This window comes from Rhinolophus hipposideros (assembly GCF_964194185.1).
Source record: "Rhinolophus hipposideros genome assembly, chromosome: X".
NCBI lineage: Eukaryota > Metazoa > Chordata > Mammalia > Chiroptera > Rhinolophidae > Rhinolophus > Rhinolophus hipposideros.
In genome coordinates this window covers 97,801,450-97,872,665 of record NC_138046.1, presented here as the reverse complement: position 1 = coordinate 97,872,665, position 71,216 = coordinate 97,801,450, and the positions used below count along the sequence as shown (strand labels likewise).

Below are 71,216 nucleotides of genomic sequence, written 5' to 3'. Positions count from 1 at the left end.
ATTAGCTGAGGGCTTGTCATAGACGGCCTTTAATCTTCACTTCCTAGTTGCTTGGAGCCTAAAGATCAGCCAGATGTGGAAGCTTATGGTTTTCTTAGATCTTTTCTGAGCATTCATCCTCCCCCGGACATGTGGCTGGTCTAGTTTCTCCAGTCTAGAGAGCCGCTTGTCAAAACCCTTATTCCCCCCAAAATCTCATACCCAAACTTTTCCTGCCAGGCTGTCAGTGTGTCTGTTGTTTGTCCTAATTGTTATTTTTTACCCCTGGTGGCAGTGGCTTTCCTTTCAATGTTTTTGAGGAAGGACCTTTGCATAGCCACTTGTCCACTATGAGAGAACTCTGATTTAGAGGAAACAAAACCAAGCACTTTTGTCAGTCCTTCAGGGAACCCCCAGACAGGTTAAAACAGACAAACACTGTTTCTTTGGAATAAAGTCTGCTCTGGTCCTTTTACAACCAGGTACCTACAATGGGAATGCAGGATGCTAGCTTCAAGATCACTACTGCCCCAGGGAGGAGCGGGGTGGGACAAAGGTAGGTTAAAATGCCACAAAGCTCTCCTATTGTGTTTAAGTGGACTTTCTGTTAGTTAAGCATTTGCTGGTTTGCTGTAAAGCTTTCTTTATCTTCCAGACTTCTGATACGGTTTATCCTGACAGTTTTTCCCAGGTTTTTCAATGAGTCTGGGATGAAAAGCCCCAGGATTTCCTTACTTTGCCGGTATTAATCTTTTCAGGCTGCCAAAACTAAATACCACAGAATGGGTGGCTTAAATAACTGAAATTATTTTTTCACAGTTCTGGAGGCTAGAAGTCTAATACCGTGTTTCTTCGAAAATAAGACCTAGCCAGACAATCAGATCTAATGCGTCTTTTGGAGCAAAAACTAATATAAGGCCCAGTCTTATTTTGCTATAAGACCGGGTCTTTATAATATAATATAATATAATATAATATAATATAATATAATATAATATAATATAATATAATATAATATAATACAATATAATACAATATAATACAATATAATACAATATAATACAATATAATATAATTAATATAATACCGGGTCTTATATTAATTTTTGCTTCAAAAGACACATTAGAGCTCATTGTCCGGCTAGATCTTATTTTCGGGGAAATGGTATCAAGGTGTAATCGGGGTTGATTTCTGGTGAAACCTCTCTTCCTGGCTTATAGATGGCTGCCTTCTCGCTGTGTCCTCACATGGCCTCTTCTCTGTGCACACACAGAGAAAGAGAGAACTTTCTGGTGTCTCTTCTTATAAGGTCACCAGTCCTATCAGATTATGCCCCCCCCTCGAGACTTCACTTAACCTTAATGACCTCCTTAAAGTCCCCATCTCCACATACAGTCACATGGGAGATTGGGGCTTCAATTATGAATTCTGAAGAGATGAAATTTAGTCCATAATACCACCATTTTCATTGACATCATCCCTGACTTTATTATTATTATTAATTTAATAAAATCAAGTGCTTTCCCAGTAATGCTTTATTTCCCTTCCACCTGGAAGATTTTTTAAGGCTAGCTGCAAGGAAGTTTGGGAATTTGGGAAGTTTGGGAGACCTAGTATTTGTTTTTTCATTCTCTATATTGGGAGGCAGCAGAAGAGAAGGAAATTGAGAAAATCTTTGGAATAGTTTAAAACAATACCTGCTATTCTGGTATTTAACAGGCAACAATATCCTGGGGGAAATGCGGAGTGGACATAGACAGAATACATCATTTGACTCTGGGCTTACATTACTCATGATGCCTCTTTGATTTCAGTGCTTTCATTAATGACAGCAATTATAGTCACCTGAGACCAAAGCTTTGCTCATCATCAGGCCATATTGATAGATATATTAGGAGAGTTCGGGCATCTATAGTCCTATGTATACCACATTTCCATGGACAGTGCCAGTTTTGATGGGCATCTTCCGTTTTTAAGCCCAATCAATACTTTTAAAACTGAATCACACTGACAGAACAGGTACTTATTCAATTATATGTGTGTGGATATAGATATTAAATTTCAAAGGCAAATGAAGAAATTTTAAATGTGATTCACTGTCATCAAATCTATTTTTTTTAATTGTGGTTTCATTTCTACCAAAATGTTTGCCTTTGTTCAAAGTTGTTAATCTATTGATCCCAGGAAAGTTTAGTAAGGGAAATGAATGTGGTCTCTGAATTATATAAAAATCTGGATGGAGTCTGAATATCTTCACTTCCTTGAACTGACAGCAATATTTACATTTTTAGCCTGTAGTTTCAAGTTCAGTGTGTGCAGATGTCTTCTCACATCAGTGGTGAAACAAAACTTGATGTGAACTCGTTTTGGTTGAGTCTCTTAGACTTCTTTTTCCCTCCTTCTTCTTCCTCCCCCACTCCGGTTCAAGCCGTTGTTTCTCAGCCTACTTGTGTAGGACACAGCTGCTTGGCCCATGCTGGTATTATGAGCCTTGCGCTCCCCCCCGCTGAGGCAGTCAGCCGCTCACAATGGCCACTGGCTGCTCCTGGCAGCACACAGCAGCCCACAGCAGCCCACGCTGACCTCCGGCTGCTCACGGCAGCCCAGCTCCAGGGAGAGCTGTTGTTCACAATCTTAGCTGTAGAGGGCGCATCTCAGTGGCCCATGGGGGAATCGAACCAGTGACCTGGGCATTAGGAGCATGGTGCTCCAACCACCTGAGCCACCAGGCCAGCCTTCTTAGGCTTCTTTAATTAATGAGATCTCAGTCTCAAGACAACAGTTCAATAAATCTCACAACTGCCCACAAATTAATAATCTCACTACATTAAAATAAATATTATCTATTTTAATTTTTTTGCATGTGGTCCCCAAATTAGCAGAGTTTGAAATGACACCCATAGGAAAATTCTCATTCTTGATCCACCTCATCTGCAATGGATGATTTTGCCTTGCTAAATCATTATTTGCCTAGTAATTGTTGCAATAAAAGGTAGGCAAACCAACCCTCTTCTTTAGACTTGAATAAACCATTGAAACATATATATATATATATATATATATATATATATATATATATATATATATATATATAATTTTATCATTTACTGCATATGATCCATTTGTGGCAAATGAACTCTGCTTTCTTGTATATAATCAAGTTCTCCAGGGTTCTGTGGTTTTCTTCCCTTTAATATCTAAATCACTATAATTCAAACCCCAGAAAATACCTGAAATTCCAGTATCTTTTCCAAAATATTCCCAGGATTTTCAGACTATTGATATCCTCCTGGTTTTTCCTGCTGCTCTTCCTCTCGGTCAGCTCTGATCATCTCATCATTACTTGTCCTTGCTGCCTCAGCACCTTCTGGTGTATTTCACCCCATTGCCAGCTTCTGCCTTATCCCCCAAGATGACCATTAATTCAAGGATGACACAGGGTTGTGCTGGTTAATGAGATTTAGTGAAGACATACAAACAACACAAAGGAATTACAATATAGGAAAGGGAAAACCAGCAATCATTATTGTGTATTCCTGTTCTCGATCATCGCCATGAACAGGAAAGTCCCTTATTGGCCATTTCCTCTCTTAAGCCAGACATTCTGTCCTATTTGGGGCCTATTCCTCATCTCTGTGAGAACCACTTCTATCCACCACGATACTCTCTTCCACAAGCTCCAGTGCTAGCCTCAAATCAGGTAACACTGTAAGTTTCTCCATCCAAGGATGTCATCATTTCATTTTATTATACTGAGCAGTTTAGCTTTTCTCCGACTCAACCTCTAATCCCCAGGCCAGGCAGTGACTTTAAATTAGCAAAAAGCACATCAAAGTGCCTTCCCTCCCTAACAGAAAAACAGCATCTCCCAAGACTAATTCTGCCTCCAATTCCTAGAGCAGTCTGTACACCCTGAAGACAGCTTTTAATATGTCAGATTTTAAAAACCTTTTTATTTTAAAATAATTTCAAGCATGTGAAAGAGTTACCAGGATAGTACAAAGAAATCTAGTGTGCTGTTTACCCAGAGTTTCAACTATTAACATTTTATCACATTTATATTATCATTTGCTCTCCACATTATTTTTGAACCAATGCAGAATAAGTTGTTTTCATTTACTCTTAAACACTTCTGTGTGTATTTCCTGAGAGCAAGGCCATCACCAGTAATGTGACAAACCAACATCATGTGCTTCCTGATCTAATGCACTGAGAAGGATACACATTACTTCTAGAACATTCCTGCCTAAAATGCATAACCTGAATCTAGTCATGAACAAATATCATATATACCCCTAATAAGGGACATTTTACAAAATATCCAGTTTATATTCTTCAAATATGCCAAAGTTATGAAAGAAAATAAAAGCTGAGAAACTCGTCCAGATTAAAGAAGACCAGAGATAGATGACAACTGGATTCCGTGCATGATCTTAAATTGAGCCCTGGAGCAGAGCAAAGGAAAAAAACTAATCACGAAAAGGACATTATCAGGATAGGTGGTAAACTCTGACTATGAACTGTAAATTAGGTAACAATATGGTATCCATGTTATATTTCCTTATTTTGATAATTGTACTGTGGTTATATATGTTAACAGATATTTTGCATGCAACTACATACATTTACGTGAAACTGCTTTACTTTCTCACTAGCAAGCAGTCAGACCCTTTAATTTTGTTAGGCCAAACATTATTTGCTGAAAGTATCGAAGGAGCTAGATCTCAGGGTCATGGGAAATGAATATACCTTTTCTCTTAGAGAGAATCCTGTTACAATGCTGACATTCCTAGAAGAGCTAACACTTGAATCTCTCACCTGGCAAATACTTAAGTTACCATTTAACATCTTCACAAAGATGAGCCTTTGCTAACTGCCCAAGGTGGGTTATAAGAGTTCAGATCAATCTTGGGGCAAGGAAACGTGATGGAGGAGACACAGAGACAGAGCTTTTAACTTCAGGTTCAGGCAAAATATACAGAAACTGTAGGGACTTAACACTTGTTGCTCAACAAACTTCTTCAGTCTTCTTGGGCTGAGCTGGTTCTGCAAGCATGGGTTACTGCAGGAAACTGGCAGGAGGGGGCTGGAAATCAAGGGCTCTTCTGATCAGTCATGTGGCGAAGAGTTATGTTATGTGTTGCAAACCAAGAGCAGGATAGCAGAGTTCAAATTCAATCCATGGGCATTGGGATGCCAGCTGATGCTCATGAAATGATTTTATTATTTACAAGGAAGCCCTAGCTTTACAAAATGGTTCTGGTGGCTCAAACAAGTAGCAATACACCAGACTGCCCAGATTCAAATCTCAGCTCTGGGATTAAGGAGCCAAGTAACTGGACAAGTGACTTATTTTCCCTAGGACCTTTATCTCTCATCTATAAAATGCTGTACGAGTTTCCTATTGCTGCTGTAACACATTACCACAACCTGACTGGCTTAAAACAGCACAAATTAATTTGCTTACAGTTCTGGACATTAGAGGTCTGGAATCAATTTCACTGAGCTAAAATCAAGGTGTCAGCAGTTCTGCGTTGCTTCTGGAGACTCTAGAAGAGAATCCATTTCCTTGTCTTTACAGATTCTAGAGCTGCACTCCTTGGCTCCTGGCCTCTTCCTCCATCTTCAAAGTCAGCAGCATAGCATCTTCTCATTGCTCTAATCTCTGCTTCATTCCTCATGTCCTCTCTCTAGTCCTCTGAGCATCCTGCCTCCCTCTAATAAGGACTTTTGTGATTACATTGGGTCCACCAAAAATAATCCATGATAATCTCCCCATCTCAAACTCTTTAACTTAATCACATCTTCAAAGTCCTTTTAACCATGTAAGGTAACATAGTCACAGTTTGCAGGGATATGTACAGTATGTAGACATCTTCTGGGGGCCAATATTCATCCTACTATAAACGGATATAGTAATTTTATATACCTTATAGGTGGTTGTGAAAAGTCAATGAGATAAAGCACATAAAGCACTTGGCATATATTAACCACAATCTGGCATCACAAATGTTAGTTGTTGTTAAGACCAAGATAAATCTATACAAATAGATTTTTTTCAAGAAAAAAAAAAGAAAATAGACAATTTACACAGCAGGCATATTAGAAAGTTTTAAATTCAAATCAATGATTAGTGAGAGAAAATATGCAAGCTTTCCTCATTTTCTTCCTTATTTTGATGGATTCATGTATCATATTTAACATAAAGAGTTAAATTTTAAATCTTCATCACCAGACATTTTTACCATCTATTAAATGAAATGCCAGTTAAAACCACATTCTTAATTCCTTTAGTCACCTACATAAGTAAATTGTCCCTTCCTCCCTGAGTGTTTCTTCTTTTACTTGATTTTCTCCTTCAAACAGGAAATAGAACATCTGGATCCTATTCCAGCAGCCTTATTCAAATTTCACTAACCTTGGAGATTGTGGTTCTACAAAGAAGTGGGTTTCATTACACCATGCTTTACTAGGAACCCTTCTAGGTATAAGTGGTAGAAAGCCAACTATTTTTTTAAAAGTAGGAAGTGGTGGTGGTGGGAATTTATGGCTTGTGTAACTGATTTGGATATTATAATATGGCGACTAGATTGACGTTCAAGAATGAAGGACTTGTTCCTCTGCTGTCAGCACCTACAGAGACTGTCTCAGTGAAGGGAATTGTCTTGCCCAAGCTCATTAAGAATCATCCTAGCTTTAGCTCTTTCCCCAGGGTTGCTGAGGCTTTAATGTGACCACATGATAATTCAACTTCTTCTGCCCACTACTGCTTTCTTATCTTTCCTTCCTTTCTAAGGGTGTTTATCTCCAAAGTTACCCTCTACTAAAACTTCTGAACACTAATCTCCATCTCAGAGTCTACTTTCCAGGAAACCAGTCTGTAAGAATAACTGAGATGTCCAAGGGTTTCAGGCAAACCAGACCCGAGAATTCAAACGTTGTCATCATATTTGTCTCCAAATCTCTCTGTCTTTCCTCGGCTAGTAATCAGATTTCATTTGTGTTGACATAATTCTTATACAGCTTCTTAACAGAAGGTGGTAGAGATTATCTAGGGCAGCAGCAGGCACACGTCATTGACAAAGAGAGAAAGCTTTCACCCTTTCTCCTCCAGAGTCCCCAACAACTCCCTCCGCATGCAAGTAACTCTAATTGGCCTTGTTTGGGTCAAGTGCCCACCCCTGGAACAATCAGTGTGTCCAGGGGGAAGAAATCTTTTTACCGGTCATCCTTAGGCAAGGAGAGTGGGGCCACATAACTCACAGAGGCATATAGAGTGGCAGCCTGGCAGTTCCGGAAAGAACAGCAGATATGAAAGGAACAGAAATCCAGTTTTCATCATCAGTGGGAACAAGCCTCATTGGGAATCTTGGTGTAGTAGCACACCTCCATTTCTTCAGCAATTTCACGCACTTTTCTTGGAATAAATTAGGAGCCTAATTTTTCAGTATGAGAAATCAAGAAGGAATTATACTCAGGATGCAAAGGGAATTTCCGGGAATTTCCTGGAGACTTGGGTCTGCTTTTCTCTTTTTTTCTCAGCCAAAAGTATTAAGATTTCAATCATAAGCCTGAGGGTACTGGTCCTTACTGCCTCTTGGAAGTTGTGAGTACTTCCTTACATTCACCACAGTCTAGCTTGACACTAACTGCTTAGGAGACAGCAGAAGCCAAAGTGGCTGGGGAGATAAACTGTTGGCTAATGCATAGAGGCTCAATTTTCTTCACTCTTCATGTCCAGTCAATACCAGTCAACCAATACCTGTTGCTCCTTGATCAAACTCTCCGCCTGTCTTTCCAAGAGCAATGCACATTACCATTTACTAGAACACTGTTCTCAGAAGGGAACTTACTTTCCATAAAAGGAAGAGTTTACTCTTCATTGAAACTGATCTCTTTCACTCCAGCTGTGAGACTGATTTCGGTTCTCAAGACTCAAAAAATCTCTGCTCACCTCCTTGTGATGATTTGCATAAAGGAGAAAAAAAAGCAATAGGAAGGAATGGTTGATTACCCACGGAAGAAAGTCTTTTTTTAAAAAAAATTTTTCCCTCCAATTGTGGAGGTTGGGGAAGGGAATTGGAAAATGTTCAAGAAATAGGTTTATGTGAAACAAGGAACATGACTGCTTCGCATATGAGTATTCGTGGTCCCCTTCCCATTGCTCCAGCAGAGCACAGGCATCAGGAAGTGGATAAAAACATGTGGGAGAGACTTGAAGATCTAGGTAGAATAAGGGAGGATGGACCAGTAGTCTGGGAAACAGAAAAGGAGGAAGTAGAAAGAAGACTTTGATAAACTTCAAAGAGCTCGATGAAAAAAATAAAAATAAATAAATAAATAAATAAAAAATAAAAAAAAAAGAGCTCGATGGAGCAATAGGCATCCCTATGGGACAGTTTGAGAGTGCCCTAGATGGAGCAGGTTTTGAAGGTGTTTTATCCCTCATTAGGCACCTATGCCTCACCTCTTCAATTACATGTGAAAGTACAGGTCTGAATTACTTTTTGTATCAGGCAAAGTGCAGTCAGAAAAACAGAAAGCACCATATTTCAACAGAGGGAATTTCACTCCAGGAATGTATTACATGAATGATGGCAATCAGGGAATCCCAACATGGGTGTAGAGGCATCATCAGTATTCACACCTACAGAAAGTGGTTACAACCCTCAGAGGTGTGGGGAAACTGGAAGAAGGTGGTGTGACTAATACCAGGACCAAGCCAGGACCACCTGGAAGGAACTAGAACTACAGTGGCAGTGGCCAGCAGGAGCTCCTGCCACAGAGGGAAAGACAGATTGGTGGGAGCTGGAGCCTCAGTGAAAATGCAGTCACTTCAGAGATGCCACTTGAAGCAGAAAGGCAGGGAAGAAACACTCTGGCTTCTTTCCTGCTCCTCATCCTACGATTTGGTTGAACATACCAGAAATCAGAGTGGCCAAGGAGCCTGGCAAACATACTTCTCTCCAAAACAGAACCGAGCAAGGGGAGGGTGGGGACTACATCTCAGAGCAGAGAGGCAAATAACTGTCACGTGTTTTGATTGTCTGTGTTTCTTTGAATTCATCTCTGCGTGGAATGGAACCATGAAGCCAATGGAACCATGAAGCCAACCCTTTATGTGGGTTACATGACGTCCAAGAACAATGGAGAAGGTCACAGTTGATTATATTTCTTTAAATACTAGAAAGAAAAATAATGTTACTTTACTAATCGTCATCATTCTGGAGGCTGTCGCAAGTTGTTTATAGACAACAACCAAAAGAATTCATGCCTCTCCTCTTTTTTCTTCCCTCATTCACTTCTGTTCCTCCAATTTCTTCTTTTACCTCTCTAGGGAATAACCCTTGTGCAATTAGTCAACTTTTATCTCTTAGTGGGGTTGCCATCCTGCGCTCCTGTCCCTTTCATGTCCTGAAGACTGATTAGTAGTTAGGGAAAAAAATTGCTAAATCTGGCTTTTGGCATCTACCACATCTGACCTACCTTTGTTCTGACCCTGTCTCCATACCTAGTTTAGAGAATGCCATGTCTGCCTGGGAATGCTATAGCCATCCCAACATTTTAGTATATTGTTATATTTTTATTTCCTACACATATGGAGCCTTTGGAGTGATTTTGGATGGGGTGGGCACACTCAGGCTTTTTTGTTTCTGGTATCATGGTTAAAAGTATAGTCAAACTGCTTGGGTTTCAAATCCCAGCTCCACTATTTCCTAACTGCGTGACCTTGGCCAAGTAACTTAACTGTTCTGGGTCTCAGTTTCCTCATCTGTAAATGTAGTCATAATAATAGAACCTATGTTATACAGGTTGAATTGTTAGGATCAAATGAATTACACATACTGAATTTGTATGTGTGTGTGTCTTTGTGCGTACACACACGCATATATTTATCAACTCATGCACATATATTTGTGTGTGCATATATATGTATATGTGTGTATGTACACACATACATACGTATCTTAGAAAATTAGCACAACATAAACATTCTATAAATATTAACCATCACCATTGTTATTATTTTTCTCAACAAGGCTGAAAATGCTGCTCTAGCCTATCAAAAAATATCACACCTATTTAATGTTTTTCACCTAGCATACAGTCTTGTCTAGTTGGGTGACTTTTTAAAAATTTCTAGTTGATAACTGATTATTCAAAAAGTTAATTCACTTCATATTAATGTAATAAAATATGTTAATAAAAAGATTGAAAACACATTTAAAAAGAAAGGATAACCACAACTTCAGGAAAACTTTAATTCACTGTGTAAAATACATCCCATGAATTACACTGTTACTTCCAGTTGTAAAAATTAGTTTCATTCATTTTTCACTATGTTCGTTTGTGATTGGATCATTACAGACCCTTTCTCTGTAGTTTGTGGTTTAAAGATTGAAACTTTTTATGAATATAAGCTTTTCAGTTAACCAATGATTAGCTATTTCCTGATAGTAGAAAAGGAAACAGATTGCCCCAAGGCACTATTTTCATTTCCTCATGGGAAGAAGAAGCATAGCAGAGAAGAAAGACAGACACAAGACACTGTACCTCTGCCACCATGGGGAACTGGGCTGTGAATGAGGGACTCTCCATCTTTGTCATTGTAAGTACCAATGAGAGATACATTATGAATCCTCTGACTTGTCTGGGTTCTCTTGGGAACTAAAATAGAAAAAACTTTTTTGTTCGTTTGTTTTGTTTATTTGACAAATTGTGTTGAAACTGATTTACTGTGTGAACATACATCCATTTGTAAGCAGACTGAGTCCATTCTTTCAAAGTTAGTATTGGAAAGACTGTAACTGGGGGCTCACTTCACCTAGTTTATTTTTTGAGTTTTTAGGAGTACTAAATTAGCCAGCATTTCACAGAGGGAGTAGAAGACATTTCATGATAATGATTCCTGAATCTGAGTTGTTTATTAATATTTGCTCTAAGACAAATTTCTACTTTTTGTGTGTTTATACCACTTTAAAAATGGGCAATCAAAATTTTATGCCATTTTCCAAATAATAAGTACAAGACTGGTTCATGTGTGGGAAATTGGCCTTTATTTCAGTAATTACACCAAAAATAATTGAACTTCTCAACTGTGGTGTTTTTTTTAAGTATCTTCTTTTCTCTGAGGTAACTTGAGTTATTTGTAAGGTTTATAAAAAAAAATCAAGGGAAGGAAATTGAAATTAGATATCTAGACTCACATATAGTATATATATGATATATATTATATATGATTATATATATAAATCAGTATAATATATCTTGAGAAATAATTTTTGTAAGTAAAGATATGGCTAATTTTCAAATAAACACATTAGTTTATTTAGTTTTTAACATAACAAAGATCAACTATTATTTTACAATGGTGGTCTCAGCAAAGCAATCATGGATAATTAGGAAGATAGAAATGTGATTTATAACTATTCTTTCCAAATATCCAATGAAAGCATTATACAGAGGTTAAAAAGAATTCTTATAAACAAAACTTTTGAAAGAATTAATCATGAAGTAAATATTCAGTCTTTGAGTTTTCGAGATACAGAGAAATTAGTGACACAAATATAATTAAAGCAACAAATATTTTGTCATGTAAAAAAATTATGCCAAAGCAACATTTAAAAGCAGTATAGAATTCTTCCTAGGACTCAGAACTATTAATTTGATTTCTTATCACCATTTTAAGAACAGATTACTCCTGTAGAAAACAAGTTCAAATTACACTTTTAGATCCTACTACAGTTTTTCCCAGGAAATGACCTTCTAATCACATACTCACATATTCAATTGAAAATGAAGGCACCACTTGAAAAGCAAGAGTAAAAAAGACAAGATTAGGAAACAGAAAAGTTGTTTTAGCTCCTTCTTTTTAAAGAGAGACTGTTCTCAAGTGTCTATGGACATTTAGTACTTCAACACATAGTTAAGAAAAAAAATCACTATGGAGCTGAAAGTAGAGGACTGGGCAGTGTCATCGCTTGATGCAGTCAGTGTTTCAGATGAAACAAGCAATTTAAAAAAATCCTATGCCTTTCACCCCCTCATTCATGCTCAATATCCCCTCCTTCAAAAGTTAAGCAAAAGTTATTAAATATAATTAAAGGCTGGACTGTTTAGCTGATGAGACCCCCACTAGCTGGTTGGGATGCTGTGGTGGAGGGTGTTTATCGGTACCTGTGAGAGTAGAACACAGTGTCCTACTGGAGCAAGGGACAACATAGCAACGTGTTCCATTCCCTTGTCTTTTTAGAAAGAGTCACCTACTATCATCTCTCTATCTAAGGTTAGAAAGAAAAGAGGAGGAGAAAGAAAGGAGGGAAGATAGACTGCTAATAACTCGGCATACTGACCAACTAGTAAAACAATCATGGGGAACAACATGGGGTGGAAAGGTTAATAACAAAGAAATATAACAATGCTGCCTGAGGAAAGAGCTGGCTCTAAAATGGTTATAACCAGCTTTGTAAGCACCCGTATCAAAGGCTGGAGTTGGGAAACTCCTGACCCTGGTCTGACACCAATATTGTGTGAAATTCACCTGTTGAAATGTGAAAACTTCATGCAACTGTTTCTATTTGTGCAGCTGGTATGGCTGGGGTTGAACGTCTTCCTCTTTGTCTGGTACTACCGAGTTTATGATATTCCACCGAAATTCTTTTACACTAGAAAACTTCTTGGGGTAAGTATAAGTTCCATGTGATGCAATATTGACTAACTCACATTTTTTAATCAAAAAAATTCACGTTCATATTCCTTTTAACATTTTCAATAAATATTCTGACCAACCTGAACAGCACCATCAGCCTCACTCCCTCCATTACCCCCTGGGGAGGAGTCTTCAGGCTTTCCACTGTGGGACAAACAAAAGTGTGGCAGAGGGTCACAGCAACATCCCTCTCTTCCCAAAAACCGGTGGAAAACTGTTTAGCTTAGAGGACGAATCTAATAATAGCTCTGGAATGGAAGGCCAGGTGGAAGAGATCCATCCAGGGGTAACACAGGTGAAACAAGTGGGACTTTCCATATTCTGTAAATCATCTGATTCTTACCACTTTTGTGCATGGAGAGTCCCGCTCCTAGTGACATGTTATTAAATGATCTTCAGGAAATTCCAGTTTCATTTAACTGCCAGGTCTCTTCTTCTTCATTACAGATGAAAATAATTTCATCTGTCTCCAGAAGATATTGTTTACTACATCATGCTGAACCCGTGAATTCACTACTTAATAATACTAATTATAATATGTATTATGCATCATATGTATAAATAATTAGATCATTATACTACATTATTATGGTTGTTGTTAACTTATTCAGGTTGATGCTGAGGATGATTTCCTTTTGCTTTCCCTCTCCAACATAAACAACTTCTTTGGGTATTTTAAAGAACAATTATAATGCCAAAGAAGTACACCATACCAACTTAAGTTACTGTTGAGGTTAGTCTAAGTGCTAAGAAAAGCTTTAAAAAGCCCCAGTTTCTATACTGAACTCCAGTTAATGATATGCATGCTTAAGTATTTAGGAGGAAGTGAACTGATGTCTGCAATTTACTTTGAAAAGCATCAAAACTAACATGTGTTGATGGAGGGATGGACAGATAGATGTATAGATATGTGATAAAGCAAGCATAGTAAAATTTAAAAGATGGAATCTGGGAAATGGATAAACAGGTATTCATTGTGAAATGATTTCAAATTCTCTTTATGTTTAAAAATGTTCATAATAAAATGTTGGGGTGGGGGGGGTAAGGGCCAGATTAAAACAAAGGGTACCAGCAGGCCCTAAAAGTAAACCTTTGGCTCAGAAGATCCTTCCTTTCCAGATAACTTGATGTCTCTTGATATGTAGGCTGCATGCTGGGAACTCTGGGGAATTGGGGGAGGTGTTCTGTGCTTACAGGTGTCATCCTACTCCTTCTCTTGCCTCTTCTAGTCAGCACTGGCGTTGGCCAGGGCCCCTGCAGCCTGCCTGAATTTCAACTGCATGCTGATCCTGCTGCCCGTCTGTCGAAATCTGCTCTCCTTCCTCAGGGGTTCCAGTGCGGTAAGAGCAAACATTTACAATGTTTGAGTTCCTCAAAATTTCAAAGGCCATTAAGCTAAATGCCCTTTCCTAAGAAAAGGAAACCAATGGTTTGTGAAAATTCTAACCTCTGTAGAATATATATTCATGAGCTAAGCCATGCCTGATCTATAGTTTATTTCTGTATTATTTGTTAATGGAGCTTCCTAGGACAACCATTTAACCTGGAACAGACATTCAAACAACAAACAACCACCAATCAACCCCTACCTCAATAAAGACAATAAAGCACGTGTGTGTATGCACACACACAGACATATGTAATATAAAGTATAGGTATATGTATATAAAAAGGGCTTTATGAAGCTGATGTGAAATTTGGGAATTAGTCTTACACTACCATGTTTCTCAAAATTTTTAAGTCAGAAAAATATCTCTTTGTGGATAATATCCCAAGCAGATGGAATCAATGGGCAATGAGTCACACTATAATGAATGCAATTAAGAGGTGTTGGGTCTGGGGAACTGAAAGATTCAAAGCTTTCTAAATGCCCAGGACTTCTTTCACCTTCACTTTAGCAATTTCATGAGTCTCTGAATGTACTATGCTAGAAGAAAAAGATTATGAGATTATGTAGGAAGAACTTCTGTAATCTATAAAATGGTATAAAAATTTCTTACAGATATTATTATACAAAGATGAGAAACAAGGAACTTAGAGTCTACACACGTACTCAAATAAATGGGTCCCATAAAACATTACAAATAAGGAGCTACAGGGAATCAAAGGAGGGGGAAATTACATCAGGTGGGGCAAGGGGTGAAGAAAGGCTTCTTGGAGAAGATGGCATTTGACAGGGGCATATAAAGATAAAATAAGCCTCTAGGAGATGTAAATGAGAGAGAAAGACTTTCTACCTGGACAAAATGGCAAAAGCACAGGAAATGGTGAGGGAGTTGTATTCTTAAAAGCCCTGAATAAACATGACTTCTGGCTTCTCTTTGGAATTTCTTTTTTTTTTTTTTTTTTTTTTTTTTTTGCCATTCCTGACCACACCTAAGGGGGTAGATCTTCCAAAGTTAAGGATTGATGCCCTGGTGGGACCCATTCCACTGGCTTATTAGTGACTAGTGGCCTCTGTTTTTTTCTTTTAATAAATGTTTTTTTATATTAACTAGCTTTAAAAAAACACCCTATGAATTAGAGATCATTTCTAGAGGACAGCAGCAAACAATCTACTTTGATGGGAATGTAGGGACTGTAAAAAGGGCAGATGTCTGCGGTAAGGGTGGAGAGGAACCTGGGACTTTACTGGTAAACTAGAACTTCGAATGTATAGCTGAGGAGTTGATACCTAATTTGGCAATCACAGAATATTTTGGGGGAAGGAAAGTGGTCTAAACTGTCAATAACAAGTAGAATTTACCTTGAACTCTGCCTCATTTATCCTAGTCATACTAAATTCACATTGATCCCAAGGAGAATTTGTTTTTTCTTTAAGAACTATACAGAATTCAATTTACTAATACAGGATTAGCAGGCTACAACTAACAGTAGACATTGATTGTAAGGATTTCCAGATAATCTCCTCAACCTGAGAAACCACAGAGGTCAAATTCCATTTGCTTGAACGTTTTATTGAAGAGCCACCTATAAAGTACAATGTTTGGTATACAGTAGGTACGCAGTGAACATTTGGTAAGTGAAGTTCATGCACTATAGTTCTTTGTTTTTAAGGAGTCACAATTCATTTTTATTCTCCCTCCCTGTTCGAATAGTGTGTTTTTAGAGGAAGTAAACCCTGAGAAACAGGCAGTGTTTTCACCAGGATGGCCCGTTAGGAAATCCTGTTACCCCACAAGCCCAAATTGCACTGCCGTTGAGCTGCATGCCCCATGAGCAGTGCATGCTGTAATGGCCGCTTTTAGACTTCCTGTGGTCCAGGAGGGAAAATCCTCATGAGTATCTCTAAAGATAGGCATGAAATGAGGCTGCTCTTCAAATTGCAGAGAAGGTCAGCTCTGTAACCACAGAGACCTATATGGAAAAGAATGTATTTTTTTTTTTAAGTAGCAGCAAGCAACATTCTTTTACAGATAGGGTGTGTCCCTCCTTCTGAACTTCCTAGCCTCAAATGTGAACTTGGCAAATGAAACTTATTTTCTGATTGGGATGAAAATTAGTGAGCGTGTTGTGACTCATGTTGGAAATCATAATAGCTGCCACTTACTGAGTCTTCACAGACTTCAGCTCATGAAATCTGTGTATCAAGCTAGTGAAGTAAGGATGAAATTAAATGGGAGTGTTAGGATTCCAACCTAGGTCATCGTGTCCCTAGACTCCATTCACTTTCCTACATGCCACCTAAACTAAAAACGGTCCTATTCCGGTGTTATGGTCTTAGAAAGTCCATTATATGTGTGAATGTTTGAACATGCTGAATAACCCAGGCTAGAAATGGCAATGATGTTGTAACTTCAAGGATTCATTAGTAGGAGTCTATGTAAACTAAACAGTCACAGAACTTCCATTCAGTTTCCAGTGGTTTTAATCATTTAGACTTCACTTTATAATCCTTCTGGTTACTTGGAGAAAGAAAGCCACAGGGTTGACCCACCCCAGGAAAGATAGGGGTAAAGACTCAGCCTGCTGTGTTGAGGGAAATGGGGAAGGATGAGGCTCAGCATACAGGAGCCTTAATAACCCCAACTTGCCATGCAGAAACTAAGTTCTAATTGGATGGAAGTCCTAGTCTTAAAATCTGAAAGAAACAGGAAGGTGAGAGAGTGAGCTCTTATCTGTAACCTTGTATAGTCTGAGAATCGGATGCCCTCATGGTGGCTCTCTAATCATGTGGTCTAGGGCAAGTCTCTTGGACTTCCTGTCTCATAGTTCTTTTTATTTATTTATTTTATTTTTAGCTGAAAAGCAAGTGAGTTAATGCAAATGTAAGAATGAATATGACATTCTGTAAGTATATTAGTTGATGAAGCCTGTCAGCTAAGTGAGTCAACAAATATTTATTGAGTGCCAACTATGTGCTAAGCACTGGGGACACCTGGTGAGTACATGTAAAACATGGAGTAAAACATGGATGGACATGAGCTCAAGGAGCTTAGAGTTTTATGAAGGAGATAGAGAATAAACATGTAATTTCAAAATTATAAACAATGCTATACAAATAAAGTAGCATTCTTCCTATTTATCACAGATTCTACTGCCACCAGGTCTGGGCATTACTGTCAGCTTCTTCCTCTGAGTTCTGTAGTATCAAGGCTGGCTTTTGCAATTCCTCCCAAAGTGCATATAAATATCTAACTCAGATTCACTCACGATATGTGTGATGAGACCAGGTGTACCTAACATAGAACTTTTAAGTTTCCGTAACTTATAGAAGCTCATGCTCTACCCCATTAAGTATGCACTTCTCTTTAGTGCATACTTTAGTTCCATTTCTCAATTTTTTGATTTTTTCCTCTTGCAGTGTGCATAAAGCATAGAAATCTGCCGATATGACTCAATAATCTCCCTTGCAGTTGAATGTTAGGTGATTGAGATTGGGAAAGGCTCTAGGCGACAATAACAGAAACTTCCCTTTAGAAGACAAAGGTCAATTTGTACATTCTAATCTCTTTACATAATATTGCCACAGGGATATGAAAGACAGTTTGGAGACTATAACCAATAATGTTGTAAAGATTTTGTAGGGTGTCAGATGGACACTTGTCTTATTAGGGAGACCACTTCATGGATGGTGTAGATACCTGACCACTGTGCTGTACACCTGAAGCTGAAGCTGAATAATATTGAATTTCAACTATAATTAAATATATATACATTTATTTAATATGTATATTATGTATTTAATATGTATATATATAAACTATATATATAAATATATACATATATACACATATATATAGTCACAGGATGTGGAGTACAGCACAGGGAATAGAGTCAGTGGAACTGTAACAGCTCTATACGATGTCAGAGGGGTAGTAGATTGAGGGAGGGGGGTTATCACTTTGTGAGGGGTGTAAATGTCTAGTTATTACATTGTTTTGTACACCTGAAACTAAAAATAAATAAATAAATAAAAGACAAAAGACAAAAGCAAGGAGGTGGTTTGTTTAGTGAGGAAGCTATGGGGCATGATGGCAACTTGGGTAATTGGTAGGGGGCTGGCAATAATTCCAGAAGTGATTCAAAAGCATAAAAATGACATCTGTGTAGAGAGGAGGAACAAAAAAACCCTGGGTAGTCACAGGCAGCAAAGCTCTTCCTTGTCACCCTACCAAATGGCTGTCTTGTCCCCTTTTCAGGAAATGGTGAAGAAACTGTATCTGGAAACCCCATATAAGCATGACTTCTGGCTTCTCTTTGGAGTTTTTTTTTCCATTCCTGACCACACCATAGAGGGTAACTGGGAATAATTAGAGATTGATGCCCTACTAGGACCCAGTCCACTGGCCCATTGATGACTAATAACCTCTGTTTTACCTTTTAATAAAATGTATGTGTTTCATACTAACTAGCTTTACAAAAGAATTACCTATTAAGATCAAACAGAGTATTACTAAATGGACCTTGCATTTCCGAAGCACATCTCTCCATTGTTCTGGCATTCAGTTTATTTTTCTCTAAGGTTCTGTTGCTCAAGCTAAGAGGCACCAAACTCTATTGTTTGTTATTTTTAATGATCCATTTTGATGATAGACCTGTGGAGACAGTGTAGAGACCAAGACAAAAACTGTTCTTCAAATTTGACACGGAGGAGCCAGTATATTTTTCCCCAAGAGTTTCAAAATGATTTGTCAGGAAGTAGAAAAGAAAGGATAGATATGTGGGTAAATACATCTCTATTGGTTTAGAATAATCATCTTACATTCTAGTACAGTGAAAGTGTAATTTATTTAACCAAATAATTATTAAAGGACTTTTAAAAGTATATGACATATTGCTCTGCATACAGGAAACTTACCTTCTAGCTGGGGACCCAAGCCACACTAAATGAAAAGTTAAATAATTATACAAAAAAATCAAATATTTATTTAATACCTCTCGATGAATCTATGAAATAGACCTAAGTGGGAAGAACTGTGATAAATATATATATGAAGAAACTGGAAACTGAGTGCATTATTCAACATCACACAGCTAGGTTGTAGGGCTGGGATATAACACGGTATATCTCTTGGCAAAACTTGCTGTCTGAAATGTAATTCCGTACTGTTTTCTGACCCTACTAATTTCCATTCTCTCATTCTTAGGACTCCGGTCGTGTTCCATCACTCCAATAAGAACTGTATTAATTATCTATTGCTGTGTAACAAATTCCCACAAACTCAGTGGCTTAAAACAACCCCAATTTGTAGCTCACAGTTCTGCAGGGCAGAAGTACAGCATCCTGTGGTTGAGTTCTCTGCTCAGTGTCACAAGGCTGGAATCAAGGTGTCAACTGGGCTGAATTCTCATATAGAAACTCTGGGTAAAAATCTTCTTCCAAGCTCATGCTTGTTAGCAAAATTCAGTTCCTTACAGTTGCAGGACTAAAATCCCTGTCTCCTTGCTGAAGGTCATCCAGGGGCTGCTCTCAGATCCTAGATGTCCCTGTATCCCTTGCCATGTGGCCCTATGTCGTGCGGGGTCTCCTGCGGGGTCTCTGCTCCCGCTGCCCACATAAGAAAGGATATGGCTAGGCCAAAAAGGAACAACCACGGAGCCATAGGTAGGGTAGTCATACTACTATGGTCTCACTGGAGGCTGGGTTTACACGACGTGCGACCTGCTGTCCGCTTTGCTGCCAACCGACCGACTCTCCTCAACTCTCCTCCACTCTCCTCCACTCTCCTCATCTTCCCTCGGTAGCCATGGCAGTTATATTAGTGGCCAATGGCTCAATGGTTACGGCTGACGGCCAACCAGCCACAGCTGATGGCCACCCAATCACAGTTGATGGCCATTTACTACCCGAGCCAGCACCTTTCCACATGAGGCCAAGAGCCTGGAAACTGCTCTCTGGGGCTCTGTCCCCACACCCTATAACTGCAGAACCAGCTCAAACTGGTCATATCCTGTTTCTAACAAGACCCAGAACCAAAGTTTACACCCCTTATGAGTAACAATCGTGAACACCACTCACAAGTAACACTTGGGAAGCCTTAAGTGCTCTCCCTACCCCATAGAACCAGAGGACCCAGATATGACAGGAACCTGAGCGCTGGAACTCTTTCAGACAGAAAGGGTCTGTGGTCCAGGAAGATCCGGTGTTGAAACCCTTTAAAATCCTGCCCTAAAACCTGGATCCGGCAGACACATTTGAACCTTGTCTCCTTGCCAGTCGACTTGCAGAGAAAAAGCCTTTTCTCAAAATCCGGTGCCATAGTATTGGCTTCTGCACGGCGTCAGGCAGTGAGCCGTTGCTCAGTAACAGCCCCCTCCATCTTCAAGCCTGCAATAATGCATCAAATACTTCTCATGAATTGAGTCTGACTTCTTCCATCTCTGACTTCTAGACTCAGATTTAAAGGGTTTATGTGATTGGGTCAGGTCCACCCAGATAATCTCTCTTCTTAAGGTCAATTTGTGACTTTAATTACCTCTGCAGTCTCTTTTGCCATATAATGTAACAAAATCACAGGAGTGACATCCCATCATATTCACAGGTCAGGTCCCACCCAAACTCAAGGGAAGAAAATTATTCAAGGTCATTGGGGTTCATCTTAGAATTCTGCCTACCACAAGAACTCTAAGAAACAAATAGGAAACAGATATTTCCTTAAAATTGTAAAGAATACAAAGTAGTAAAACAATGCACAGAACTTGAAATAACCACAAAAGCCAACAAGGCTATATAAGAAAACAAGGACAATCAATTTTTTACCAACAGAAATGTAAAATAAGTGATTTCAAACAGGAAACCCTTGTTTTGAGAGCCTGATTCACTGCTGAGCTCTACCAGTGGACACGTGGTTATAGCTGATTCTATTGGCACTCCATTCATATTCCCTCCACACTGATGGTCACAATACATGGGGCAGCTACCTTCTAGAAGCCCCAATCATTCTCTACCTGAAGATTTTCTTTCAGCCCTCTCCTGAGGCAAGTCTGAAATGCCAGGGTGCTGATGCCCTGGGAACAACCCTCAGCCAGTGATGACTGGGAGTTGGTGGATGAATAGCCAAGTTTGCTAACCCCTTAGGAAAGAAATAAAAAAACAGAACTCTGGGGTATTCTACACAGTCTCCCAGAGTTGCCTGATCAGAGAGCCCACTAATATAATATGATAGTACACCCTTTATTGGTTTCCTTCCCTTCCCAGTCTTCCTTCCCCTAATCTTGTTTTCTGTGATTACCTTCCAGATAAGAGTACTTACACTTAAATTCTCATTTTGGTTTTAGACAGGTAAAATAATAACAACTACATCTTTACATTTGGTTTGGTAAAAAGGGGCATGAACCTTTAAAGCCAAATAGACTTGGATCTCAACCAATATGAGATTTACCTTTATCTTTGTTATCTGTAAAATGAGGACAATAATATCTTGTTGCATTAGATAAGGCAATGATTATGAATAACTTACCTGGCTCACAGAAGGCACTCAATAAAGCCTAATTCTTTTTTCCTTTTTCTGGAATCCTCAGTGTCTCCTTACTAGTATTTCTGCAGTTCCAGGAATCTGCTGTCCTGGTCAAAACAGCCTCCTGTCCCTCAGCAGCTAACTGAGAGATAGTGGAGTAAACACAGTTTTTTAAACAATTATATTTTTTCTATAAAATCAGAGCATTCTATTAAAAATAAGTGAGCCAAATGTTAAACATCCCTATATTTAAATTGAATACGTGTAGAACCAGATATTTCTAATACCTAAGATTGAGTATTTATTTGTTTGCTTGTTTGTTTGTTTGTTTTGGCACTTCACTCTATTCATCTTAAAAGTTCTCTGAATCTCTGTGGCAGTATATCTAGTCTTGGGAACAAAGCAGCCAGGGTGACTATTTGACCAGTTTTCAGGAGGGCAAAGCTCTGGTTCAATCATAAGCCAGGTTTTGTTTTGTTTTGTTTTGTTTTGTTTTGTTTTGTTTTACTTTGGGCAGTTACCTGAATCCAGATTCTAACCCCTATCTTTTTACATATACTGTTAGGACAGTTAGATTAATGTATTGATGAAAATACTATCTTTAATTTCAAGGTAATTGCATAAGGTATAAAACATCAAAATATTAATATCTCTGGCATCAGACAGTCTTAGTTTAAATCCCAGCTCTGCTACTTATTAACTGTGTAACCTAAGGCAAGGTAACTTCTCTGTGCCTTTGTTTTCTCATCTGTTATTAGTGATAACAATGGTACCTCCCTGATAGGATTGATGTAAGAATGGAATGAGTCAATGCATGTAAAACACTTAAAGCAGCTCCTTGCATAAGCTCTTTGTAAATATTAGCTATTATTATTTATACTATTATCATTTGTTTAATGATCTCCCCTTGTTATGTTATCTCTATCAACATAAGCAGGTGGACTATTTTTTCTCCTCCCATAGTATATGTCCGTGAAGAGTGTTCTAAAATTCACTTGTTCTAGAACTGTTCACTTGTCTGTGTCCCATTCGACTGTCAGGTTTTTGAGGTCAGACTTGACCTTTGTTAATTTCTATATTCTTTGTTTATTGAATAAATTAATCTGAACTAGAAACTATGTGGCTAGATATGTTTTCTGTTCAAATTCCTGTTTTATACAATTGAGCAATGGATTCCAGGAGAGACTTTTTATGTCACTGGTCAGGGAACATAAAACGTAAGTGGCTTAAGCTGCTACTTACTTGCTGTTTGACCATGGGAAGATGACTACATCTATCTGAGATTCAGTTTTATCATCTATAAGTGGATAGAATAATATAGTTTTTAGGGTGGTTGTGAGAATTAAATGAGATGATATGTATCTAATGCCTGGCACAGAGAAAACCTTTCTGTTAAAAATTACTGTTTCATTCTTTTCCCCTTAATCTAAAGTGCTGCTCAACAAGAATTCGAAGACAACTGGACAGGAACCTCACCTTTCATAAAATGGTGGCATGGATGATTGCACTTCACACTGGTAAGTTTATTAAGATATTTGAGATTGCAAAGAAAACATGGAACCAGAGAGCTCCCTCTATTCTTAGATACTTTTCAAAATAAGAGGTCAGCCTTTGTAGGCATATTAGGTGGTGATGAGATATGTTGTATTTTTTTTTCACGAGTTCTGTTAAAAAATATTCACTCTTCTTTCTGCTCTCCCAATATTAGGATTAATTCCTTTGGGTCTTAACACTATTTCTATCTTAGGCTCTTCTGATAAAATTCCATTGTCTCGTCGCTTTTCACCCTTTTTAATATCAAAAATGTTAGTCCACATAGGATAGCTTGTATTCATTCACTTAAAAAAATACTTGTTTGAACATGTAGATTCATGGATTTCTTGTAGTAACCCTAGAGGAGCCACAGCCTATAAGTTGAGAATCCCTTAAGATAACCCTTATCGACTACAACTAAACACTTCATTTATTATTATTGCTTATATATACATATATAGAGATACATATATTTCTATATGTGTGTATATGTATACACACATATGATAGGTATACATATATACATATATATTGTATTATTATTACAATTATTAAGGTGGTAGTTTTAGCATAAGAAGGGATGTATCTGGCATGGCAACTACAGTTAATACTGTATTGAGTATTTGAAAGTTGCTAAGAGAGTAGATCTTAAAAGTTTCCATCACAAGAAAACAAATTCTGTAACTATGTGTGGTGACAGATGTTAACTACATTTATTGTGGTGATCATCTTGCGGTACATACAAGCATGAAATCATTATGTTGTACACCTGAAGTTTATATAATGTTGTAAATTAGTTATACTTCAATAAAAAATCCAATTCAAAAGAGAAAAAAAGAAAGAAAGGATGTACCTGGGACCCTTATCAAATCTCCATTAAGTCACTTAATAATTGATATTCCAGACAATAGGCATGCATATATACACAGTCAGGAAGCAAACCGACTTTCCTCTGCCCTGAAGGAGTTTGTGCCCTAACCTGATAAAATAGGCTTGGATCGCAGGCATTCAACTGGGTTCCTCATCTCCTACTAGTAGTGTGGCAAATAAAATGTTTCAAAAGTGAAATGTATGATAAAATCTTGTTAGAAAGCAGCATAGCAGCATAGTGTAATGGTTAAAAGCACAGATCTGTGGGCCAAACTGCTTTGGTTTGATTCTTAACTCTGCTACTTCCTGGCTTGGTGACCTTGGGAAAGATTTTAAAGCAATCGGTCTATGCCCCAACTTCCTCATCTATAAGATAAGACGATTATAATTGTATCTACATCATTGACTCATAAGGATTAAGTAATTGTAAAGCACTTACAGCCGTGTTTGGCATCTAGTAAGTCCTATGTAAGTACTTGTCAAGTAAAGAATGCATTTTTTTTTAAAAAAGATTCATTCTTATGGCCATTCTTATGGTTTGTATCAGTTCAGTATAATTTTGTCATCTCTCTCTGGAGTAATGTCAGAGTCAGGTGAAAGGAACAGCCAAAGGCATATGTTACAAGAGAATCTTCTGGTTTGAGCACAAATATATCGGGGGAGAGAGACAATGAGAGCAAATCGAAATATCCTCAGAGACCAACATTATTTTGTGGCATGTTAGAACTTATTTGGGTCTTCAGGATTTTGTAGTTTGACACCTTCATTTTGCAAACTAGGACACCAAGACCAGAGAGGTTAAATGATTTACCTACTATCACATAGCTAGACAAAAGCTTACCCACTAGAATTGCCTTGCCTCTCTGGTCCCGGAGACCCAGTTCTTGTTTATAAGTGTCCTGGGCCATCCCTGTGTCTCCCGACAACTTATCATAGAATCAGGGACTATAGGCAAACACAGCTTACAATAAAATTACTCATACCCTTCACCCTCTTTGTGTCTCTTTTCTGCCCTCTTTAGCGATTCACACCATTGCACATCTATTTAATGTGGAGTGGTGTGTGAATGCCCGAGTCAACAATTCTGATCCTTATTCAATAGCACTCTCTGACATTGGAGATAAGCCTGGTGAAAGTTACCTCAATTTTGCTCGAGACAGAATCAAGGTAAGCTTCTTATTTCCTGATTCTGATGTTCCCTAGATCATTAAAATGGAGGACTGGATTACAGTGAATGAAGAACATTGCTTGACCAGAACAACAACAATGACAAAATTTAACTATCTGTAGGTTTCAAAAAGGTGGGTGCAGAGAAAATGTATCCCACACTCCTATTCTGTTTGTGGAGGGTCACTAGATGTTTCCTAGGTCCTTAAGCTCACCTGTGAGAATGTGTATGGGCGGAACCTGGAATGACTCAGGCTCACCAAGACAAGGCCCAACAGTCAAAGAAAGCCAGGAATATACATCTAGTCAATCAAAGTTGGATTTATTACTTACTACAACAAAAGAGACCTCACACCATGAGGGAGTCTGGGGCATCTCAGGAAGATGTTAGGAGAGGCTTGTTATAGGACTGGGGCTTGTATTAGATAATTTGGGAGGGGCTTAAGGAAGCGAGGATTTGGCCTAGATCGGGTATGGTCAGGAATTGGGGGTAGTTCTAGAATTGGGTATATTAATTTTTTTCTAGGAGGCACAGGGGAATAAAATGGGGCTAACGCTGTAATAGGTAAAGAAGCAGCAGTCACCAATGTTTTCGTCTTGGTTCAGACAGGATTTTGGAGTGGTCTTATTTTTGCCTCACTCCGTAACAGTCACAGCATGACACTGGTGTCCTATGAAATTGTTTCTGTGATATAGGGAACACTCTGGTCCAGGTGTTAGTACCAGGCCAGCCACCAGCTGACAACTGCCAGTGATGCTTTTGTTCTTTCTTACCTTCAACATCTCAGGGGTAGCCTATTTCTGCTAATTACCATTCCTTGAGAAGCACAGTGCACTGGGAGTAACTCAGTAGTTCTCCAGGGGCAGCCATTTGGGGTATCCACAGGCAAGGACTTATTCCCTTCCAGCACTTGTTGAAGCTTGTTCACTCAGAGGGAAAAGCTCCAAGTAGTCTTCATGTGCCCAATAGCTAGGAGGATGGCCAAATCACATTACTACACACTAAATTCCAAACATGTTTCCTTCTGTGTAGACAGGATTACAAGAAAAGTCCCTTAATTCTGCAAAAGTAATTATCCTCAGGCTAACATGAAAAAAATTTGCTTGGTCTATTTAGAGACAGAATTAAACAGCATCAAACAAAACAAAAATTCTTTTTCTGTAATGTCTTGGATACTTTTTCTTTTATATTGTTCATTGCTCTGTGCAATGATACATGGAGAAGGGTGACATTGTGAACATACTAGTTGAGTGAGCTGGCACTGCTGTGTTGTGCCCAAATCTCTTTGAATCACTTTTACTGAGCCTGTGCTCCCCAACTCTTTCTTATGTGTGCTTTCACTTTCAATTTCCTGTGCAAGTGTGTATTTCCCAGAAGACTGCCCTGGGACTATTGGAGTCCCTTTGCCCACAAGCTCAGAGACCTCTCCCTGGGGAGCCCTTAGCCAATGACTGATGGGTGCAGGCCATGAAGGCCCAACTTCCTTGTCTTGAGTCACAATGAACACAGGTGTGACTTACCCTCTGCAGTTCCCCTGCAGCCTCAGAATGAAGCTACCTTCTATAAGATTTGGCCTGAGATCATCCTCGTACTGGACTTGTTCCTCTTTCCTGTCCTAGTAACCACTCCCTTACCAGTTTCTTCTGGAGTACAGCCTTTCTGAATCACTTGCCCATGAATCCTCAACTCAGGGTCTGCTTTGGGGAAATGCAGCCTAAGATGTTAGACATACCCAGAATTTGCAAAGTAAGCATGGTGTCCTTTTCCAAATCAAAAGGAAGATCTTGAGCCCCTTTTAGGCCATCTTATAGTAGACTGATTTCCTTCGTTTCAGACTTCCTTAGAACTATTTCAGTGTATCAATTCATATTTCCTACGACATCTCAACCACCTTTTGCAATTGAGAAACATCTATTCCAAGTCTGTATCCCTCTGTGAGGGATGGTTAGGATTATGTAAAGGGGGAATAAAAATATCTATTGTCCTATACATTGGACACCTTATATATAAATAGTCCTGTATTTGAAAGCTTATAAATAATGTGTGTGTGTGTGTGTGTGTGCCTTTGTATTTTACAGAATCCTGAAGGAGGCCTGTACGTGGCTGTGACTCGGTTGGCAGGCATCACTGGAATTGTCATCACACTGTGCCTCATATTAATTATCACCTCCTCCACCAAAACCATCCGGAGGTCTTATTTTGAAGTGTTTTGGTACACACATCATCTTTTTGTGATCTTCTTCATTGGTCTCGCCATCCATGGAGCTGAGTGAGTGTTTAAACTCCAAGGCCAAGTACTTTATGTCACACCTTTTGTTTCCAGGTGTGATGCCTTGTCTGTGTGTGGTCAGCCTATCTTCTGAGGGGATGTGAGGAGACAGCAGAGGTCAGTGTGATAGAAACCACTCAGCAGCACTTTAATTTCTTGCACCCAATTAATAGCTAGTCATAGTGCTGCTATTTATAGCAAGCTTGAAAATACACCAAAGTCTGAGTATCTTTGCAAGCATAAATACATGTGGGGAGTGCTGGTGGGGTCTCAGATGTCTGCAACGATTTTTCCTGCGGCTCAGTCACTAGTATATTAGACAAACTCCCAAACTATTAGGTTGGTGCAAAAGTAATTGCAGCTTAAAAGGTTAAAAATAATTGCAAAAATTGCAATTACTTTTGCACCAACCTAATAGAAGGGTTAATGACTAATCAGTTGAAAGGGTTTCCTGTAGTTCAATAAGTTTTAATTCAAGCCAATCATTTATTGATTGCCAACTGTGCATGAGAATTGATCTGTCACTGTGGGGAATACTAGAAGGAAAAAGACATAGTTATTGCCTTCCAGCTTTCTAATATAATAAAGGTAAGAGCTAACTTCTAGTGAGCACTGGTTATAGACACAAAATATTTCTTTTAATCCCCAAGATGTAGAGATGCTCTTACTATCCCCATTTCCTGGGGATATCATAGACAGGGACTCAGACTAAAAAAAGATAAAATATGTAGCCTAAGCCACCCAGTTTGTAAGTGGCATAGCTGGGACTGGAGCCCAAGTGGTCTAAGGCAGGCTGCGACAAATGCTCTCAGAGACACACAGTGCCTGGATGTGTGGTTGGGAGAGTTTGCCTTATTGGGAATCCTCTTTAACACCAGGTTTCCTTTTTCTACTGTTTCACACTGGCTGATTCTTTTACCTGCACACAAAAGCAGGCTTGGGGAAGTTCACTGGTGGGAATGGGGCTCCAGATACATAAGGGTGGGGAAGTAGATGCTTCAGGCTCAGTGACTCTGCTCAGAGCCAAGTCGGCCTAGAAGTGGCCATGTGAGTGTGAAAAGGGGAAGGGTGGGGAGAAGCAGCATTGGGTAACCACTTGTGTGCACTCTTGATCGACTTGCTGACTCTGACCCCGATCAACTCTTTCTATGCAATGAAAAATCTATATAGACAAAGAATCTCTTGACTCTCCTAAAGCAATTGAGTATCTTTAAATGGGACTTGATCTAATCCAGCTGTTTCAGAGAACCCTAGAGGAAAAAAAAAGAATGTCTTCCCCTCTCTTGTTTAGTAATTTCACTTTACATTGGCATAGTTTCATAGATGAGCATTTTTCTTTTCTTTTTTCTTTCTTTTTTCCTTTTTCTTTTCTTTCTTTTCTTTCTCTCTTTCTTTTTTTTTCTTTTTTCTTTTTTTGGAGCAGGCAGATGAGATACAGTTACCCCATTTTCCATTTAAGGAGAATCTGCTACTTACACTGGTTACTGATTGCTCAGTGTCATGGCTAGGTAACAGCTGAACTGGGATTAAAATCCAGGTTTTCTGATTTCTGGTCCTGGCATTGAGGAGACAAGGAAAAAAATCAGTTTTGTTTTGTTTTGCTTTTTTACTTTCTCCTCATGTGAATTTGGGCATTAAGAACTTTAATAGTTATCATTTGTTGGACCCTTATTGTATGTCTGTATGTCTGGCATTTGTTGTGTATCATGCCAATTGATTATGAAAATAAACCTTTGATAAGGTCCTAGTATACCTATTTTACAGCTGACAAAACTGAGGCTCAAAAGAAGTTCAATAACTTGCCCAAGACCACCAAATCAGTAAGGGGTGAACCTGGGATTTGAAACCCAGGCTGTCTAGCTTGGGTCCAGAACTGTTTTCACCAAATCATTCTGCTACTAGTTACCTGCTCTCTCTAAGCCTCATTGTTCTCATATATGACATGGGAGAACTAACACTTACCTTTCAGGCTTTTTATGAGAATTCATTGAGATACTTTGTATACCGAGCCTTTCCCCAGGCCTGAAACATAATAGATGTGCAATACACAGTAATTATCTTCCCCAAGGCCTTGGGATAGAAAAAGATGGTGAATGACCTTGAATTAAAACATTCTCAGAATATACCAAGTGGCACAACACATTTTAGGTCCCCCTAAACAAACTTTTACAAAGGGCCTTCTATGTCTCTTCTTATATATTCTGAAGATCCTGCCATTTAGGTTCCTTGAGGTCAGGGACTTGACATACTCTACTTTGTACTTCCCTCCCTTTCTTCCTCCCTCCATCCCACTAAACCTACATTGTACTAAGTTTTAGTGGTTGCTCAGTTAATATTTATTGAAGTGAAGGGGCTCTGAGCACTTGAGAGGACACATCATCAGTGCTCGTGTCTGTGAGACTCATAATATCCACTACGTTAAGTCTTCTTAAATTGATTTCAACCTTTTGGTTTAATTTACACAATTTTGAAACAACAAATAAAGCACTTGTACTAAGCCTCAGGTCTACTGTGTATGACTATCTGGGTGCCTGGCCAAGGGGAAGAAAATCAGCCCATGTTGTGCTGGCCAAGCTCTTTGCCTGTAGAACTGTCTTCACAGAGGGGCCATCTTGTTCTAATTTGCACAAAGGCACTGCATGGACTAGCGGTTGCTTTGTTAGATGTTCACTTTTTCTGTTTTTGTTTGCTTATAAATGAAAATAATTCTCGAAACAGAAGCACAGACTCCCTTTAAGCAAACAGGTATTGATGATCTAAAACTTACCCTCTATAAGGTTACATATAAATATTCTTTGTGCCCCTGTACATATTTTTTCTACTGCTAAAGATCACATATTTTCTTCCCCTTTCTCTAATCTATTCAGAGAGAGCAATAAGATATAATTTTTAAGTGAAAAGTACAGGGCCCATATTAGAATACTTAAAATATGCCTGCAATCTCAAAAAATTTGCTTAATTTCTTGCTACAAAATAATATGGACTTATGTTTTCTCCCCAGGCGAATTGTACGTGGGCAGACTCCAGACAGTTTGAAAGAGCACAATCCAGAATTATGTTATCAAAACATCTCAGATTGGGGAAAAATAAAGGAATGCCCAGTCCCAAAGTTCTATGGGAACCCTCCTATGGTATGTACAATTCACTGTTACCATTATAGTTTTATTACCAGAATTTTCAAACTGTGTCTAAGAAATGCATACAAATGTCATAAAGTTGTTCATTACCAATATCTTGGAACTGCTAGAATGTTATAAATGTCTACTTTTTTTCTGCTATACTTATTGTCTAGAATTATTTCTTGAAAAGTAAGTTTTGCATTGGTCTGTTATGAATGTCCTGATATAAAACTTGGAAAAGCATTGTTTTTGAAAATCCTGTTTGGATTCAAGAAGTTCCATCTCTTCTCTTCTGGATGTGAGGGCTACAGTAACACCAGTTGATGATTTTCAGAGGGATTCCATCATGAGCTGAGTTGGATAGCTCAGATAATCACCTATAAGGAGCTAGGAGCATCTTGCTGGGAAGGAAATTGATGAGGTGACACATAGGGTTGCCTGTAGGCATCGGGAGGTCCTGTCTATGAGGCATAAAAGATGGACAGCCGGGTTCGTACCAATGCCCAATGGCACTACATGGTAGGGCAGGAGTGTGACAAGGGTGACCAAGGGAAAAACATGCTGAAATATTTACCTTCTTCTGTTGGGAGCTTCAAAGAGCTCCATTTTGTGTATTCTCAATATCTCTGCTCCATAGAGGGAGAAATGAGCCCTGTGATGTTTATATCTTCCCCCCTTGGCAAGCAGGATACGTTATTGCTTATCGTGCTAGCCATTGGTATAAAATTAGGCAAAAATCAACATTTGTACAGGGCTTTTGAACAGAATTATTATTTTTTCCTTAAGCACACTATAATATAAAGGTAAATTTCCCACTCCATTTTCTCCCATTTTTTCTGCTCTCCTAATATAGGAGTACTCTTCCTCTAGACACCACATGCTGTCTAAGGACTTAACATCTTTTAGCATCCTTACTCATTAATGAAAGCAACCAGACATATTGGTGAAGTGTCCCCACTACATGCAGACATCAACAGAAAGGATAAAAAGGGAACTGTATTTCAAGTCCTCTTAAGGACTAGAAAGCACATTTCCTTGAAGACAGGTAGAGTCAAAGAATACTACTACTTTAACAGGCATCTACCTCAAAGGAGCTTCTGGGTTTGGGGGGATATTAGAGACAATGTCCTCTAATATTGAATGGAATTCCAGCTCCATTCAGTGGGGCCCCATGGTAGCACACAGGAAATACATGGATGACGCCAGACTGTTTTAAAAATGTGCCATGAAAACAGAGGCGAGTAGCAGAACATTACTGACTTTGGACGCAGATATTCTTCAACTCTGGCTAGAGATGGGGACATTTAGGTGGTATTGCCTTCTAAAATTCTTTGCTACTTCAGATATTAAAACTAGGTGCTCTCAACTTCCAATAATAAGTCCCTAAAAATAATTTAATAAAAAGATCATTTGTAAGACTATGAGTAACACTTCGTGATTTTTTTTTTCCTTCTTGGAATCTATTCCGGAATGACATCTTTTAGACAATATTGCCTTCTAAAATTCTTTGCTACTTCAGGTATTAAACTAGGAACCTAACTGACTGAGTCCCAAGATGAATCTATTTGGCCTAAATGTTTTTATATAGTCAACAGTGCTACAAGGTAATTCCAGTGTTCTGAAATACCACAGATTCTGACAAGAGGGAAATATAGAGAAATTTGAAAATCTTTGGTTTTTGTTCCTTTCGGTTTTTCAGCAAGTATATTGCATAGTGTCTAGAACTTACCAGGATATTGGAAAAACAGCTAAATTCTTACATAAAATTTCTCATCTTGCAAAAGAATAAACTTTGACTACATAACAATTGAAAGCAATTGCATTAAAAATACAGTGTTGCTGAATGCTATCTTTTAGAGAAATGTTAATTCCGAAACCAACCTTGCTCTGCAGTAGGGTTATTGCAACTGCTGTTGCAACACTAGGAGGAAATCCCATCCTTGTGGACAGTTCCTCTTGGGAAAGTTTCTTACTGGAGATATAGTTCCCCAATGTGGCAAAGAGGTTGCTCATTTTTACTGGCTCAAAGTTTTATTTTAATTTGAGATATTTTTCATGCATTCTGTTGTAGAAGAAATTTACTAATCTAATATAAAATATTTAAACAAGCCTACAAAGATTAAGTTGACTTTTAAATGTTTTGTCCCCATGCATCTTTTATTAGCTATCAACCTTATCACATCCTTCTTCTTTTTTTGTCTTCTTTTTTTACTCTGATTACAGACTTGGAAATGGATAGTGGGTCCCATGTTCCTTTATCTCTGTGAGAGGTTGGTACGATTTTGGCGATCTCAACAGAAAGTGGTCATCACCAAGGTATTGGCTGGTTTAGGAATTACTAATAGTATCTAACTATATCATGGACAAGTCTACCCAAGTTCTCTATATCATTGGTCAGTGCTCTCTTTTCCTCAGTTTCTTGTGATTCAACTTATAGCAGAGATATGACCTACGGTTAATTTCAATGTACTTAGCTTGATAATTAAATGGTAGGGCGCTTTAACTGGGGAAGCTAGAAATTAACATTTTCCATTGAAAAATGAACTCAAGTGTTTTGTGTAAATGAATGCAGTGTGTGTGGGGGGGAAGAGGAAGGATATAGAGTGATAATGTGGTTAGTTAAGAGTGAAGAAGCAAGAGGTAAGTTCAAAAGGGTATACGTTGAGACTTAAAATATTCAGATGCCAAAAGAAGCAGAAGAACTAAGGGCAAGCCTAAGGCTGAGATAGTTTCCCAGGTCCCCTTTACCTCCTTTTCTGTGCTTTGTATGTAATCATAGAATATCAGAGTTAAAGTACCCAAAGTCTCAAACAAATTAGTAACTAAACTGCAACTAGAATTTAGTCTCCTACCTCCAAGTATATAGTGGCTTTCCACTGAAAACTTCTATGCTGCTTCTCATCATTAAATCAATCAATCAATCTGACTAAATAAATAGAAATAGAAACTCCTTGTTATAGTTTCTGAAAACAAGACAAGACTATTTTTTATCAAATAAAATTTAATCCAATTCAATTCAGTTCAAAAAGTATTTACCAAAAGCCTACTATTGGTTATTCTTACAAAACACACAAATTCTTCCTGTCCTCCACCCTAGCTTTTCTTTCTTGGCATCTATGGAAGGCCATTGTAAAGATAGTCCAGCTGGCATTGGAAATCTTGAAATATAAGAAGCCACAACAGTTCTCCTTTTGTGATAATTTTATTGTACTGTAAGAAAAATCTCACAGATCAGCAAAAGGAGAGACCACAAAATTTCCCTTACTAGACCATAACAGACTAACCAGATAAGTGTTTCCCTTACACATATATCTAAGGCAAACTTGTTTTCCTATGAAGAAAATACTCATTTTCTTCTCATATAAACACGTATAAGAAACAAAGTGTGATCCCAAAGCATTCCAGGGATAATGCTGTCCCCCTAGTACATTTTATTAAATTCAATCCCAATTTTGGTTACAGTAGCAATATTGCAAGTGTAAAAATTAGTTTCACCATACAACATTGCAACATGACAAACAGAATTTTCAAAATAATTTTGATGAATTTTTACTTTCTGTTTTCAAAATGAAGCTTCACAACTCCTTGTTTCAGTGCTGAAGGGAAATTGGTTACAGCTTTAACACATAAGACATATTTAAATCACAAGTTTTAGAATTGTTTGGCAATTTTTATTAAAAGGACTTCCCATTCTACTCCTTCTCACTGGTGAAAAGAAAAGTTCAACAAGATCAGTCAACATTAGGAAGCTGCTGGGTTTTCTTTTTTCCCTACGGATTTTTCTTTCTTTTTATATTCCTTGGTTTGTTTCTGGTTGTACATATGAAGTCCTTCTAAGTGTCTCAGAAATTGTCAAGGAAGCAGCATATGACTTTCTATATTGAAATGAGAGCTTTTTATTATGTTCTATTTTTTAAAATTATTTACCAACTCACCAATTGATGGACATTTGGACTGTTTCCATTTTTTTTTTTTGCTATTATAAACAGGGATGCTATCAACATTCATGTACATGGATGGATAGCAGTGAGTGGGTAGGGCCTGGCTTTGGAAGAGATGGATGGTGTATTCCCCAGATAGGGAGAAACGGAGAAGCAATGCATGGAATCAGACAGGTTGGAGGTATGACTCATGACGAAGGCAGACCAGCACAGTCAGACTTGGTGTGGGAGTCGTTGTTATATAACTAGGCAGTGGGGTTTCCTTCTTCTGTCCAGCTGCTAAGGCTCTCGATCATCCCCTGGGGAGACAGAAAGACTGAACAGGAAACCATCTTTCCTACCTATTTTTAGCTCCTGCCTTAACTTCGTAGAGAGAAAAAAAGATAGTAGAGAGAGAAAAGATAGTAGGTGGGTGTCTTAGGTTGGGTTCCCTGGCAAAGACTCTGAGACAGAGAGCTATACAGAGAAGTTTTATTGGGGTATATTCTCAGGAGAGTAACCTATCAAAAAATTAAAGGCCAGATTTGAGAGGGAAAAAGCTGACCCTCAGTGTGGTTGCGACAGCAGCCTCAGCTGATCCTGCAGGGATTGCTGGAGTTGGAATGGCCCCTCAAAGTTGTCCCAAATTGAGGAGAAGGGCCAGACCTTTGTATCCCTGCATCAACTCATCATTGGCCATGGGCTACAGTCAAGGGCAATTCCCAATGAGAGACACATCTGCTGGGGAACTGCTGTGTTGGCCCTATAGAAGGGACCTGGGTGGGGCATCTTAGCTCAGCGTTTTATCCATATGAACAGTGAAAAGGCAAGTATTTGGGAAAGTGTAGTTTCCAGAGACATGTTTTGTTTTGTAGGTGGTCACTCACCCTTTCAAAACCATCGAGCTACAGATGAAGAAGAAGGGATTTAAGATGGAGGTGGGACAATACATTTTTGTCAAGTGCCCCAAGGTGTCCAAGCTGGAGTGGCACCCTTTCACATTGACCTCCGCCCCTGAGGAAGACTTCTTTAGCATCCATATCCGCATCGTGGGGGACTGGACAGAGGGACTATTCAATGCCTGTGGCTGTGATAAGCAAGAGTTTCAAGATGCCTGGAAATTACCTAAGTGAGTACAAAGCGCATATTACAAAGGTATACAAGCTCAGGAAAAATGTCACTAAATAGCAACTCTTCTCGCTTCTCTCTCTGTCTCCTGAGTCTGACGAAATCCACAGGTTCTACAAATATATGTAACTACCTACATATATTTGTCAGGCACTTAGTGGATGCTGAAGAAAAGTTTGTTGAATAACTTAAAGAATAGTTACTTGAAAAGTAGAGATATTCAATCTATAAGATGTTACGATATAGAAATTTCTCACTTTATTTCAATATGCAATGTAAGCAGAAATTTCAAGTGTGGAATGCCCTGGTGAGAAATACAGATGTGTGTGTGTGTGTGTGTGTGTGTGTGTGTGTGTGTGTTGTGAGTGAGAGGGGGTGGGGAGATGAATAAAATACCCTGAGAGTTACCAATGTTTTCCGTTAGCTAAAAATTCCACTTTGTACTTCCAACCCCAATGTTGACACTAAGTTGGTTACTTGAAAGCTGTTTCATAGAAGGAAGTGCCCCATAGATAGCTTGTCCTTGTTTGAAGTGACATATTGCACACCCCCAGGAAAAATGTGTGCCCCATTCTACTCTGAAGAGCAAGATATCTCTATAACCATCTCCTCCCATGCTTCCCTCCAGGATAGCGGTTGATGGGCCCTTTGGCACAGCCAGTGAAGATGTGTTCAGCTACGAGGTGGTGATGTTAGTGGGAGCAGGGATTGGGGTCACACCCTTCGCATCCATTCTCAAGTCAGTCTGGTACAAATACTGCAATAATGCCACCAATCTGAGGCTCAAAAAGGTAGGTTCCTTCATTTTTCAGAAAGCTTGGAGTAGCCATCACACTCCACCAAGTGAAGCCTGAGAGAGCCTTCAGGTGAGGCTGGAAAAGACCAAGAGAAGTGAAGGCAGGTTTGGGGTGGTTCCAGAGAGGCAGGCTTCTCTTAAATAGGCTATTTGATAAGTTAAATGTGCTTCCATATAAGCAGGCCAATTAGTAAAACTAATATACTGAATTTGTATATTACTATATAGTACAGTATGTTACTAGAAATTCAGAAGAAAGAAAGTTGGGGTAGAGAGAAAGTATTCACAACCCCAATTCAACTTTTTTGTATATTCTCTTTCAATATTTTCTTACATGTTGTCATATTTTTAGAAAGTAGTAAATATTGAGTACGTACAATTTCATGTCCTGCTTTTCTGAAAACAGTATTTTTCAGTGTTGTCACAGCCTTTATAATAATTATTTTTAATGATTCATGTTCCATTGAGAGGATATAGAAATAATTTTTCTAACATCCTAGGTTAGATATCGAGATCAATTCCATTTCCAGCCCTACAATATTTTTGTTGCAGGAGGAGAGCAAGAGACATGTCCCTTCATGTAACTTTTACTTTCTCATGGATATTTCCTCAGAATAAATTCCCACGGGATTTTTTTTTGTCCATGTAAATTTGGTTTCATTGCCTGATAAAGGATATCTTTAATAAAACTTGAGACATTCTAATAACTGTGGTGCTAACCTCTAATAGGGGCACTGAGCTTACTTTCACTTTTCATTCTCCCCGTTTCCTCTTTTCTATGTGAGGGAGGTATAGGTAGAACTGCCTTTTGCCCAGGAACTCAGGAATGTGGGACAGTGGCAGGCAGGGAAGTAGCCCTGGGACAGCCCCTGCTAATCTACATTCCGGTGGCCTTTGTGAGAAGAGGTACAAAGGAAGCCAGGGATTCTGGGAAGGCAAGAGCAGACACAGAAAGAAAGTGGTGGGCTAATGTTTTTTTCTTAAGCTATGAATTTCTGAGGCCAAGCGGTTTCTTATATTTACTGCCCTGCCATTGTGAAGGCCAGAGCAGGCTCATGTGAACTAGCTTGTCAAATGTCCAGTGCTTTCTGAAAACCTGTTTCTTTCTAGACCTGCTGCGTAGCAGGAAAAAGTTGGAGGTAGGGGAAGAAATCCTTATCTCAGTGCTGATAGATCCTATTTAAATATAATCTGCTTCATGAGCTATCCCTCTTTCAGATCTACTTCTACTGGCTGTGCCGGGACACACATGCCTTTGAGTGGTTCGCAGACTTGCTGCAGCTGCTGGAGACCCAGATGCAGGAGAGGAACAACGCTGGCTTCCTCAGCTATAATATCTACCTCACCGGCTGGGATGAGTCTCAGGTGAGGACAAGATCCCAAATCTCAGGGCCTTCTCGTAGTGCCCAGGGTTTACTGATTTCCCCTTGGTTATTGGAGTGTCTTGTGCACTGTTTTTACCAAGAACAGTTGATAGATTCAGGTGATTTGCTCTCTCAATATTCCCACATGTTGAGGATAGGTTTAACACATCCTTAATATCCTGTTGAGATTAGATTTAAAGTTGGTATCTGTGGAACAGATCAAAGCTAAGGAGCCTATAATGAATAAAAGCCATAACTTTGACATTATTAAAGCAATGTTCCCACGAGGGGTCTCGAAGCAGGTGGACAACATGATCCACCGGGTAATGAGAAGAGAATATTAGCTTTCTCCCTTTCTCTCTCTCTATATATACACACATATGCATACATATACTGTATAACCCTTTCACTTTATGTTTATACATGTTTTATAATATACACAATACTTCTAAGAAATAGTATTAATTAGTATTAAACTGATCAGAGTTATTAAGCATATACTGTGTACCAGGTATTGTTCTTAGTGTTTATATAATTGTCTAATTTAATCCTTGCAACAATCCTATGAAGAAACTACTATTTTTATCCATATTTCACAAGTGAGGAAACCAAAGCTCAGAACCAGTTAGGTCATTTGTCCAAGGGCATCCAACTAGTAAGTGGCAGAGTTAGAATGCTCTTAGCAACTCCCAGTAGTTCACTATTATCATTTATAAATAAATCAAAATATATATAATGAAGGTGATATATATATATATATATACACACACATATATATATGGTACATGTGTGTGTGTGTGCATGTGTGTGTGCATGTGTTAGTGTATCCCCTCCGGGGACATTTAGCAATGTAAATATCCCATAATTTACAAGACAACTCCCCGCAACAAAGAATTATCTAGCCATACATGTCAAAAGTGCCTCAACTGAGAAACACTGAAACAAGTTAATGATTCCTAGGGGGAGCATCTTTATAAAGAAGCAAACATTGATGACTTGCCTGAAAGCAGCATAAGCTGTCACCCTGAGAGAGGAGCTAAGGCAAGAGTCTCTGCCTCCTCCTGGCCAGTGTTTCAGTGGGTCAGATTCACACACTGGATACTTAACCCTGGGCATCTTTCCCATGTACCTTATCTTTGTGAAAATTAACTTCTTGTTTGGGTTTTGGCATATTGTGTATCAGATTCTCCGAGTCTTAAAAAAGTCTTGTTGTAAATGTAGACCCAGGGACACATGACCATGAAAATTGCTACTCCAGAAAAGTAGTTTGAAGATCCCACTTCTGCAATTTAAAGATGACAACAAAAATTTTTGATAAAAATGAAACGTAGAAAAAAAATCTATATCAATTGCTTTGAAGTTTTGTTATTTAAAAAGCCAGATACATTTTTTAAATGGCAAATTTATTTGCATTGAAAAATAATTATTTTGCTTTGCAAAACTGGTCTCTACAGGATTATTAAACCAGAGTAACCATACTTCTTAACCTCCTCCATCCCTTGTCCAGTAGATTTAAAATCTGATTTAATTTTTAAATAAATTCAAGTAATCACATTATGAAAAATATCTGCTGTTCAAACTAAGGCCCCCTAGAATGGTAGCAGAAAACAGTACTTGACTATGTACACACACACACACACACACACACACACACACACACACACACACACATATACTAGCTTTAGGCTTGGTTTGATGCCTCATTATATTATCAAAATATGAGCGCATTTTAGTCTATGATTGTTTTAATTCTTAGTGATTCTTCCAAAGGAGTGGGGGTGGGAATATATTAGGATGAAGAGAGAAAGGCACAGAGCAGATGAGCTAGATGTACAGCAGACAGAAAAACAAGTAAGACAGAACATTTAAATCCTACCCGCACTTCAAAGCCTGACTCAAATGTTGTCACCCTGAAACCTTTCCATATCTTCCCACCCCACCTACCTTTGCTCTCATTGAAATGTTTGTGCCTCTTCCATGGCACTCATCATACCCTATTCTAGAACTATGATTATTCATGTTGATACTTCAAAGTCTGCCCTTCTGGATTGTAAATTGCATTAGGAGACCAAGTTTGTTTGTATTTTTTGTCTTCTACTCTTTGGCATGGTACCTTGCCCCAAATATCTATCTATCTATCTATCTATCTATCTATCTATCTATCTATCTATCTATCTATTTATAGATAGATAGATAGATATAGTTAGTTAGTTAGTTAGTTAGTTAGAAAGGGTAGTGAAAGCTTGGTTTGTGAGATAGGTAAATATATCTGTGTGTTTTTTACAACAAGTGTCTTTTTTCTGGATTCATGTGCTTTCCTGCAGGCTAATCACTTTGCTGTGCACCATGATGAGGAGAAAGACGTGATCACAGGCCTGAAACAAAAGACTTTGTATGGACGGCCCAACTGGGATAATGAGTTCAAGACAATTGCGAGTCAACACCCAAAGTAAGGAGTGCCCTCCAAGGTGCTCTTGACACTCCTGGGCTGTCTAAAGCAGCAGCTCCCAAACATGGCTGGATTTGTTTATTCTGGAAACAAAAATACCTAGAGTCCTATATTTACACCAAACAGAAGGTTCTAGATATCTCTGACTTTAGGAGAGTTGTAAGAAACAAAGATTCCCAGGCCCCCCACCTCAGACTTTCTGAATCCTGCTCCTCCCAAGTAGGACCATAACTCGGTTCTTTTCTTTCATCTCTTAAATTTTACTAGTGTATCTACTTCTTTTAACTCAATACAATGTATACTTATTATTAAGGAGACACTGCCCCTACTTTCAGTTTTAGTATTGGGGTCTAAAATCAAAAGGTGACAGCCATCCCAAGGTCATTTGTGCCCTTGCTAAAGCTGTAGCTATCATGAAACTTTGAGGGGATTCTCTATCTTGCTAGAATATATGATAAACTCAAGAAATATCCATAAATATACCCTTGAGACTATTGCTTTTTATACTTTAGTGAACATATGAATCACTTGGGGATCTTTTCAAAAATGCAGGTGCTGATTTTAATAGGTCTAGGGTGAGGCCCAAGAATTTGCATTCTTTAAAAAGCTGCAGCTGAGGCTACTAGTCTGGAACCACACCTTGAGAAGCAGAGCTTTGGACTCTAAGACGTGGAGGGATGAAGTCACACCATGCTGTGGGCAGAGTTGGTATACCTAAAGCAGATTTGTTCCTGATTTCAGGATGCTGGAGAGGGCTGGGGGCAAAGGGGTCCAGAGCCCTGAAGGGAAGTAGCCCACAGACTCACAAATTCACCACCATTTTCTGTGTGGTAGAAGTTTCCATAAACCCTACTGGAATGCCATTTTTCCAGGGATGTTAATTGCCATTTGAAGTATCCAGCAGCCCTCTACAAACAGGCTGAGCAGCTCTCCCACAGAATAATCCGAGTTTAGCCACTTGTGGAAAAAAACAAAGGAGCAGAGGGGAGTCTGCCCTGGGGCCTATAGTCAATAGGAAATCCCCCCATGTGCTGCGTAATCTGTTGCATCCCAAAGCCTAAAATTGTCTTTTTTTCTTTCTTTCTCTCCCCAAAGTACCAGAATAGGAGTTTTCCTCTGCGGACCTGAAGCCTTGGCTGAAACCCTCAGTAAACAAAGCATCTCCAACTCTGAGTCTGGCCCCCGCGGAGTGCATTTCATTTTCAATAAGGAAAACTTCTAATCAGTCTCTTCCATGAGGAAATCAATGTGGGTTATTCAGCCAGACGCCCAAATAATGCTAGTTGATAATGTAGGTCCCCACCCCCACCCCGTCCTTTAAAAAAAATGGAGGAAAAGAAACTATACTATGAAGATTTTCCCTGAAAGGAATGTCAGATTGTTCGATAGTGATAATTTGCATTTGTATGGGACTTTATGGTTTTCAGAGCACTTTTACAAACATTATTTCGTTTATCCTCACAGTCATACCAAAGAAAGGTAGGGTAAGGATTCCTGGGCTCAGTTTTTAGGATAAGACAAAAATGGGGACTCAAAATGGTGAAGTAACTTCCCAAAGGTTATGAAGCTGAGAGGCACCTAGGCTGTCTGACTCCAGGTTTGGTAGTCTTTCCACAATACCAGGCTTCCTGGAATATAGGTTTGTATAGTCCACAAAAGAAGAAGCAAACCGAGGAATAACTATTCATTTTCCATTTTGTGTCATCTTTATTCTCATTATTGTCATATTGAAGGACATTTTCCAGATAGATAAGAGATAATATATGGTAAGAGTGATTTCACACAATAGTGACAGGATTGACATTTGAGCATACTCCAGTTTCCCAATACAGCCAACTAACTGTGTCAGAGATTCTTCTAACAAAAAAATATTAAAGTGAGATTAATGTATTACCCAGCAATTATAATCATGTTTGGCAAAGAGTGGATACTCAATGAACATTTGTTGAATGAATAAGTGAAAACACATTTAGAACATACAATGCCGGGGTAGAATTAATTGAAAGCCTTTAACAGAATTATCTAAGGAAGTAACTTCTGTTATTCTTATAGGCCAAAGGAACCTGATTCTGCTAAGGGTAGAAAACAAGCTAATGAGAGTAACCAATCAGATGTCCTGGAGTCTCTCCCATTATGTGAAGCATGGAGGAAAGGGAGATGGAGGCGGAGACCTGACCTCCTACCATAACTGGCTGGCACCTCTAGTCCTGCAGTTTGAAGGAAATGCAAACTGATTTACAGCCTGAAAGGGTCTCCTCCAGCCAGCACTTGTGAATTTGAAATTAAGAATTGTCACAAATAGGTATCTGATATGTCCATTTACTTTAAATAGCATCCACCCCTTATTTTACTTAAACACACACACACACACACACACACACACACACACACACACACACACACACTGGATCTTATTTACGTGACTAATGGTTTATTGCTTTATAATCATCATCATCATCAGCAGCAGCAGCAGTATCATCATGAAATTTATATTCCTAGAAACTAAAATCCTCAGCCTACTGTGTAGGTATTGAATTCACACCCAATAGAACGTTCTGGATACCTATGAGTTCAAAAGAGAGTCTCTACATCACTGTTAGTATGACTAGAAACAGTTTTGTTTCTTCTTATCACGGCTCTTATTTCTGGAAACTAAAAACAATTCTATTGGCCCCACTCTCTGGAGCTAATAGATATTTAGAATTATTCAACTTCAGTAATGAGGAAAAAAGAGAAGAAAGCAGGGGGAAGGGCAGAAGATTGGGTTAGGAAAGGGACGAGAAGGGGGGAAAGAATAGAAGGAGAGTGAGAGAAAGCAAAAAAGGCAAAAGAGAAGGGTAGGGAAAGGGGGTCTCATATTGGTCAGTTTCTACCCCAGACTTCTTACAGTCTTGTATGTATTAAATGTAGTTGGAGGAGGCATACATATATTCATTTTATTTTGATTATACATGGTATTGAATCTGAAATTCTGGTCACAAATTTTTCTGCATATTCAGGGGACTGGGATAAACTAGTAAACTCGGTTATTCCTTTGGGCTCTCAGGATGGCCAGGGCACTGACAAGTCAAGCTTGCTCCTGGAATCTCCACTCCCAAAATGTCCCAGGAAGGTTTCCACTTACAAACACTTAAGTCCAGCCTGTTCACACTGTGCCCCAAGTATCAGTTCATTCATTCAACAAATTTGTATTGAGCTGTTTCTTTGATTCTGGTTCTGTGTTCATAGTTTCAATTCTCGACACCAAAGTGTGAGCAAGATGGGGAACCACAGTTATAAAAAGTCGGGGAATCTTGGCCCTCACTAACCTCTGTGGCATAAATAAAACCAACTCCGTTTGTTGCTCTGAAAATATTTTTGCGGGGTTTTGTCCCTTTGACACCAACATGGTTACCAAATTAGAGAGATATGCCCTGTGTTATCTTGGTTCTGAGATGAAAAATAAGTGTAAAAGTGTTTGTCATTATGAGAGCTTCCTTCATGCTTCTCCCAAGCCGCTGCGTAGCTTTGCTAGCATTTAGTATTTAGCGTTTACTAACAGATACTGAGAGGATGACTAAGCATTGTTTTAATCTCAAGGCTATGAAGGCTTTCCTTTGTCCGCCTGCCTTTGCAATATTGCATTTATAAAATTTGTATACTTGTAGGTGTGGTATGTGAATACTCTTAAGGGTCCCTAAGAGACAGTTCTTAGGAAGAACTATTAAAACTGTACTCAACTATTAAAATTAATGAGCTCTGTCGGTGTCTGTGTTATTGATCTTTGTATTAAAGGGTGGATTCAGATGGCAAAGATTTTCTCTGCTCCAGTGGGTTTGAGATTCTCTGTTTGTGTATATGACATGTCAAACACTGCACAATCTATGGATTGGGAAAGGAAAACTGAATACTCAGCTCTGTGCCAATGTCCTGGTTACCTTCACAGCACTGGTATAAGGTACATGGGAGTGTCACGTCAGGACAGAATTTCAAAGGCAAAGAAGCCCTAATATAAGATCTCTTTTCACTTCCATTCATCTTTTAGGATCTAACTTTGCAATTAGGTGTCAATAAATCAGATTGTGAATATACCTTTATATGCTCATGGTTCTTTCTATGTTGGACATTGTTCTAAATGAGTCAACCAGTTATGATCCACGCTGTCTAGGAAATGGAGAGGCACGGGTTATATGTTTCTGTGAGAGTCAGCAAAGGCTGCCACAGAAGCAAGGGACATTTCCTGAAACAAATGTCGATAATAAAAATAGCTAGTAAACACCTCCTACTATGCCAAACATTTTACATACACTTCAGGAAATCCCTCTGTATACTGCAAGATAGTCCTTTCATCCCAATTTTGTTGATAAAACTGAGGCTGAGAGAGGATAAAAGTGAGGCATAAACTGTCCCACAATTACTAGGCAACGGTGTCAACATTAAATCCACATCCTTCTGGCAAAAAAGTCCATGTTCTTCATACTACACTAGCAGATTAGACAAGGTATAAGTAACCAACGATATTTTCAAAGCTGGGTACAGATTATGCACTAATAGCTGGGGAACAGTTGTGGTATAAACCTGTGGTTTATGCCACTAAGTACCATGATAGTTTAGACACACTGATTAACCCAATTCATGATCATTTTTTATTTTTATTTATTTTTTTCAGCTTTATTGAGGTATAAGTGACAAATTGTAAGATATTGAAAGCCTACAATATGATGATTCCCCAAATAATGTTTTTCCAAGGAATAATAACTTTCACCTATATAACCATAATGCAATGAACCAATCGAAGAAATTTAACACTGATACGAACTATCTTTTAATATATAGTCATGTATAGGTGACCTTGTATCTCAGTGCATTGCATTAGGAGGTAGGTGTTTTCAGTTTGTCATGTTATTGGTGGTATTAAGTTTAATCACCAGATTTCTCTGTTATAAATATAAAGGTGTCACTTTACTTTTGTAACTAGTAAGTAACATTTAGGGAACACTTTGTGACCGTATAAACATCATTTCCTCCAATAGCATTTTATCCAGTAATTTTAGCATACAAAATCATATCATCAGCAAACAAAGACAATTTTACTTCTTCCTTTTTGATTTGATGCATTTTATTTCTTTTCCTGGCCTGATTACTCTGGCTCGGACTCTGGTACTGTGTTCTATAGGAGTAGTGAGAATGAGCACCCTTGACTTCTTTCTGATTTTGGAGGAAAAGCTTTCAAACTTTCACCATTGAGAATGATGTTAGCTGCAAGCTTGTCATATATGGACTTTATTAAATTGAGGTATATTTTTTCCATACCCATTTTGTTGAGCATTTTTATCAGGAAAGGATGTTATATTGTGTCAAATGCTTTTGCTGTATCCATTGAGACCATCATATGATTTTTATCTTTATTCCTATTAACGTGGTGTATCACATTTATGGGTTTGTGTATGTGGAACCATTCTTGCATCCCAGGGATACATCATACTTGATCATAGTGTAGAATCTTTTTAATGTGCTGTTGAATTTGGTTTACTAGTATTTCGTTGCAAATTTTTTATTTATATTTATCAGAAATATTAGCCTGTATTTTCTTTTTTGTAGTGTTCTTATCTGGCTTTAGTATCAGGAAAATGCTAGCCCTGTAAAATGAGTTTGGGAGTGGTCCTTCTCTTCAATTTTTGGAAGAGTTTGAGGACTGGTGTTAATTATTTAAATGTTTGGTTGAATTCACCAGTGAAACCATCTGGTCCCAGGGTTTTCTGCGCTAGGAGGTTTTTGATTACTGATTCAATCTCCTTACTCTTTTTTGGTCTCTTCAGATTTTCTATTTCTTCATGATTCAGTCTTGGAAGATTGTATGTTTCTAGAAATGTATCCATTTTTTCTAGGTTATCCACTTTGTTGGAATATAATGGTTTATAGTATTCTCTCATGATCCTTTGTATTTCTGTGGTATCAGTTGTAATGTCTCCTCTTTCATTTATGATTATATTCATTTGAGCCCTGTCTCTCTTTTCTGAGTTCTAGCAAAAGGTTTGTCAATTTCATTTATCTCTACAAAACAAACAAGCAACCAAAAATAAATAAATAAACAGCTCTTAGTATTGCTGATCTCTTGTATTGTTGTTATGGTCTCTATTTTATTTGTTTCTGTTCTGATCTATGTTATTTCCTTCCTTCTGATAACTTTGGGCTTAGTTTGTTCTTCATTTTCTAGTTTCTTGAGGTGTAAAATGAGGTCATTTGAGCTGTTCCTTAATGTAGACATTTATCACAATAAACTTCTCTGTTAGAACTGCTTATACAGCATCCCATACGTTTTAACATGTTGTGCTTCCATTTTCATTTATTTCAAGACATTTTTTTTATTTCTTCTTTGACCCATTGGTTGTTCTGGATCATATTGTTTAATTTTCACATACTTGTGAATTCTCCACTTTCCTCCTGTTATTCATTTCTTGTTTCATATCACTTGGTCAGAAAATATATTGATGATTTCAGTCTTCTTAAATTTCCTCAGTTATTTTGTCACCTATCTTTTTTTTTAATTGAAGTTTATTGGGGTGACAATTGTTAGTGAAGTTACATAGGTTTCAGGTATGACATCATCTATATATCACATTGTGTGCTCACCACCCAGAGTCAGTTCTCTTTCCATCACCATATATTGGATCCCCTTTACCCTCATCTCCCTTCCTCCAGCCCCCTTCCCCCTGGTAACCACTAAACTATTGTCTGTGTCTATGAGTTTTTCTTTCTTATTTGTTTGTCTTGTTCTTTTGCTGTTTTGGTTTATATACCACATATCAGTGAAATCATATGGTTCTCTGCATTTTCTGTCTGACTTATTTCGCTTAGCATTATAATCTCAAGATCCATCCATGTTGTCACAAATGGTCCTATTTCATCTTTTCTTACCACCGAATAGTATTCCATTGTGTATATATATATCACAACTTCTTTATTCATTAGTCTATTTAAGGACATTTTGGTTGTTTCCATGTCTTGGCCACCGTAAACAAAGCTGCAATGAACATTGGAGCACATACATCTTCATGGATAAACGTTTCCAGATTTTTGGGGTAGATACTCAGGAGAGGGATTTCTGGGTCATATGCTAATTCTACTCGTAATTTTTGAGGAACCGCCACACTGCCTTCCATAGCAGCTGCACCAGTCTGCATTCCCACCAACAGTGTATGAGGGTTCCTTTTTCTCCACAGCCTCTCCAACACTTGTTACTATTTGTCTTGTTGATGATAGCCATTCTGACTGGGGTGAGGTGATATCTCATTGTGGTTTTTATTTGCATTTCTCTGATGATTAGTGATGTTGAGCATTTTTTCACATGCCTATTGGCCATTTGTATGTCCTCTTTGGAGAAATGTCTCTTCAGGTTCTCTGCCCATTTTTCAATTGGATTGTTTGTGTTTTGTTGTTGTTGAGTTATATGAGTTCCTTATATATTTTTTGATATTAGCCCCTTATTGGAGGCATTGTTTGCAAAAATCTTCTCCCATCCTGTTGGTTGACTCTTTTGTCGATGGCTTCTTTTGCTGTGCAGAAGCTTCTCAGTTTGATATAGTCCCATTTATTTATCTTAGTTTTTACTTCCCCTGCCTTTGGAGTCGAATTCATAAAATGCTCTTTGAATCCAAGATCCTTAAGTTTAGTACCTATGTTTTCTTCTATGCAGTTTATTGTTCCAGGTCTTATGTTTAGCTCTTTGATCCATTTTGAGTTAATTTTGGTGCACGGTGACAGATAGCAGCCCAGTTTCATTCTTTTGCATGTGGCTTTCCAATTCTCCCAGAACCATTTATTGAAGAGGCTGTCTTTTCTCCATAATATGTTTTTGGCGTCTTTGTCAAAAATTATCTGTCCAAGTTGTCTCGTTAGGACAACCACCTCAAGAAAGATGTAAATGCCTGATATGTGCACTGCACTCCTGAATCTGAAGCTGAACAATAATGAATGTCAACTACAATTATATATATATATATATATATATATATATATATATATATATATGTATGTATTTACAAGAAGCAGAGTACAGCATTAGGAAACGTAATGGCCATGTGCGATGTCAGAGGGATAGTGGATGGGGGAATGGGGGTTGTCACTGTGGGAGGGATATAAATGATTAATGTCTATTACATTGTTTTGTGCACCTGAAACTAATAAAAAAATTATCTGTCCATATTTATGTGGTTTTATTTCTGAGTTCTCAATTCTATTCCTTTGCTCTGTATGTCTCTTTTTCTGCCAATACCATACTGTTTTGATTATTGTTGCCCTGTAGTACAAGCTGAACTCGGGGAGTGTGATACTTCCAGCATTGTTCTTTTTTCTTAGGATTGCTTTGGCTGTTCGGGGTCTTTTGTGGTCCTATACAAATCTGATGATTTTTTGTTCTATTTCTTTAAAAAATGCCATTGGGATTTTGATGGAAATTGCATTAAATCTGTATATTGCTTCGGGTAATATGGCCATTTTAACTATGTTGATTCTTCCAATCCATGAGCACGGAATGTCTTTCCATGAACACGGAATTTCTTTGTGTCTTCTTCAATTTCTTTAAAAAATGTCTTGTAGTTTTCAGTATATAGGTCTTTTATATCCTTGGTTAAGTTTATTCCTAAGTATTTTATTCTTTTTGTTGCAATTGCAAAAGGAATTTTTCTTTTAGATTTCAATGTTAGTATATAGGAATGCAATGGACTTTTGTATGTTGATTTTGTAGTCAGCAACTTCACTGTATTCATTTATTGTTTCTAATAGCTTTTTGTGGATTCTTTAGGGTTTTCTACATATAGCATCATGTCATCTGCAAAGAGTGACAATTTAACTTCTTCATTCCCAATTTGGATGCCTTTTATTTCTTTCTCTTGCCTGATGCCTCTGGCAAGGACTTCCAACACTATGTTGAAAAGCAGAGGTGATAGGGGACAGCCCTGTTGTGTTCATGAACGTAGAGCAAAGGGCTTCATTTTTTCACTGTTAATTATGAGATTAGCTGAGGGTTTGTCATAGATGGCCTTTATTATTTTTATTATTACCTATTTTATTAGGTGTTTTAATCATAAATGGATGTTGTATCTTGTCAAATGCTTTTTCTGCATCAATTGATATAATCATATGATTTTTGTCCTTTATTTTGTTTATGTGATGTATCACATTGATGGATTTGCGAATGTTGAACCATCCTTGTGCCCCGGGGATGAACCCCACTTGGTCGTGATGAATAATCTTTTTAATGCATTGTTGTATTCGATTTGCTAGAATTTTGTTTAGTATTTTTGCATCTGTATTCATCAGAGATATTGGTCTGTAGTTTTCTTTTTTTGTGTTGTCCTTACCAGGTTTTGGTATCGGGCTAATGTTGGCTTCATAAAATGAGTTAGGGAGTACTGTCTCTTCTTCAATTTTTTTGGAAGAGTTTGAGGAGGACAGGTATTAGATCCTTTTTGAAGGTTTGGTAGAATTGACTAGTGAAGCCATCTGGTCCCGGATTTTTGCTTTTGGAAAGGTTTTGGATGACTGATTCAATTTCGTTACTGGTGATCAGTCTGTTTAATTTTTCTATTCTTCGTGATTCAGCCTAGGAAGATTGTATATTTGTAAGAACTTGCCCATTTCTTCTAGGTTATTGAATTTGGTGGCATAGGGTCCTTCATAGTATTCTTGGATGATCCTTTGTATTTCTGTGGCATCTGTGATAACTTCCCCTCTTTCATTTGTGATTTTGTTTATTTGTGTCTTTTTTTATCTTACTGAGTCTAGCCAAGGGTTTGTCAATTTCATTAATCTTTTCAAAGAACCAGCTTGTCACATTAATTTTTTCTATTATTTTTTTGTTCTCTCTTTCATTTACTTCTGCTCTGATTTTTATTTCCTTTCTTCTGCTGACTTTGGGTTTCATTTGTTCTTCTTTTTCTAGTTCTTTAAGTTGTAATGTGAGGTTATTTATCTGGGAGTTTTCTTGTTTCTTGAGATAGGCCTGTAATTATATAAATTTCCCTCTTAAAACTGCTTTTGCTGCATCCCAAAAATTTTGATAGGATATATTTTCATTGTCATTTGCTTCTATGTATCTTTTGATCTCTCCTCTTATTTCTTCTTTGACCCAGTCATTCTTTAAATGTATGTTGTTTAATCTGCACATATTTGTGGGTTTTCCTGCTTTCTTTTTGCAGTTGATATCCAATTTCAAGCCTTGTGATCAGAGAATATGCTTGGTATGATTTCAATCTTCTTAAATTTGCTAAGACTGGCTTTATGTGCCAATATATGGTCTATCCTTGAGAATGTTCCACGTACACTAGAAAAGAATGTATAGTCTGATGTTTTAGGATGAAGTGCTCTATATATGTCAATTATGTCCATTTCATCTAATGTGTCAGTTAGGGCTAATATTTCTTTCGTTATTTTCTGTTTGGATGATCTATCCATAGCTGTAAATGATGTATTTAAGTCCCTTACTATAATGTGTTTTGGTCAATTTCTCCCTTTAGTTCTGTTAGTAGTTGCTTGGTATATTTCTATGCTCCCTGATTGTGGGCATAAATATTGATGACTGTTATATTCTCTTGTTGTATAGTCCCTTTTATCATTAGGAAATGTCCATCTTTGTCTGTTGTTACCTTTTTTATCCTTAGGTCTTTTCAATCTGATATCTGTATGACTGCACCTGCTTTTCTCTGAATACCATTTGCCGGAGTGTCAGTTTCCACCCTTTCACTTTGAATCTATGTTTGTCCTTGTAGCTGAGATGTGTCTCTTGGAGGTTTGGTTTAGGTTTTTTTTCCCCAATCTGCTGCTCTGTGCCTTTTTATTGGCAAGTTCAGTCCATTTACATTTAGAGTGATTATTGATATGTGAGGATTTCCTATCATTCTCTCTCTGGTTTTCTGGTAGGACTGTGTCTTCATTGTTTCTTTGCCTTTTTGCTGCTGTCTATTATTTCAGTGTGGTGGTATTCTATGATTTTTACCTCTGTTTCTTCTTTTATTATGATATATATTTCAGTTCTGGATTTTTTTGAGGTGTTACTATTAAGTTTATGTAAAAGAACGTTTCATATTTAGAGTATTCCATTTTCTTCAGCATGCTTACTTTCTCCATTCCCTTATGCCAGTTCAGACCTTTACTCTCCCCCCTTTTATGTTTTTGTTCTCACAAATTATCCCTATTTATGCTGTGAGTTGATTCCCGCCCTGCAGTAGCAAGTTGCCTTTTTCGTTTTTTTCTGTAAGTGTTTTTATTTTCTTCTTTACTCTGTATGTTATGTTTAAGTGTATAGTGTCTTATTTGGTGTAGAGGTTGCCATTCCCTGCTTCTGTCTGTCTCTTTGTAATACTACTCATGGTTTTGTATTCTTTTACTTTTTTTGTGTCAGGCTGAATAGCTTCCTTCAGTATTTCTTGTAGTGCAGGTCGTCGTTTAGAAAATTCCTTCAGCTTCTGTATGTCTGGAAAGGTCTTTATTCCTCCTTCATATCTAAAGGATATCTTTGCTGGATATGTTATTCTTGGCTCATGATTTCTCTCTTTCAATTGTTTGAATATTTGAGTCCACACCCTCCTGGCTTGTACAGTTCCTGCTGAGAAATCTGATAATAACCTAATGGGATTTCCTTTGTAGGGTACCATCTTCTTTTCCTGGCTGCCTTGAGGATTCTTTCTTTGTCATTAATATTTGACAGCTTCAATACAATGTGCCTTGCAGAAGGCCTTTTGGGGTTAAGGTAATTAGGTGTTCTATTTGCTTCTTGGATTTGAGGATCCAGTTCTTTTCACAAGTTTGGGATGTTCTCATTGACGATTTATTTGAATGTACTCTCTGTTCACTTCTCTCTTTCTTCTCCTTCTGGTATGCCCAATATTTTTATATTGCTCTTTCTGATGGAGTCAGAATGTTCTTGTAGAGTTCTTTCATTTCTTTTAAGTCTCAAATCTCTCCCTTCTTCCATCTGTGTCATTTCCAGATTTCTATCTTCAATGTCACTGGTTCTTTCCTCCATCTGGTGAGCTCTATTACCTAAACTAGCTATTTCATTCTTCATTTCTTTTATTGAGTTCTTAATCTCCAGAAATTCTATTTGGTTCTTTTTAAAATTTTAATTTTTTTGGTAAAATGTTCATTTTGTTCTTTGATTGTGTTTCTGAGTTCATTAAACTGTCTGTCTGTGTTTTCTTGCATCTAGTTGAACTGCAATCTTGAAGTCTCTGTCATTTAAGTCACACATTTCCATGTCTTTAAGTTCTTTTTCTGGAGACTTTTCATTTTCTTTCTGAGCTGCCTTGTTACCTTAGTTACCTTATAAGTTACTAGTTGCCTTTCTTTTGCTGCTTTTAGGATTCTGTCTTTGTCTTTAACCTTTGCCATTTTAATTATAATTTGTCTAGGTGTGGGCCTGTTTGGGTTCATCCTGTTTGGGACTCTCTGCACTTCTGGGCTTGTATGTCTATTTCCTTCAGCAGGTTAGGGAAGTTTCCAGTCATTATTTCTTCAAATAGGTTCTCAATCGCTTGCTTTCTGTCTTCTTCTTCTGCTACCCCTAAATGTGAATGTTGTTACACTTGATGTTGTCCTAGATGTCTCTTAAACTATCCTCATTTGTTTTTATTCCTGTTTTCTTTTTGCTGTTCCAGTTGGATGTTTTCTGTTACCTCATCTTCCAAATTGCTGATTTGATCCTCTGCTTCATCTGGTCTGCTGGTGATTCCTTTTAGTGCATTCTGTATTTCAGTTATTGTGTTCTTCACTTCTGACTACTTCTTTATTATGGTTTCTATGTCCTTTTTATGCTTGTTATCTCTTTATTCAAGTTCTCACTAAGTTGCTTAAGCATCTTTATAACTGTTATTTTGAACTCTGTCTCTGGTAGGTTGCTTGCATCCATTTTGTTTAGTTATTTTCCTGGAGTTCTGTTCTTTCATTTGGGACACACTTCTTTGTTACCTCATTTTGGCTGCCTCTCTCTGTTTGATTCCATGTATTAGGTACATCTGCCACATCTCCCAGTCTTGCCAGGTGGCCTTATGTAGTAGGTGTCCTGTGGGGCCCAGTGGCAATGTCCCTGGTCACCTGAGCCAGGTGCTCCAAGAGTGTCCTCTGTGTGGGCTGTGTGCACCCTCCTTTTACAATTGAGCCTTGATTGCTATTGGCATGGTGTGGATGGGCTTGACCCTCAGGCTGACTGGCTGTTGGGTTTGGTCACTTCCACAGCTTATGGGCTCCTGTGCAGGAGGCTTACCCCACCGTGTAGGATTCGTCCCAGTAGGCTTTGGTGCCTGTTAAGACCACCCTTTGTGTGTGCTGATTATGGGGCTAATTGGGTGGTGCCCTGCTGTGGACTTAAGTCAGCCTCCAAGTATGTTGGTTCTCGGGCCTTTTGGGAGGGGCTCTGGTGCAGGCCCAGGTCAGCCATTGCCTGTGACCTTTTGGGGAGTTACCTGGTAGGAGCTACAAAGCGATCCACAGTTGTTTTCTGTCTGTGCTAAACCTGAAGCTGTGTGGGAGCGGCCACACTGTGAACCGAGGATGGCTGCCATCAGTACCAGGCCTGGGGTAACTCCACAAAAAGCTAGGACATCCGGATTTCTGCTGCCACCTGCCAGCTCCCTTAAGGTTCAGCCACTGATAAAGCCTCGTGCAGTACATGAGTCGGGTGAGGCAGGGTCTCTGGGAGCACATGAGTTGGGTGAGGCAGGGTCTCTGGGAGTCTCTAAAGGGTTGTGGTCACTAGGGTTGACTGTAGACTCTGGTTTGGTGCCAGTGCTGAGCTGGGAGAAACTCAGCAAAAGTCTCAGAGCACACTGAGGCCAGTTGCCGCCCAAGTGCCTCAGGCCAAGTGCCTCCAGCCATGTGGGAGTTGAGTGGAGTATGGTCCCACCTGAGTCAGCAGGGCAGAGCAGTGGAGCTCACCAGGCCAATTGGATTCAGATTTGGCCTGTGGGGGCGAGCTCAACACAGGAAAGATGGCACCTGCCTGCCAGCTACATGGGAGAAGGACCTCTCACTGGGAAAATGCCGACTGTCCTCCAGTCCTCCTCCTGATGTCACACACCTCAGTCTGCCCCTCATCTGTCTCTGAGGCCTCCTGAGTCACCGTCCCTCTGCAGTAACTCAAGGTGAGTGCCTGCAAGCCAATGAGTCTGTGTGCAGGCTGTTTAAGGGAACATCTGTGTTTCCTGCAGCCTTTTGTTCCACCCAAACAGTCAGAATTTCTGCTGTTTTTCACAGCTAGATGTTGTAGGTGTTCCTCTTCCTGGTACCAGTACTCCAAGCTGGGGAGCCTGGTGTGGGAGGCTGAGGTCCTTCACTCCTCCAGGGGAACCTCCACAGCCGAGATATCCCTCCTGATTCTCCACTGCCACAGGGAGGTTGGGGACCCGTTCTGTGTCTCTGCCCTTCCTACTAGCCTCAATAAGGCTTCTTTATATTTTCAGTTACAGGACTTCTATTTGGCTAGACTTCAGATGGTTCTCAAGGTTGATTGTTATATAATTTAGTTGTAATTTTAATGTGTTCACAGAAGGATGCGGGCAAAGTGTTTATCTACTCCGCCATCTTGGCTCTCCCCCTCTTTTTTTCTTTTAATCCATCCAGGCATTCTATGGCTTTCGAATGGAGAAGTCAATCGATTAACATTTAGAGTAATTATTAATAGGTAAGGACTTACCATTGCAATCTTTAAAAAAAATTTCTGGCCATTTTGTAGTTCCATTTTTTCTTTTCTTTCTTTCTTGCTGCCTTCCTTTGTAAGTGGATGATTTTCCATAGTGGCATGCTTTGACTCCTTCTGTTTATCTTTTGTATTGCACATTTTTGCTTTGTTGTGCCCATGCGACTTACATAAAACATGGTGTACTAATATATATGTCTATTTTACAATGATAACAATTTAATTTCTATCACATACAAAAGCTCTATTCTTTTATCCCCCAACTCTTATGTTTTTGATATCACCATTTACATCTTTTTTTATTGTGTAACCATTAACAAACTGTTTAAGCTGTATCTGTTTTTAATTATTTTGTCCTTTAACCTTTATACTAGATTTAAATAATTAACACATCAACATATTACAGTGTTAGGGTATTCTGAATCTGACTGTATGCTTACCTTTATCCATGTGCTTTATATTTTCACATGTTTACATGTTACTAATTAGCATCCTTTGTTTCAGCTTGAAGAACTCTTTTCCGCATTTCTTATAAGGTGTGTTTAGTAGTGATGAGTTCCCTCACTTCTTGTTTACTAGGGAGTCTTTATTTAGCCTTCAATTCTGAAGAACAACTTTTCTGAGTGAAGTATTCTTAACAGGCAGTTTCATTCTTTCAGCACTTTAAGTTTATCATCCCATTTTCTCCTGACCTGCAAGATCTCTGCTGAGAAATTTACTGATAGCTGTATGAGAATTTTTTTCTCTTCCTGCTTTTAAAAGTCACTCTTAGTCTTTGGGTTTAGACAGTTTTGTTATTAGGTGTCTTGGAGAGGATTGTTTTTGATTGAAAATTTTAGGTGAACTATTAGCTTCATGAACTTGGATGTCCAAATTTCTCCCCAGGTTTGGGACATTCTCAGCCATTCTTTTCTTTTTTAATATATTTTTTAAAATTTTCAATTACAGTTGACATACAATACTATATTAGTTTCAGATGTACAACACAATGATTAGACATTTATATAACTTATGAAGTAATCACACCAATAAATCTAGTACCCATCTGACACCATACATAGTGATTACAATATTATTGACTATATTCTCTATGCTGTACTTTATATCCCCATGATTATTTTGCAACTACCAATTTGTACTTTTTAATCTCTTCCCTTTTTTCCCCATCCCCCACAATACCCTGCCCATCTGGCAACCATCAAAATGTTATCTGTATCTATGAGTTTGTTTCTGTTTTGTTTCATAGATTTCACATGTTACTGAAATCACATGGTATTTGACTTTCTCTATCTGACTTATTTCACTTAGCATAATACCCTCTAGGTCCATCCATGTTGTTGCAGATGGCAAGATTTTCTTCTTTTTATAACTGAGTAATGTTCCATTTTGTGTGTGTGTGTATATATATATATATATACATATATATATATATATATATATATCACTTCTTTTTATGACTGAGTAATGTTCCATTTTGTGTATATATATATATACATATATATATATATATACACACACACACACATATATATATATATATATATATATATATATATATATATCACTTCTTCTTTATCCATTCATCTATTGATGAACACTTAGGTTGCTTCTATGTCTTAACTATTCTAAATAATGCTGCAATGAACATATGTATGTGTATGTCTTTTTGAATTAGTGTTTTGGGTTTCTTTGGATAAATGCCTCAAAGTGGAATTACTGGGTCCTTCTTTGACTCTTGTTGTAGCTTCTGTTTTAAAGTCTACTTTGTCTGGTATAAGTATGGCTACCCAAGATTTTTTGTTTTTTGGTTGTTTGTTTCCACTTTCATAAAATATCTTTTTCCATCCCTTTACTTTCAGTATGTGTCTTTCTTTTGCTCTGCAGTGAGTCTCTTGTGGGAAGTGTATGTAAAGGTCTTGATGTTTTTCTCCATTCAGCCACCCAATCTCTTTTGATTAGAGCATTTAATGCATTTACATTGAAACTAATTGTTGATAGATATGTAATTATTGCCATTTTATTATTCACATTATTGTCTTTTTGTTTTTGTTTTTTTGTTTGTTTGTTTTTAAAAAGTCCCTATAAGATTCCTTTTAATACTGGTTTGGTGGTGAAGAACTCCTTTAACTTTTTCTTGTCTGGGATGCTTTTTATCTGTCCTTCGATTCTAAATGATAGCTTTGCTGGGTAGAGTAATGTTGGTTGTATGTCCTTCCTTTTCATCATTTTGAATATTACTACCAGTCCCTTTTGGCCTGCAAAGTTTCTGTTGAGAAATCAGGTGACAGTCTTATAGGAGCACCTTTGTGGATAACTAACTGCTTTTCTCTTGCTTTTTAAAATATTCTCCCTTTGTGTTTAACCTTTGACGTTTTAATTATGGTGTGTCTTGGTATGGGCCTCTTTGGGTTTATCTTGTTTGGGACTCTCTCTGCTTCCTGGACTTGTATGTCTATTTCCTTTACCAGGTTAAGGAAGTTTTCCATCATTATTTCTTCAAATAGGTTTTCAATTCATTGCTCTCCTTCTTTTCCTTCTCATATCCCTATGCAAAAGTTGGTATGCTTCATGTTGTCCCAGAGGCCTCTTAAATTATCCTAATTTTTTGTATCCTTTTTTTGGTTTTGCTGTTCTGATTGGGTGTTTTCTGTTTTCTTATCTTCCAAATCACAGATTTCATCCTCTGCTTCATCTAATCTGTTGATTCCCTCTAATGTATTCTTCATTTCAGTTATTGCAATTTTCATTTCTGCCTGGTTCTTTTTTATGTTTTCCAACTCTATTTTTATGTTTCCTATCTCTGTTGAAATTCTAACTGAGATCATTGAGTATCCTGTTTTGACCTCTGTGTCTTATAGATTGACCGTCTCCATTTTGTTTAGTTATTTTTCTGGAGCTTTGTTCTGTTAGTTTATTTGGGACCTGATTTTTGTCTCCCCATTTTGGCTGACTCCCTATGTTTATTTCTATGTATTAGTGCCTGAGACGCCAGCCGCCCTTTGTCTCACTCAAAAATCTCCTCTGGTTTTCAAAGTTGTAAGTCATGGGGACTTCTCTTCCTGTCACTGGGACCTTGGGGTGAGGAACTTGGTGTAGGATTGGGACCCCTTGTTCCTCAGGGAGGATTTCTGTAGCTTAGATATCCCGATTTTTATCTGCCACACGTGGGTGTGGGACAAGCCCTTTCCATATCTCTGCCCCTTCTACCAGTCTTGACTAGCTTCTTCTGTATACCTTTTTTTTTATTTTTGTCTTTTTTAACATAATTTCTTTTTTAATTTTTGGGGAAGGGAACCGGACTTTATTGGGGGAACAGTGAGTACTTCCAGGACTTTTTGCAAGTCAAGTTGTTGTCCTTTCAATCTTAGTTGTGGAGGGCGCAACTCAGCTCCAGGTCCAGTGGCCGTTGTTAGTTGCAAGGGGCACAGCCCACCATCCCTTGTGGGAGTTGAGGAGTCGAACTGGCAACCTTGTAGTTGAGAGCCCATGCTCCAACTAACTGAGCCATCTGGCACTGGCCCATGTGGGAATCGAACCGGCAGGCCTTTGGCGTTAGGAGCACAGAGCTCCAACCACCTGATCCACCGGGCTGGCCCTTCTGTATATGCTTAGTTATAAGACTTCTGATCAGCTAGACTTCAGATGATTCTCAATAATAGTTGTTATGTAGTTTAGTTGTGATTTTGAGGTGATTGTGTGAGTAGGCGAGCACAGCATTTACCCACTCTGCCATCTTGACTAGAATTCCATTATTTCTTTAAATTTCTACCCCTTTCCGTCTCTCTTTTCCTCTGGATATCCAATGATGTGCACATTATTTCCTTTTATGGTGTCCCATAACTCCCTTAGGCTTTCTTCATTCTTTTCATTATTTTTTTCTCTTTTTGCTCTCAATTGGATAATTTCAATTGAAATCTTATACCTCACTGATTTTCTCTACTGCTTGCTCATGTCTGCGGTTGAGTGGTCTCTATAAAATGCTTTAGTTCGGTCATTATATTCTTCAGCTCCATAATTTCTGTTTGGCTCTTTTTCATGTTTTTAATCTCTTTATTGAACTTCTTATTTAACTCTTGTATTGTTTTCCTGATGTCATTAAATTGTTTATCCGTGTTCTTTTGTAGCTCTCTGAGCATTTGTAGAATGATTATTTTGAATTCTTTGTTGGGTAATTCCTGGATCTCCATTTCTTTGGGGCTAGTTGCTGAAGTTTTACTGTATTCCTTTGATAGAGATATATTTCCCTGATTCTTTATGATTCTTGAGGCCATGCATAGGAGTTTGCATATTTTAAGATGCAGTCACCTCTTCCAGACTTTATGGACCGAGTTCAGTAAGAGAAGCCTTTTACCTGTGGGTGGGGGCACAGTGGATCATGTTGTGACCTTGGGCCTAGTGGCGTAAGGTGCCAAGTGTGAGGGTATGTGGCAGCACCAGTCAGGGGAAATGTGATGTCTCTTCAGCTCAAGCCACTGGGGTCCACAACATTAAAAATTTTGTGGACCTTGGTGAGCATTGCAGGGTGTGTGAAGTGGCTGCAAGGGCTATTGGGGTTCTAAACAGCACCTCCAGTTCTACTAGATAGGGACCAGGGTAAGCAGGGGTGGTGGCCATTGTGAGTGGTGTGCACACAGTTGGCTGCAGGGGCCAGCCGCAGGGGCCTGTGTAAAGGCTGGGGTCAGTTACAGACATACTCAGAGTCATGGTGGCCAGGGCAGATAGCAACTATAGGCTCACTAGCAGCTGCAGGGAATTAGACTTTTGACATGCTCTGCTATGGCTGCACACTCTTACTCTAGGCTTGCACACTGTAGTGGAGGCTGGTGGTAGGTTGGGGCTGGGGGCATACAGGTGCAAAGCTGGAGGGCTAGCTGTAGGTGAGGATGCTGGTGCCAGCCAGTGACAGAAGGCAGGGCCTGATCTGGGCCCACAAGCAGCTGCGGGGACCATAGTTGTTGGTGTGCTCATCCATGGCTGCACATTCTCCCTGCTGTGATTGTGAGCTGCAGTGGAGGCAATGCATGGTGCCAGGTCAAAAGCATCCAGGTGCACAGTTGGTGTCCTGCTCTTGTGCAACTGCAGAAGCCTTGGCAGGCTGTGAGTATGGCTCCTGGGCTCTGGTGGGGGTGGAAAGAGACTCGAGCAGCTGGCATTTTACACTTGCCCATCTACAAAGGCCTCAATGGCAGCAGGTGTGGGTTAGAGCTCTGGTGGAAGTGGTGTGAGGAAGGGAGCAGAGAGAGATTCAGGTGGCTGGTGTGGTACTGTGGGGTAAAAGCTGGAGAGACCTGCAGGGGGTCTGCAGAAGCTGTGCTGGCCCAGGGCTTCATCAGTGGAGAAATCTGCCAAGTTTTTCTGCAGAACAGGCCTCTGTGAGCCATGATTGCTCCTGCTATGTGTCAGCAGATAATAGCTGGTGCTTTTCTCCCTTGTTCCCAGCTGCCTCAACACATCTCAATTTTGCAAGTCTGGTTGGGGTAAAACTGAAGCAGGACTTTTGTGCAATGTCCCCACAGGCTTCTGAAGCTGTTCACTCACCCAGATCTTCCTTTCTTGGTGAGGGGAAATCTTTCTGCCTGGGAAATCCCATTTTGGCACTGAACAATGCCAGTTTGGAGTATAGGGTGATGCAGGCAATATGAATTTGCTTTCCTTTTGTTTTGTGTAATTATTCTGTTTTTGTTGTTGCTGTTCCACAGTGTTACTAAAGTGTCCTAAGTGGACTATAGAGGTCTCCCAGAGCTGTTTTTGTCCATTGATAGTGTCCAATCATTGATCTTTGTGGGAGGATAGGGAAACTGGGTTCTCCTACCCCACCATTTATTCTGTGTACCCTAATTTTTACTTTTAAATTAAGATGAGATAGGACCTATCAAGAAATGGAATTATTTGACTTGGAGGAAAGAAAGCTCTAGAGTGACTCAATAATATTTAATGAATTAATTTTTAAAATATGTATTTTATTTATGAAGTATTTCTACCTGGCAGGGAAAGGTCAGCTTTGGCCATATTGTAGGAGTGTGTGTGTGTGTGTGTGTGTGTGTGTGTGTGTGTGTGTGTGTGTTGAAATAAAATTGCATGAGTACGAATCTAAATTATAAAAGGACAGAATTTCTCAACTGGAAATGTTGTTGGTTAAAAAACAAATTACTGACAGAGGCTAGGAAATCTGACCCTTAGAGATTTCTAAAAATCCAACAAAAGATCAACTAGGTGGCCTGAGATTCTTTTAGAATTATAGTCTTTATCTTGTTGTAGTGGTTGGGGAAAGCAGTACTCTCAACAATTGACTATTCCAGTTAATAATGCTGTATTTTGTATTTTGCCATGTATAATGTGCCCCCATGTTTCTGGCCGAAACTTTTCAGGGAAAAATCTTTCATTTTAATTCAAATTTTTTTATTTGTTTACACTTAGGTACTTTTTTATTATAAAGAAATTTTAGCATTTACTTTTTAACATATTATGGTACAAGAAATTTTATGCAACAAATAATTGCAAAACGCAAGAACAGATACAAGGTACAAGAAATTTTATGTACCAGTAACAAATTTATAATATTTACACATCATAGAAGGTCAAAAACTCTTCGTCATTGCCAGTTCAACAAAACTGATTATCATATTCCAGGGAATTATTTTGCATATGGATATTACTTATTTCTAGAGTTACACTTTAAACTCATAAGCATAAATAAAAGAATTAAAAACATTTGTATTTTTACTACTACCCATGTATTATTAGTATTACCCATGTATAATGCGCACCCTTATTTTTCCCTCACAAATTTGGGCAAAAAAGTGTACATTACACACAGCAAAATATGGTAATTATTGCTAACAGATTCGCAATTGTCAAGGAATTGGGATATTGTAAGGTATAAGAAGAAATTAAACCCTGATATACGGTTTTGTGGTCAAAAGAAATTACTAAGAAACATTGTGTATATATATATAGCAGCCACTGTGAGTTGATTTTCTTCATCTTACTCTGAGAACTAATGCCCTGGAGACTGTACTTGTCTTACTTTTGGAAACAGCCAAAAGTATTATATTGTGAAATTTCATCTGTCAGAGAAGACTGCTCCAAATACGGTAAACCTTATTTATATAAAAACGTTTCAAAAGACCTTTATAAATTTTATAATTACATTAGAATATTAAGTAATCACCAAATTTACCATTACATTAGATCACTCAATTGCTAAAGGTTGCTTCCTCTTTTCAGTCATGCAATTCCCAATGAAGAAACAATAAAATCACTAACCCACCCACTCCATGAAAAAGGTAAACATCACTCTATCAGGTCAGATGGGGGGAAATTCAGGGTATGAGAAATGAGTCTCCTTGGTCCTTCCAAGATTTCAGAGCAAATTTCAGAGCTCCTTGCATTGGTTGATAAGGGGTGAAAAAAATGATTTTATCTAAACATTTCCTGGGGATAGTTAATGCACAAGTATTGGCTGAAAACCACCAGGGCACAGTACTGACATGGGAATTATTCCAGATCTAACTATTGAAAGTCAGCAGAGCTGTCTGATCCTCCTGTTTTTCCTGTGAGGCTCTGCATCACCTACGGCCAAAACATTAAACTCAGCCATCTGTGTGGTGAACTTCCTGCTGCATTTATTACCTGGTGTTTTATTCTACACTGGCAAATGTGCCTGTGACTTCATTGAGATCAAAGGCAACAGTGAGTTTGACCATGTCCAACTCGGAAGTAGGCTGTAAAACACCCTTTAAATATATATGTCTTTGTACTTTTTCCTTTGTAGAAAATATTTAGCAAACTTTACTTTCCATTTGGAATATATAAAAATGCATTTTGAGAGCTCTTCCTCTTTAAGATATTGTATGTCAAAGAGTGATGGAGGGAAAAAATGTAAAACATAAATAGATAATATCAGCATCAACTAGAGGGAACAAAACAGGATAGGGAATATTAAAATAAAATGGAGTGAGTATTTTTCCTTGCTTTAAAAATTTAATAATGTTTAAATTTATTGGAACTTGGTCCCAATTTTCTATTTCTGTCTGTATCCATGTCCTCTGCAATGTGACTTTGTAGTTTCTTCCACCAATTGGAGAGATCTATTTGCTCACCCCTTGAATCTGGGCTATTCTTGTGACTTGCACAAATCAATACAGCAAAAGTGATGTGGGAGTTCCAGCGTCTAGGCCTCAAGAAACCTGGCATGCTTCTGTTCTTTCTTTCACTTCGCCCTTTCCATGACAGTGTGCCCAGGCTAGCTTGCTTGCGGGTGAAACATTTAGGGCAGAGCAGAGTCAGCCTAGTAGTACCAGTCAAGATACCAGACATATGAGGGAGAGCCCAAGATTAACAGAACATCCTGGGCAACCCACAGCTGACTGCAGGTACATAAGTGAGACTGGCTCACAACCACAGGATCACCACTTGACCTGTAGATGCATAGGAAATCGTGAATGTTGTAAGTGGCTTGTTTTAAGTGTTAGTGGCTTGTTTTAAGCCACTAACTTCAGGATATTTGTTATACAACAACGTTACTGACATAAATGGTATCAAAAATTGACGCAAGAGAGACGGGCAGATGGCTCAGTTGGTTACAGCACGAGCTCTCAACAACAAGGTTGCCGGTTCAATTCCCACATGGGATGGTGGGCTGCGCCCCCTGCAACTAAGATTGAAAATGGCAACTGGATTTGGAGCTGAGCTGCGCCCTCCACAACTAGATTGAAGGACAATGACTTGGAGCTGATGGGCCCTGGAGAAACACACTGTTCCCCAATATTCCCCAATTAAGAAAAATTATTTTAAAAAATTGATGCAAGAGATGGAAGGGTCCAGGATGAGAGTTGCAGATGATTACATCCATGCTTACATGGCATGGCAAACTTCTGAGGATTACTGTAAAGAACATATTAGCTTTACTATGAGGAAAACACCATATCCTCTGAATTGTCGTCATGAGTTATTTGGAGTCATACTTGTTTTAAAAGACCGGGGGCTCAGGGTGCACAAATATGTTGTCACCTAGAATATACCAGGTAATTTATTTTAGACAATTCTACCCCAATAACTGGCATGTTGTTCCATTCACACAGAAATCAGCTATCTGGCAATCCCACTATCTGAAATATAAGTAAAAACTGGGATTGATGGCAGGAGGAAGTGTCTGAGCAATCAAAATAGAACTAAAATTCACAAACAATAGTACATTAAACTCTGGCAAAGCCAATCAGAAATTCACACAGAGCTTTTTTATACTTGTCATAACAAGCTTAGTGAGGTCCCCAATCCATTGTTGATGAGAAGCGGCAAATTAAGAGAGAAGAATTACTAGAGGTAGGTATATATATGATGGTTACAAGTGACATCTGAGAACCTAAAGAAAGGGCAAAGAAACACTATAAGCAGACTCAAAAATCTCAGAAGCATAGCGGTCTGGGGTCATTTAGTGTAAGGGAGAAGCACTCCATATACCTCAACAGAACCTAAGAGCATCATTGTACTGCATTTCTTCATTTGCTCTTTTATACATTTATTCAACAAATGCTATATATACTGAGCTTTTTCTCTAGTCAGTGTATTGGTCAGAACCTTAAGGGCTGATAATATTAATTTGAGCTTATAATTTGGCACAATAACATGTGTAATGACAATGGTGTTTTTAATAGTCCTTTCACTAAAGGGTTAAATAGTTAAATAATGTTAAGTCAGCTAAAATATTCATGCACAATGGTTAAGATTTTTGCCTATGTTTAAAGGATAAATCTTCCGTTATCTGGAAAGTGCACATATTGAGAATGACTCATTCCAGAGTGATCCCAAATAGCTTAAGTTTTATATTATTAGTATGTCTAATTTTCTGTTAGTTTTGTATAATTAGTGTGCCCATTTCTAGTACAGGAATGTCCACACTTCTGGAGGAAAGGGAAAGAGAACTTGTGCAGATTGTGTCTAAAGAAGTAAAATTTGTTCAAAAAGTAATTTAAAAATAAAAATAAAGAATCAGATTGCTTTAAAAGCAGGGAGGGGAAATCAAAACTACATGATATTTAAGGCATTAAAAGAATAAAAATAAAGTTTTATTCTTCTAAAATTCCTTAAATCTGCTAAAAGTAAAAAATATAAAATACACTAACAACTTCTTTTATGTTCTGCTTTTTTTTTTTCCACAATCACCATGAAAATATTTATTTGTGAGAATCAGCAGTCGCCAGGACCCACAGACAGGCCTCTACAACAGACTGCTTTCTTAATGGTATTTAAAAACACAGTTATTTTCAGAAATGAGGAAGTTTTGACATGCCCGCTGGATAAAGGTCTGCTGCAGGTGGTGTTGATTGCTTGAGACAACAGAAAACTATAAATTCCTGTCTAAGATTAAACTGGCCAAATGAATCCAAAGCATGCTTAACATTTGGAAAAATCAAAGTCCCACTAAGGAGTTATGAAACCCACAAGTCACATGGAAAAGACAGATTCAACTAAGTAATACAAATTCAGACACTTCCAATTCATGATTGGTGACCTGATCTGAAGCAATGATGCTTTTCTCTCTCCTAAGACTCTTAAAGTACGTTTAAAAATAATAATAGTATAACCTATGCAAAGAGAATAGGACAATCAAGAGATCAAAGGTTTCAAGATATTCTTAGAAGCTAGATAATTGCTAGAGAAGTGGTCATTCATAAACTGAGATGAAGGAAACCCAAGCGAGAAGTATGTGAGGAGGATGCTAAAACTTAGGAAGATGCCTGCCTATCCCGAACAATGCCACAGAGTTTAGGGGTGTGGAAATACCAGATATAATGGAGGAGGATAGTGACACATGGGACTGAAAAAAGTAGAGTCCATCATCCAGCCAATGGAAGTTCTGGAAAGAGAGTACAGTGCTAACAGGTGGGAGAAAAGTATCAAAGAAACCATCAGATAATTTATCCAAGCTAAATGATACAAGTTGTCATACTGATAGGGTCCAGTGAGTAACCAGTACATTGAAAACAAATTATCACATGTAGACACATTATTACAAATTTTCAGAATATCAAGGTCGAAGCAAGATTGCAACAGTCTCCAGAAAAGAAAAATTCAAGTGAAACAAAACAAATCAAAACAGTTAACCCATAAAGTAGCAAAAATAAAATTATTTCTACCAATCCTGGAAACTAGAAGACCATGGATTAAGGCCCTCAAAGTTTTTCTGGAAAATATATTCTACCTAGACTTCTATACTCAGCTGTCTTAGCCTAGGTCCTCAGGCTTTGATGCAAAGATTAAAAGCAGACTTTGATGCAAAGATTAAAGTACTGATACTTTTCTTGATAGGTATAAGCCCAGAGTGGTGAGGGTGATGAACAGGGGAAGTGAGACAAGGAAATGTGAAGCGCTAAATATGAAGCATCACAATGAGCCCTAAACTCAGCAGGTGTGTATGCTCAGTGCATGGGTCTTCTCTGGAAGAGCTTCAAAAGGAACTGTGCCTGCAAGTTGCCCAAGAAAGAAAGGGGAGGAAATTTATCTTCCTATTGTATCCCTCTTGTCTGTTTTCCACTGGTCAAGATTTACTCCATGGAAATATAACCCCCTGTGATACTGTGCTATAATAAGAAATATACATATACGTACTTTGGTCTTTGTTCTAGGCTCCGAAATCCTTTGTAATTTCCTAAGCGATAATGGTGCTTGGAGAATCTTTTGTTCTAATATTTGGTCTTTGACCCTGGTTCATGCCACAGAGCTCCTAAATCTCTTGCATTTTCTGAGTGATAGGAGCACATTTCGTTCTAATGAGGAAACTCTGGATGGGCTCCTGGACACCTTCAAGATAGGGGCTGGTCACCTGAAATACTAAGCCAAGATTAGAAGCTTGGAACTTTCAGCCCCACTCCTCCATCTTCCAGGGAAGAAAGAGTGACTGGAAATTGAATTGATAATTGATCCTGCCTATGTGATGAGGTCTCCATAAAAATCTCTGAACTGAAGAATTCAGAGAGCTTCCAGGTTGCTAAACAAATCGATGTTCTGAGAGGGTGGAACACTCTGAGAGAGCATGGAAGCCCCATGACCCCTCCTATGTACCTTACCTGGCTATTCCTGAGTTGTATCCTTTTATAGTGAACTGGTAACCTAGTGAGTAAACTGTATTCCTGAGTTCTGTGAGCCATTCTAACAAATCATCAAAACTGAGGAGGAGATTGTGGGAACCTCAATTAATAGCGGATGAGTCATAAGTACAGGTGACAACCTGGGATTTGTGATTGGTGTCTGACATGCGAGCAATGTTGTAGGACTGAGTGCTTAACTTGTGGAAGCTGACACTAACTCCAGGTAGATAGTATCAGAACTGAATTGAATTGCAGGACACCCAGCTGGTGGAGAATTGGTCAGTGTGGGAAAAAATTCACACACTCGGTGACTAGAAGTGAAGTAGTGTTGGGGAGAAACAGAGTTTTTCCTTTTCACCACTACACCCCGTGGCCCCCCCCCCCCGCCACCACACACACCTTTGGGTTGCACAGCAGGCCTCGGTGACATGTCAGGGACTAGACCTCATGCTCTGCATTGGAACATTTCATCAAAGCCTGGAAGAAGAGGGACAACCCCACACAAATGGGGCTCTGACCAAGAGGAAAACAAAAGAGGCATTTAAGGGAATCTGAGAGGAAGCACACAGTTTGTGTCCTATAACTTAGCTAACTACTCAATTGTGAGGCAAAATAAAGACATTTTCAGACTTCTGCTTTTTAAAAATTATTTATTAGATATAACATATGTAAAGCAAAGTGCATAATAAACACTAATCTTAAGTGTACAACTCAATAAACTTTTACATATTAGGCATCATTTGACACCATCCAGATCAAGGTATATGGGGCATTTCCAGAACCCAATTTCCCCCAGGCCCCTCGACAGTTAGTACCCTGACGCCTAGAGGTAACTACTATTCTGACTTTTAATATCATATACCTATGTTTTGCAAGCTCTTGGATTTCATATAAATAGAATCTAGTAGTACATACAATTTTGTCTTTTGCTTCAAAATCTTCTTGAGATTCACCTATGTTGTGTGCAGTAGGAATTTGTTCTTTTTTATTGTGGCATAATGTTCAATTGTACAGCTCCACTGAAATTCATTTATCCATTCTTCCATTAATGAACATTTGGTTTGTTTCCAATCACGAGTAAAGCTGTGACAAACATCCTTTTATGTCTTTTGGTAAGCATATGCATTTATTTCCCTTGAGCATATATGTAGTGGTCAGATTCCTAGATCACAGGGTAAGTGTATTTTTAGCTTTAATAAACGTTGCCAAACTTTTCCAATGCAATTGTCCCAGTTTATACTCCTACTAGCAACACTATGAAGGTATAGTAATTAAGACAGTGTAGTATCAGGGCCAGGATAGAAAATAGGCAAAAAAAACAACCCCATGTATATATTTAAGATTATATATATTCAAGTTAAATATATACTAATAAATCAAGTTACTATATGTATATTATATATATTAACTTGATTAACATCAAATGTGGCATTACAATCAAATTGAAAGGAAGGATGATCTTTTTTTAATTTTAATATACAATCACATACTTTATTTAGACATCTATGTCATTAATTGATAGAGACAGAGAATCTTCTCTTTTTTTGAAACATTTTATTGGGGAAGGGTAACAGGACTTTATTGGGGAACAGTGTGTACTTCCGGGCCTTTTCCAAGTCAAGTTGTTGTCCTTTCAATCTTAGTTGTGGAGGGCGCAGCTCAGCTCCTGTTGTTAGTTGCAGGGGGCGCAGCCCACCATCCCTTGTGGGAGTCAAGCAGTCCAACCAGCAACCTTGAGGTTGAGAGCCCGTGCTCCAACGAACTGAGCCATCTGGCCACCCGAGAGCTGAGCGGCAGCTCATTGATTTCATTCTAGTTGTGGAGGGCGCAACTCACTGGCCCATGTGGGAATCGAACCAGCAGCCCCGTTGCCCAGAGCTCAAGCTCTAACCAACTGAGCCACCCGTCTGCCCCAGGATGATCTTTTTTATTAATGGTGTTGGAGCAATCATATATTCATGTGGAATAATATAAACCTTGACCCCTACCTCATACCACACCCCAAAATTAGAGATTAGCATAGACCTAAGTGACATAAATGGAAAAGGTAATAAATAAAACTTCTAGAATAAAACATAGGAGACTATAATTATGATCTTGAGGGTAGGCAAAGATTTTATAAACACTAACCATAAAAGAAAAGAATTAAATAGAACCTTATAAAATTAAGAACTTCTATTCATCAAAAGATATTATTAAGAAAGTGAAAGACAAGTCACAGACTGGGACAAGATAGTTACAATACACATATCCATAAAGGAGTCATATTCTGAATATATAAAGACCTTGTACAGATCTACAACAAAGAGACAATAATTTTTTTTAAGAGACAATTTTTAAATGGACAAAACACTGGGACAGTCTTACTTCACAACAAAAAAATCTAAATAGACAGTAAACATGGAAAATTCTCAATATCACCAGCTATCAGGAAAACACAAATTAAGATTTCAAGGCAGTAATAGCTCATATCCACCAACACAGCTAAAGTTTAGAAGTCCTGGTATTGGTGAGGACATGGAACAATTGAAACTCTCAGACATTTTGAGATTTTTAGGTGCACTAAAATTAACCACCCATAACTCTGGAGAAGTTACTTGAGGCTGTATTTTTGAAAAATGAGGAAGTGATCTAAAATGAATGAGGAAATAAGATCTAGAAAGGAATGGCTCCAACTCAGGGGAGTAGAGAAAGAATGTTCCAGGATTATGGGTGTGGAGTATTTCTGGTTGAGCAGCTATTTCAGATAGAAGCAGGAGAAAAAGAGTACTCCAACAGGATCTCCAGGAAAAAAAAGGAACTTGATAGGATAAGTAAAATGTTGGAGAGTTAGGGGTTTTTTTGAGAGTTGTTGGGCTTTTTGAACTTATGTTAAAAGGGTTTGACTGGAGTTAAAAAAGATCACTCTAGAAATAGTTCCTTTTTGGTGGCATAGTCGTAGTCATGACATTAGATACACAGAGAAGGAAAAATAAACTTAGCACACAACTCAGCTTGAAGTTAAAAAAATAGATTACATATTGTATGACATTTTATATTATATGATACATTATTATATATGACATATAACATAATATTATAGTAATGTAAATGATGTTGTTTTCCAATTTCAGAATTAATAATAGACAAACCATAGAAGAATTAGCTATGGTTAAAAAATAGAATGTAAAGGTATCAATGTTGACAATATAAAATTAACGGCAAAACAGAAGGGGTAGAGTATTAAAAAGACCTGAGGGAGGAAAGAGATATGCCATCTGTATTTGTAGATAGGCCCATGGGAAATTTCATAGAAATAATTTCAAGTGCCCATAGGTGGCACAAAAATAGCTGAGAGACACCAGATCTGATAGGGAAAATGGACAGATGACATAGTATCCAAATGCTCCAGCCCTCTAGGCTTGTGTAAGTTTCTGGAACTGTGACCCAAATTCCATGAGTGGCAGTAAAGCCATAACCCTAAAAAGGTAGACTAGTTTTACTTCTATATGATAGAAGGGGCCTAAAAGAGAAATTAAGTTTTGTTAGAGAGTGTCATACATCGAGTACACTTCCGTCTGGAAACAGACTTTACATCTGCAATACATGTATGCAAGGATATTTATGTAGTACTAAAAACATTCTAATTGTCCTTCAGTAAGGAATCATAGTGCATCCACACACTGGAATACTTACAATACAGTCATATAGTTAGAGCTATATGTGTGATTCCATTAATGGGAGGAAAAAGCCCTGTGTGTATGTGTCTGTGTTTAAGTGCATGGGAAAGGTCTAGAAAGATGCACACCAAAATATTGATATGGTAATCTGGGGAAGGAAAAGGGAATTTGGGGTTAGGTGAAAGGGAATTTTTCACTTTTACTCTATATTATGTTATGATTTATGTTGTTATTTTTAAAAATATTTTGATCAGATTTCACATGATCAGATTTGGGCATAGATATTGTTTACAAAACATTAGCTCACTCTAAGTTTTGGTGAGAATGCAATTCCAGTCAGCCCATCGTATGCCATCCCTCTTTTTAAAACCCTTCAAGGTTTCCTACTGCTTTGGGATAGACTGCTGACTTTTTAATGTGACTTAAAAAGGGACTGTATTTTCTTTTTTGGCTTCATTTCTTCACTTCTTGATATTATACCTAATATCAAGGGGGCTGGGACTTGCCATCCTGCCATGTGCCTACAAGTAATACTGGACACTTTTGGAGAACAATACTAGTTCATGATCCTTTTTGTATGCAAAATACACTCA

The 71,216-nt window shown here is 38.4% G+C and overlaps 1 protein-coding gene across 2 annotated transcripts; it reads left to right on the top strand.

Moving 5' to 3' along the window:
* Window positions 1-10,485: 10,485 nt before the first annotated feature.
* CYBB (cytochrome b-245 beta chain) lies at window positions 10,486-44,273 on the top strand. 2 transcript variants are annotated; one of them, XM_081042661.1, is made up of 14 exons: window positions 10,486-10,588; window positions 12,566-12,661; window positions 13,918-14,028; window positions 23,021-23,105; window positions 25,013-25,158; window positions 27,238-27,428; window positions 30,430-30,559; window positions 32,771-32,863; window positions 35,343-35,596; window positions 36,224-36,386; window positions 37,610-37,756; window positions 40,080-40,204; window positions 41,300-41,452; window positions 42,257-44,273. In XM_081042661.1, the coding sequence occupies exons 1-13, from the start codon at window positions 10,544-10,546 to the stop codon at window positions 41,424-41,426; spliced, it is 1,713 nt and encodes a 570-aa protein (XP_080898787.1). In that variant the 5' UTR covers window positions 10,486-10,543; the 3' UTR covers window positions 41,427-41,452; window positions 42,257-44,273. The 2 variants fall into 2 exon arrangements, with proteins under 2 accessions (XP_080898787.1, XP_080898786.1); XM_081042660.1 differs by having other exon boundaries at window positions 10,487-10,588; window positions 41,300-44,273.
* The last annotated feature ends 26,943 nt before the right edge of the window (window positions 44,274-71,216 follow it).

Bases quoted from the DNA above. Each gene is read 5' to 3' on its own strand.
- CYBB (XM_081042661.1), top strand. From the start codon at position 10,544: ATGGGGAACTGGGCTGTGAATGAGGGACTCTCCATCTTTGTCATT. The intron at 36,387-37,609 runs GTAGGTTCCTTC...TCCCTCTTTCAG, and splicing joins CCAATCTGAGGCTCAAAAAG to ATCTACTTCTACTGGCTGTG. The intron at 37,757-40,079 runs GTGAGGACAAGA...GCTTTCCTGCAG, and splicing joins CCGGCTGGGATGAGTCTCAG to GCTAATCACTTTGCTGTGCA.